Here is a 72,089-nt window from a genome sequence, read left to right as displayed (position 1 = left end):
TGCGCATATTACTTCTGCATGATTACGTGATAAATTAATTGATTATGCAATGTAGACAGGTCATTTACATAAGATTTCCTTAGCTGAATGCATTCTCACCCAGCACGGACCCAGGGTTGAGCCACCTTTTGCAGTTTATTTATGTCAAATAACATATATTCATGTCGAAATTGCTTGCATGAAATAACTGGCCAGTGAACTGTCATCTGTCAAACCAATATTAATCATTTCCTTTTACAATTAGCTGGTGTGTACAGTATATTAATTACACATCAAAATGTCATACTAGATGTGAGGGAGCTAAAAATCTATTTGTGAAACATTATGACTTCTAACACAGTAGCCAAAAAACAGCATTGTCAGGAAGCTTCATATCAACAAACGCAGCAACTTCATAAATATGCTGCAATACTGTCAGAACCTTGCACATGGTGTATACGCAGACAATGAAAAAGAATTCTCGGGTAATTCCCAGATTTCTTGGTTAAAAATATACTTTTTCTCAGGTGAAAATACACTTTTCCTGTGTTAAGTGACAGTATACTTTCCCTCAGAACCATAAAACTTAGCAATCCTTTGAATGGGGAAGGTTTTATACACCAGTGAGGAATGTCCAAGTACTTTAAAAAACCCAATACGTTCTGGAAATGACTGATGCACAGCAACATGTATGATGCACATTTTCATTCTACGATAGTATGAATTCAAATTCCACCAAACACCGCACTTAAATTGCGATGTGTGTTTGTAAGCCAATTACAGTTCATGTCAGCCGACTACTGCAGAAATTCGTAGCATAGGAAAAGTGATGTAGTGGGCCAACAGCAATGTCACTTAAGTAGAGTGTACGCACACACAAATATGGAAGTTAATGGTATATAATGGTCTTTTCTGTTTTGCATGTGTTACACTTTTTTTGGGTTTATGGAATGAAAACTCAATCTAATCTGATCTTAAAACATCCATCACACAAATGTGTCAGTAACATTTTAAATAATGACATAAATGTCTGGTCTTCTGGGCTTGAAATTCTTCTCAGTCGCTTGTCCTCAAAGTTTTAAACGAGAGTCAAATGCTCTGTCGTTTAAGAAATTTATCACACATTTTCACTCTTAACATAATTCATCTTGTGTAAAAGGAAATTTACTTTGGAAGTAATACTTTTCAAACAACCATTTGCAATATTTTCCCATGACCTGTTGGAAACAAGTTCGTTTAAGCAGTTGCCAGAGAACAGGTGTTGCTGTGTATGCTCAGCTACGATGAGGTAGGAAGCCCATATGTTTGTATGTATATAGCATTAACAGCTCTTACATTATGTCATAAAAGAAACAGGACAGCAGAGGGTACTCCCGAGTGCATGGGAATTTTGTAAACCATACTAAAACGCATAATTCTTTTGTCCAGATTCACAATGAAGTAGACCCCAACCTGATACTAAGCTTCTCAATGTGGTTTTCAAGATGCAAATTTTCTTGGAGTACCAGTATTGTATTATCTCATACTTGGTTCTTTATTATGACAAAATGCCATACATGCCCAAATATGAAAATGTGCACCTGAAATTCTGCGAACAGTTGCAACTTGCTAAGTGGAATGAAACACTTAGTTTCAAATAAATTGACTGTCCTTGCGGAAAAGATTCATGAAAGCCACATTTCTTTAGCAAAACCAACAACAAAAATAACTTCATTATTCGGCAAGGTCCTCAATGCAACTGCAAAAAATTGGGAAACAAAATAAAATCAGGAAATTGAAACTTAACATATTTTAGCCCTGTGCAATTATGTACTTTAATTCACTTGACAGCTACCAGTCATAGAAATCCATTTTGTTTTCATGTGACGTGAGAGGTGAGAGCTGTAGACAAAGAGGAAACAGCATATCACTAAACATAAACACAGGTCACGCGAGGACTATCCCCTCCCCGCTACTACTAACACTGCTCTGCACACGGGTGAATCTTGCTGCTTGGGTGCACCAGGAAAATGTTTCCAAGTAGCATCTGGCTGGGTGTTGCTACTACTGATACAACTAACAGCCACACTTCAAGTAGTCAGAAGCAGGAGAGGGTACTGCTTATATGCGACTGAACTGCCAGAACGTACCTAATGTAAACAATAACATCACACAGCTCGGAAGCAGTTTGTTGATAAGAAATACTGCATAGTCATCATCCCAAAACCTTTAATACATTTTGCTGTTTGTATACGCTGGTGTGTGCACTGTGCTTTTTTGTTGTTGTAAATGGTACTTTTTTTTTTTGGCAACTTAAGTTTTATTTTGATTTTCGTTCTTGATGTTTTATTGTTGGAGTATTATTTTGCAGTAGCGGGATACAGTAAAATTCTTTGTTGGAGTATCAATTCCTAGCAGTCAAAATTACAAAAATTTAACTAAAACAATGATGAATTCCCAGAATACTAAAAAATTCCCATGTTTTTCCAGACAAAGAAATTCCTAGGTTTCTCCTAGATTTCCCAGTGCGTACACACCCTGTTGCCTGTTGTAAGTGAAAAGAAAGGAGACTCCTGCCTGCCCCCGCCCCCCCGAAAAAGCTTTAGGACAAAGCACGTCACTACTCTCAAGATCTTTACAATTGAAAGATGTAACCAGCTTTTGATCATTCAACAGTTTTGTGTGTGTGTGTTGGGGGGGGGGGGGGGGTGTTGGCAGCCAGGGTTCATGCACGGAATCAGTAATCAATTATTTGAGAAAGGGCTACTAAACGAGCAGTCAGTCAGTCATTAATAGACAATAGTGAAATGAACATGAAATTTAACAATTCCGTAAGTAAATTTTGTATTAAGGTACCTAATATGCAAATTTTACCCCAAATGTATATGAAAATAAAATAAGAATCCACTACTAGTTCAGTGATGATAATTTTATGCATATTTCGGCCAGAATATGGACAAGGTTTGAAGGTTGCTTTTCCTAATTTTTCTTTAATAACTAGAAAACCGTGGCTTCTAGCAAAAACATTTCCCAGCACAAAGTGAAACTGCATTAAATTTCCTATAAAGAAAAAAGTCTTAGTCATTTTTTCACTAGGATTAATAGTTGGTGCATAGAGAGCTAAGAGAAGAGAATATGTATGGGATGTGGCTTACGTTGTTCTTTTAGGCCAATTTGAGACTGTTTCCTGACTTTATGAGACTGTACGTGTCCTGTATACAGTTGTTCGTCTCTAATTCATGCACATCACTGTGGTACTTTGTAAACAATTATCGTTTACACACTGTACATACTTCAGGTTGTGCCTGAGTCACGAGGTTCTGAGGCAGCGAGTTTATGGAAGAGTAAATAGTTTTAAAAGAAAATATCATTTTCTCATCATATTTGTCTGACACACTTAGTAACTAGTAGGTTGTATTATTAACATTTAATGAAGCAATACTAAAAACTAAGTTGAAAGTAATAAATATTTGGTATGGAAGCTTTTTTGCAAAGAAATGGAATAAATAGGTAGTACAAATTGGAAACAACCAAATTTGAAAAAATTGGAGCCCCTTGAAGCGTCAAGTTATCTTAAAAACTAGTTTTTAAATCGGGCAGATACAATCTAAAAATGTATGAATAATAAAAAGCTTGGGCCTTCTTGTCAGTATGTCTTCTGCTTTTCAAAATGATGAAGTAGTAAGCTGATCTGCCTTTTTGTTGAGTGAAAAATTGTACATATTATATAGAATGTTAATTTTTTTTATTAAAATTAAAAAATACAAAAACTTGTAAATTACTGGATATGGACACTGAATAGAATATGCAAAGAACCATTAAGTCCAGAGTACAAGAATAATTTGAACCAGAACACGAACTGGCGAGCGCAGTGGACAGAACAACCAACTCAATAATGAAGTGACCACCCCCAAAACAAGACTGGCTGAAGTGAATAGTGAACAACCATTTCTTAGAAGTTATTCCTTGGTCCTTCCATTCCATTCCGTTCACCAGTGATCCAACTCTATTAACCTTAACTCCCACCTGCCTAGCTCACAAAGAAACTGATGGTGGAGGGAAGGATCCTGATGGTCTGGGATGTGAGGCAACAACTGAAATTGAGCATGTTGTGCTCAGCTGCATGTTATGCCACACAATCATCAACTCTGTTCTTGGCAACAGTTTGGCAGTGGCCATTCATCCTGGTGGATTCAACAGCTTCCCCTTCCTGTTACCTCCTCCCACCTAATGTTGCCTCAAGTCTGCACTGCTCCCCCACAAGCTCCAGTAATGGTGCATCAGATACCTAGCTCATGTACCTGTGTCACCCCTCCCACCCACATTCCTAACCCACAAACTACGCTTCGAATCATTACCCATCCACTGCCAACCCCCGTTCCTGCCTCCTGCATCTGCTATCCCTCTACCGACCTGATCTATGACCTGACACTACCCCCAGCACAACTGAGTCCAAGCTGCAATGCAGTAGTGCCACTGTTCTTCCAGCCCACATTTGTGGTGTGTGTGTGTGTGTGTGTGTGTGTGTGTGTGTGTGTGTGTGTGCGCGCGCGCCTAAAGAACACTTTGGATGAAAGCAAAATGTTTAACTGTCTTTTTGTTGTGCCTTTCTGCAACTCCTCATGTCACCTTTCGTGGTGAGTACCAATTTATCTTTTCCTTATATTGTTGATATTCCAGCCTGGAGTTTCCATTATTTGATTTTGTGTTGTAGTTTTAGTCATTTCATACAAAAGTACCATTACAGTGCAATATTTTGATGTAAAATAAATAACAACATAAAGTGAACTGAAGTCTAACTTTTTTTTTTGCCATTTACAGTGTTTCTTGCTCAGTGCACTAGCTTGATAAATGTTTGGTTCAGCAACTATTTACGATTTGTACATGTGGAGTGCTTACAAATGTACAACGTACTTGTGTGGCTATAATTACTGTCATAGTCAACACAATAGGGGACAGTGTTGACTGAAAATATGGAAATGTGGGAGGCAGTCTATTGGAGAACATTGCTAGGTAGTTTTGTCAATGTGTTTCCTATTGATAGTGGTCTGCGTGGATACGGATATCCACAGTAACTTATCTCTTGGATAAAAGCATGTGCTGTTGCAGATATCCAACAGTTATTTGCAGTAATAAGTAATGTGTAATTAAAATTAATAGAACTACATCAATCTTATTCTACACTTTTTGTCAGATTGAGTTACGAGATTAATTGAATCGCCACCGCATATCTGTTGTAAGGTTTTAAGGTTGGCTTATTGGTTAAAGGGGGAGGGCAGGGGGGGGGGGACACCAAACAGTGAGGTCATCGGTCCCTTGTTCCCAGTAGAACTCTACTCAAGGGAAAGAAGAAAAAAGATGTAACGCACAATAACAGGAGAAAGGAAGAACCAGAGGAACGACAGGAGTACATCAAACATGACACTGGGCAAAACAGGACAAAACATCAGAGAAACTCAAGAAACAGGGAGAAGAAATTAAAAACAAGAAAGCAAATTACCATGGCTGGCTGACCATGAGAACAAAAGGAGAAGCCAGCCATTCTGCAACATATTAAAACCTCCACACGAAAAGCCCAAGGGTGGAGGACACAAGGGGCAAAGGACATGCAGAAACACTTAAGATCAAATGATGAAAACCCATACTCACAAGAAAACATAAAACTAAAGCTGCTGTTGAGGCATTGTCGCCCAACACCGAAGGTGGAGTGCTGGGAAAGTTAAAAGTTCATTGCAGAGCAGCTAAATGTGGGTAATCAGCAAGAGGTGGACGGCTGTCATTTGGGAGCCACAGTGACACTGAGGTGGGTCCTAGTGGCAGAGGAGGAAACCATATGTGAGCCACATATGGCCAACACGGAGCCGGCAAAGGACAACTGATTCCCTGCAAGAAGACCACATGGAAGAGTTCGCAGTCTCCTAACGTCAAGCAGTTTGTTGTGCATACTGTTATGACACACTGTCTCCCAAAGCCGAAAAACCTTGCAGCGTAAGACTTAACGCAGTTCAGTTTCAGAGATGCCCATCGCCAGGAGCGGTTTCCACGTAGCCTGTGTGGCTAGCCTGTCAGCAAGTCTGTTGCCTGGGATTTCGATGTGTCCTGGGGTCCACACAGACACCACTGAATGACGGGACCATTCCAGGGCATAGATGGACTCCTGAATGGATGCTACCAAAGGTTTGCAAGGGTAGCACTGGTTGATAGATTTTACGCTGCTCAAGGAGTCGGTACACAGAACAAATGACTCGCCAGGGCATGAGCGGATGTGCTCAAGTGCAAGAGACATGGCCACAAGATCTGCAGGGAATACACTGCAGCCAAAAGGCAAGGAAAGCTGTTCAATATATCTTCTGTGGACATAAGTGAAACCAACATTAGCATCAGCCAACGACCCGTTGGTGTAAACAACTTCAGAGACCCAGAACACGTCAAGAATCGAGAGATGTGACAGCGGAGAGTGGCGGGGTTAACAGAGTCCTTAGGACCATGCGAAAGGTCCAGACGAAGCTTCGGCCGAGATGTACGTCAATGGGCCTCAAGTACAAGTGGTAAAGGAAAGGACACTGGTTTGGAGAGAATGGATCACACACGAACTGCAATCGTGAGCCCTGACCTTGGCCGCTGATGCGGGAGATGAACTGCTGCGGGTGGGAAAAGGAGACGGTAATTCGAAGGTTCAGGAGAACTAGGAATGTGTGCAACATAACTGGCGAGCAGTTGTGCATGTCAGATCCTCAAGGGAGGGACTCCGGCCTACACCAGGGCACTGGTCACTGGACTCGTTTTAAAATCTCCCGTCACTAGAAAAACGCCACAGTGGTGCACTGGGTCGAGTGAACACAGTGCTGAGGGCGCCGCCGGACCGTAAGCCAGACCCCCATAGTCAGGCGGGATTGAACAAGGGAGCTGTAGAGCTGCAGCACAGTTGGTGTTGCTCAGGCAGCTGACAGTGTTGAGGTGCTGCCAACACTCCCGCTTAAGCCGACGAAGGTGAGGTAGTCAAGTCAATCAGGGGTCGAAAACCAGTCTTAAGAATTGATATGTCTCCACTACAGTGAGTGGATCGTCGTCAAGAAAAAGTTCAGGTTCCGGATGAACAGTACGACACCGACAGAAGTACATGAAACAAGACTTCACACCTCAAAAGTGGAAGCCGTGGGCTAAAGACCATGGCTGTGCCTTGTGAATGGCTCCCTGTAGGCGCCACTCAGCAACACCAGTACTGGAACAGCATACTAAATACCGATGTCATCCGCATACAGAGAAGGGGAGACCAAGGTCCCGGCAGCTGCTGTTGGCCATTAATGGGCACTAAAAATAGAGATACACTCAATATTGAGCCCTGCGGAATGCCATTCTCCTACATACAGGGGGAACTATGGGTGGCACCGACTTTGACACAAAGTGTGGAGCAACAGGAAGTTTTGGATAAAAATCGGGGGGCAGGTCCCGGAGACCCCACTCACCAAAGTGGCAAGAATATGATGTCCGGTCATGTTGAATGCTTTACGTAAGTAAAAAAAGATGGCAACCAGGTGTCGGCATATGGAAAAGGCTATTCAGATGGCAGACTCGAGGAACACAAGATTATCAATGGCAGAGCAAACCTGGCAGAAGCCACCCATACATGACACCAGTAGGCCACGAGACTCCAGGACCCAACACAACCGCCAACACACCATACATTCCAGCAGCTTACAAAGTACGTTGGTAAGGCTGATGGCCCGATAGCTATACACATCATGCAGATTTTTATTGGGTTTTAGCACCGGAATGATGGTACTCTCCCGTCTGCGATGGAAAGACGCCATCGCACCACATCCAGTTGAAGATGACGAGGAGATATCGCTTGGAGTCGGATGAGAGATGTTTAATCATCTGAGTGTGGATTCGATCCAGCCCAGGAGCTGTGTCAGGTCAATATGCAAAGGCGCTGAGGAGCTCCCACTCTGTAAATGTGGTATTATATGTTTCACTGTGGCGTGCAGTGAACAAGAGGACTTTCCTTTCCAACCACCGTTTCAGGGTGCGAAAGGCTGGGGGGTAGTTCTCTGACACAGAGGCTAGAGCATAGTGCTCAGCAAAGTGCTCGGCAATCGCATTTAAATCGGCTGAGAGCACGCCATTGATGTTAACACCAGGGCCACCTGTTGGGGTCTGGTCCCCAAAAAGATGTCTGATCTTCATAGAGACTTGGGAAAGTGATGTATGGCACCGAATGGTCAACACGTACCTCTAACAACACTCCTGTTTCCATCGTTTTATAAGCAGGCGAATGTGAGCAAGGAGACGCTTAAAGGCTATTAGGTGCTCTAGCACTTACGTCGCTGTAGAGCTCGCCGATGCTCTTTAATTGCCTCAGCGACTTCCAGTGACCACCAAGGGACTGCTTTTGCCTCAGCGACTTCCAGTGACCACCAAGGGACTGCTTTCACCGGGGGCACCCTAGAAAATGAGGGATCATGTTTTCCACAGCAGAAATTATCGTTGTAGTGATATGCTCAATTTTAACATTGATGGCACCACATGGGGGAAATTCAACGGTGACAGCAGAGGTGAAGGCTACCCAGCCTGCCTTGTTTCAAGCCCATCTGGGTAGGTGTCCATGGGGATGATGCCAGGGAAGTGGTCACTACCACACAGGTCATCATGTGCTCTTCAGTGGATAGATGGGAGAAGTCCTGGGCTTCAAACTGATAAATCAATGGCCGAGTAACTACTATGCGCCACACTGAAATGTGTAGCAGCCCCAGTATTCAAGAAGCAGAGGTCAAGTTCGGACAGTAAATTTTCGACATCTCTGCCACGGCCAGTATGCATGGTGCTACCACACAAGGGGTTATGGGCGATAAAATCTCCCAAAGTAGGAAAGGTTAAGGGAGTTGATCAATCAGTGCAGCAAATACGTCCAGGGGTATTGCACCACCTGGAGGGAGATATACGTTGCATGCAGTTATTTCATGCGTCGTCCATGTACTGACAGTCACAGCTTCAAGAAGAATTTGAAGGGGCACAGGTTCCCTACATACAGAGTTCAGGACATAAATGCAATCTCCACCAGACACACTATTATATTCGCTATGGTTCTTGTAATATCCCCTGTAGCTGCAAATTGCAGGGGTCCACATTGCCAGGAACCAGGTTTCCTGGAGGGCAATGCAGAAAGCAGGTGTAAAGCTGAACAGTTGCCGTAACTCAGCCACATGGTTGAAAAAACCACTGCAATTCCAATGGAGGATGATGTGATCGTGAGACTGGGAAGGCATGAAACACTCAATGAGGCAGTCTACGCCTCAGGATCACCTGCTGCTACAGACTTATTTCCTGAACAGGCTATATCCATTTTCTGATGGTTTGACGACATCTAGGTCCTCAGCGGACGCCAGAATTCTCATCTTATGCTAAGACACAAAGGTAGGCAGCAGTGGTGTGGGTGCCACCACAATTGCCTTGGTCTTGGGGGTCTTCTGTCTGGATATCTGTCACTGATTCTTGGTTTGCTCTGACTGGGAGTGCTTCACTGATTCAGTCTCTGGGAGTGAGGATGATTGGGAAGCCCTACGACCAGCTGCTTTTGGGCACTTCAGGCACTGGTGGCTCTTTCCCACTATCAGAAACCTGGAAGTGAGTGACCCAAAGAACCCCTTCCTAGCAAGAGGATTCGAAGAAGACGTACGCTTCTCTGGCTGAGAAGTGGGGATTGGTGTCCCCAATGGTTGGAAGGGGGGGGGGGGGTCAGTGCTCCCGAGGTATGTGGTGTGGGATCGACAGGGAGGGAAGTCCCCCCTCACCATTGGTGTGTGTGTGTGTGTGTGTGTGTGTGTGTGTGTGTGTGTGTGGTCTTCTGGCTCTGAGAGCTGACTGGAACTAGTGGAACTGCTGGCATTTGATCACCAGCAAGTGCTGGTGATGACACGGTATGCTTCATCGCTTGTCATCTGCCCTGATGCCACCCACTCCGACCAGGGGCCCTCTTCACCAGTGCCAACAAGCCGCAGCAAAGGTAACTTGGCAGGATGGCCATTGCTGGGAGTCCCGATGCCCCAGGGTGATGGGTATGTACTCCTCGGCATACATGGGAGAGCTAACGGCGCAGTCATCAGCAGAGCAATCCCTGTGTAGTCAGGGAGCTACATCTAACAGGGTACATGGCGGCTCCACCACAACAGACTGGCTACCTTGCTGTATATGAGGTGCAAAGAATTCCATGGTCATTGTTGGCACAGAAAACTACACTGCATAGTGGGTGGAGGAAAACACACCCAGGAAGGTGTCCTTACCCAACAGATGGAGGATGATTGGGACAATGCCAGGGTGATGAAGTGGGCTAAAGATATTAATGCACGATGGACACAATGCAACATGTAAGCCACCCTTCCCCAATTGGCTCACTCTTCAGGAAAATGGAGGTCAAACCCTACAGGGGACCATCACATAAAGGACGAAAGGTATGAGACTCCTTTTAGTCGCCTCTTACGACAGGCAGGGATACCTCGGGCCTACTCTAACCCTCGGACCCGCAGGGGGATGTTGTAACGTTAGCTGAAAACTAAATTTGAGGGAATTCTTGGAAGGTGTTTCCTTCCTTATCTGCAGGCTATAACAGCTTCTGGAGCACCCAAGACAAATGCACCCAGTGACTATGCACAGCTGTCACACTACTTTGTGCAGTCTGGGAACGAAGTTCCTCATAGTAACCCTTGCCACTGGGCAACCTGAAACGTGCAAACAGCCCAGTTTCTGCTGCCTTCCCTTGACACTTTGTAGTGACTGAGTGACCACACAATAAGTGCACTGGAATAAATAGTGAGAGTGCTTTAATAAAATAAACACCATGGACATAATTTCACGTTAAGTTGAAACAAGGTGATTTAGCATTACAGCATGAAGTCATATTGAAATTGTCAATTTGCAAGAAATTTGGATTATGTATTTGACACCAAAGAGAAGAACGAAAGGTATAGTGGCTTGTTTTGTGAGTAAAAAAGTGTACTACTAAATTGTACACAAAACTAGCACTTCCAATTTGTTGAAACATATGTTTGAGGATGGACAAAGTGGTGTAATTACTTTAAAAAAAAAAAAAGAGTGAGGTAAAAGTTTCTGAAGTTTCGAAGATAGCCATGACATAAAACCCATCAATCTTTTCAACAAATACATTTTAGCTTTCGAAGCTGCGTATGGAAACCGATTTCTCAAGATAGCAGAGTTCCTTATTGACATAGGGCAAGTACAGTACAGCGATTGTCAAGCAACTGCCACCTCATCCAACCACTATTTTCAGAAATTACAAGTAAACTGCCCATCATCTGTGTCAAGCTGTTTCTAATGAGGCTAGGAATATTTTCAGAGATGTAGGGCGGCACTCACAGTCATCTATGAAGTGATTAATAATGTAAAGTGAAGTACATATGAATAACTGCACAGTATATTAACAGTGAAGAAGGCTATGTTGAGAGCAAGATTTTTACATCTGTTCACGAAAATATTAAACATCCACTGATAAATTTAAGAGTCGTGCAATTTCTTCAGCACTTCACAAAATATTGTGCTTATTGCTGCCGGGGATCCAAATATTGTAGCAGCACTTCAATACAACACTCACGGTCATTGCACCAGGCTCAACACTGTGCTGGATCGTACGACTTGAGCTGATATCAATAATGAGAAGTGATGTACTGTGATCAGTAAATTTTTTTCAAAGTGTCGATGGTAAAAGATCTGGTTGTCTGAAACCCTCTGCAGAAGTCCCTGGTAGGAGAAGTGGACACATGATGGGACAGCAAATTCGACACGTTTGAGTCAATTAACTAACAGTGGTTCGAAGTACTGGCAATTTTGTCTGAGAAAAAAACGGAAGAACAATGTACCCTGTGAGACAGGGCAACGAATTTCTTCGGACGTTGTGTTTCTTAGATGCCACCGCACCTCACCAAAATGGTGCCCACTAAATCGTTTTATGGACGAGATAGAGCTTGTTTTCACTAGGATCCTTCCCTCACCTTGTGAAATGTGCCAGGAGTTTGGCTGCGGGACCTGACAGAAGTGGGTGGGTTTATGGTACAAATGTCGCACCTGGATCATCCACAGGAGAAAGATTTTTGAAATAAAAGATTAGGAACAGGTTTGGCATAAGCACGAATCTGGATATTGAATGATTCACAACATACTACGAAGGATTTGAGGATACATCGTATCTTGGGGCACAATATGAGCCAGTGAAGATATCTTTCAAAGCCTACATTATTTGCACGAACAATGAAATATTACAGCATAATATCCCATGAATGATGAGGTCATTGGAGAGTTTGGGTTAAGGAGGAATGGAGAGAGACATTGGCCATGTTATTTTCTGCGGAGTCATCCCTGAATTAGCCTTAAGCAATCCAAATAAACTACAGAAACCCACTGTGGATGGTTGGACAGGGATCAGAACCTCTTCCTCAGTCAATTGTGCTCTGCACCATCTAGCTCAGAATGGTGATACGGGGGCTACTAATAGGCAGATGGTTCAAGGTGAAAGCAAGTTTTTTTACGTGCCTGGATGAAATGACATGGGACTATGTTTCTGTATTACGTAATCACGGTATTGCTGCCTGTAAAGGTCTTTGGTAAATTTATCAACACAAATGGAAAGCTCCTGCTTCCCACAGCAAATTAAGCATACACGCACACGTAAGGTCTTATCATATTGATTACTGTATTATTTTCATGCAAACAGATATGATGATAAATGAAATCAGAAAATTAAATTGGGAAGTAAATTCATCAATTCTAAATCTACCACTACTAACCCCTGCACACGAGCTATCCTGCCCCGATGGTGAGCAGAACAAACATTTCACAAATCTATAATGTTGGACACAACATTTCAGTTCTTCAAATTTCTTTAAGGTGGTGAGAAACTTGCAAGCCACGTTTGTGTATCTGCAGCTGTGATTATGGGAGAGTGGCTACAGCAGGTGCAGTAACATTTCAATCAGCAATTTTTGTACACTGTAGCACTCAAAACTTTTATTGCAGGTACAATTCTTTTCATTTTCATACAACTTTTAGTATGAGATCATTGACCACATATTGTCAATATTTGTCCATCTATTAATACAACTGACACAAATTATCTTATTAAACTGCTTTATTTGCAAAAGTTACTGAGTATGAAGGATAAAAGAATGGCATGTATCAAGTTACAAATGTGAATGCGCTCACAAATCATAGTTTGTCTCAATCCTCTTAAGTAATGGACCTCAATAAGGTGGCCTTGGAGGACCTCCACGCATCATTCCTGGAGGTGGTCCTCTCATACCTGGAGGGCCCATTGGTCCACCTCTTCCCATCGCCATTCCAGGAGGCATTCCTACAAGAAAGAAAATTGAAGTGGAAGATAAATATCTCCTCAGCAGCCTCCTATAAAAATTTATCTGAAATTACATCCACATTTACTGATGCATTTTATTTATATGCAAGTCACATCAGACTGGAAATGCTCATGGCATGACAAACCAGGCCATTCTAACTATGCCTTTATACTGGACAGCCTTCATACAATCATTATGGCAGGCTTCTAAAAATGATTTGTGCAGAGTTTTAAACATAATTAAGAAAGAAAATACAGAGGAAATAAAGTAAGACAAATGACCCCCACATACAATCTACCAACAGTCTGTACATTTTGTCTCTCTTCCACATCTTCAAGAAAAATGTGGAAGACATGTCTTTTGAAACCACATATAATTTTTCCATAATGTTCATGTAATCATTGTTAATAACATTTTGCACTTACCGTACAAAATTTGCACCACTGTCTACATGTTTCATCCCACAATCAAATGTTGTATGCTTACCCAATGAGAAAGGGCTGACTTATTGAAGCACAGCGCTGAACAAATGTTACCTCCAACAGTCCAAATGTAGAGAAAGTAGTGTAGTTTCTGTGAGCTGGGGCTTTGGAAAGACACACACACACACACACACACACACACACACACACACACACACCATTTTCTATGTGGAAAGTTTCACAATAGTTGTATCATTAGGGTGATTGTATGCAGTCTACAAAGCTTGATTGCTAGTTTTCCAGGCAATATATCGATATGAAGGGCTAGAATCTAAACTGGCTATGGAAAAAAAAGAAAGAAAGAGTCCTGAATTTCAAATCTGCTGGTAGCCATGACTATCTTGCTATATTTTTATTCAACAAAACTGGTCACAAACGCCTTAAAAGCAGCTCTAAAACCGGACTTTCTTAACAAAACTGCCTGTCTCACAACTAGCTATGTCCCATTTTTATTATTGGAGTTACAGAATAGTTGCAGAATTTTTTTTTTCTTTTTGACGACCCTCTAAGTCTTAACTGCAATATTTTAATATCTGAAATAACACACAAACATATTATTCAGGTTTTTACACCAACATTCAGTCAAGCACCTTTTCCAACAAACATTTGTTTTTCAGTAACTATACTAACTTTGAAATAATGTTTCCTTCAAATTTTATCAAAGATGCCACCACATCTGAATCTGTACTTAATGTTTTTTTTGTTTGCATGGCCATCTTCCACAGCAGCTGTTAAAATCTGTCACTATAGGTTATCCGCCTTGAGCTGACTGCTATTTTATTAAAAAGAATTACATCAGATGTGTTTCGCTTTAATTTACAAAGCATCTTCCATGGTTATTGGTGTTTGTTTACATATACTGCACCTTCTCTCCTTGCTAGCAGTGGCTGGTGTCGAAAGGCTTTATTTCACATTTGCAAAAAAATGGTTCAAATGGCTCTGAGCACTATGCGACTTAACTTCTGAGGTCATCAGTCGCCTAGAACTTAGAACTACTTAAACCTAACTAACCTAAGGACATCATACACATCCATGCCCAAGGCAGGATTCGAACCTGCGACTGTAGCGGTCGCTCGGTTCCAGACTACAGCGCCTAGAACCGCACGGCCACTCCGGCCGGCTTCACATTTGCACTTGGCAGTTTTTGCCATTCTGCATTATTTTCTGCACTGCATTATTTGCACTTCACTTTCTTAAACTCTTTGTGTTAGGCTATATTTAAGAAAGTGAAGTGTAAATAACGCAGTGCAGGAAATACTGCAGAATGGCAAGAACTGCCAAGTAAAATGTGAAATGAAGCCTTTTGATGCCAACGGCTGCTATCAAGGAGGCAAGGAGCAGAATATGTAAAGAAACACCAATAACCACAGAAGATGCTTTATAAATAAAAGTGAAACATGTCTGGTGTAATACTTTTTAATTAAATTACAGTCAGCTCCAGATGGATAACCTATAGTAACAGATGTAACAAATGTTTATGCTACGGACGCCAAAGAACCCAAATTTCTTCAATAATGGGAGTGTTGTGTTCAAGAAAGAAACATGACTAATATATCTATTGCTCATTCATAGAGTACTTCTTACACTATTACAGCAAGAAGCAAACCCCATTATCCATTCGAGGATATATCCATCTGGAAGAAGGAAGTGTAAGATAGAACCTAGGACAATAGCGATAAAAAACCCACTGAACACTGATTATAAAGAAAGTGAAGGTACAGGGCACAAGCAGCAACAGAACTATCAGACAGAATCCAAGTTCTGGTAATGCCATGTAGGTGAACTATCAGTTAAACTAATTTTGAAGAGATCATGGTGTGCAAATAAAGGCTCTAAACCTAAGTACGAAAAAATGAGACGATTTAGCAGGTGTTACGGCCAAATTAGGAAAAAAATGAAAGAAGGCTATATATTAAACACAAGGACAAATTAACAGCATAGAATCTAAACAGAAAACTGAAAAGCATGAAAAAATAATGCAGAAAAGGAGAACAAACAAAGAAACTACAAATTAAAAGAGCCAAGTATATGAGGGAAAGTTCCTATGCCTATGGTTGTGAGAACCTTGAAAAAGTAGAATATAAGTCTCTTCATTCTTTTTCTTAATGTGGGAAACACACACTTAAGTAACAGCTGTTACTTTTCCAGTAACTATTCAATATGATATATTGGTTATTCCCATTTTAAATATATCAATATAACTTGCACAAATGATACACCACATCACCTTACCACAGGTCTCTCCCCCCATTCCCTTCATGACACATACTCTACCAGTGGCTCAATTCACCAACCATTACTGGCATATTTCTAAGACAAGTTTTAGACAGACAGAGCCCTCTGATATTATCAAGATTCTCAGGCTACAAGTGGTGTACCACAGCAAAGTATTTATACACCACACCTTTTGGTATTACAGCTCTTAAGAAGACTTTAGATGGATGTACTACTGTGTAAGAGCAGGAAAGCTTTCTCATTGTTCTTTAGTCATAATTTAACATAGGTGAGGCAGAATAACTCTTAACATTGCAACCCCTCCCCCCCTCCCCCAGGTAGACTGAGAATGCTGAAGCACAAACACCACCAACTAATACTTTCACTAAGAGAGTCAGGAGCTACTCATCTTCCACAAAATTCAGGTGTTTAACGAAGCATGATAATCTGAAGCTGTTTACTCACCAACTGCATTTTGAAAACCTAGTAGATTTCCGTAAACAGCACGAATTTCACTGTGACAAAAATCTTACCCATCATTCCTGGTGGTGGTCCCATCATGCCAGGTGGTGGACCACCAACAGGCATTCTTGGTGGTCCAGGCTGCTGAGGTCTCATCTGAGGAGGTGCAGAAACAGCAGGAGCACCTCTGCCAGCAGGAGTCATGACCTGCTGAGATGGGCCTCCCACTCCCCGTACTGGTCCTTGTAAGCCTAAAAAAAAGTGGTAACATTAACATTTCTACTTTGTTGCTCTAACAGGAGAATTCACAATGATGAAATTAACACCTGGAACTACTGTCCACAATGGTGCTTCTACTCATGTGCAAGGACCAACAGAAATCTTTAGCAATGAAAGCACTAGTTTAATATTAATTATTGTTTTGATATTAATATTGTCACAAAAAGTTGGTGGGTGACAGAAAACCAATTTATAGTATTGGAGGATTCTGTGTTATTTGACAATGTTAACTGACCATTATGATAATACAAATAGTTCACATTCTATACCCAACTCAGATTAGTCATGCAGGGAAAGAATGCGCTAATTCCTCTTGCTACAGGGAGTAGATGTGCTTTGTCCAATGTTGAAGCAAGAAACAGAGAATTTTCCTTTTTTGTGCATTGTTAGTGGTAGTGAACACTGCTGCTTTAATTTGAGACATTCTGTTTTGGAATGCAGGTAGTGTACGTGATTCATTTCAGTTTTAATAGTTAATACTGAATGATGAGTACTTCATATGAGGATTAAAAACAGAAACCTTCAGATTCTGATGGTGTTAGGAAAAGGCAAGTATGAGGATAAATGATTACAGTCATGAAGAAATTAAAGAATTCAGTCACACAAACTTGGAGAAGACTGTAATTCGAACTTAAAAGTTTTTTGAGGAACTAAGGGCTGAAAAAAAAAATCAAATATTATAAGAAAATTTAATGATATGGAAGACTGGAATCAACAATCACTGCATTTGACAGGCCTCATTAGAATACTTCTAGTTCATAGAAGGCAATCAAGGAAGAATGAAGATGAAGCTCAGTTTCAAGAGTGTTATTTCAACTAGAATGGAAGATGATAAACAACAGTTCATAAATTTCTGAAATTTGACAAGTACCCCTGTACATAATGGATGTATTAAGCATGAAAAACTACCAAGAAGTGATACATGCTCAACCAGGACAACATACTGTCCCGACAGTTGATGGTTGCTGAACGAAGGGATAGTGTGGTGCAAACCACTACAGACACCAGTTATTTAATATTGGCTACTATTATGAAAGCACGTGAGATTCAATTCCACCCAATTTACACTGATCAAGGAGCCAAAGGTTGGTATACTGGAAGTCAGAATTGGTTGCATAAATAGATTACATGCAAAACAGATGGCTGAAGATGTTTCACTTCTCATTTCACACAGAACTTATTAAAATAACTTATGGTTCCAATTTTCCACAAGCTAAACAAATGAAACTGTGATCTTATGAACTAAATTCAAAATATGTGATATTTAATTTACTGTGTTATATTTAATTTTATTTGATATGATAAATCAAACTGGAAAAAATTACCAATTTTGTATGGCTTGGTGAATTATTCATGTATTACAACTCAAAGATAGATCTAACCCATTAACTTGAATTATTAGGTCTATCAAATACAATTATTGAATTTTACTATCATATTAATTTTCATGATGTTCCTTTTCAATGAATAGTAACACAAACTGCGCATCTTTCAATTACTCCACAGCATGACAAGCTTTAATTTGTAGTGGCATGAGATCAGTGTTCACTAAAAACGTGAAAATGATGTTCACCAAAGTATAATCTTACCCGCAGGAACACCTGTGGCACCGGCAGGTACACCTCTACCAGCTGCTCTACCAACTCCAGGACCCGGTGCAGCTCCTGGTATAGGCACCCTGGGCAGTCCTTCCTCTGGTGGAGGAGGCCCTTCCACTGTTATCGACACTATATTCTCACCTCTTAATAGAACAAAGCCTAATACACGTTTTTCTTCCCGTTCACCTTGCTTTGTGTTCTTTGGTTTCACCTTACGAAATTCTTCACAATCTCCAAGTATGAGGTTCATATGTTTGTCAAAAGCTGCAAGGAAGAACAACACTTTATCTTCCCCAAAAACAAAAAGAAAATAGGTGACATTTAACATTTAATAAAGCTACAAGTAAAAAGACTTTTCCGGCTCTTAGTGGGGGGAAAAAAATTACATGAACAGTTTCTAGGAATACCAGCCAATCTGGATAACATGAGTTGAGGCAAGAAAGAAGCTATGGCTGTCTCAAACAGGGACAAAGACGGATTGAAAGTTAACTCCCTAAGGTAACTCCCTTATACAATCTACGGGATGATAGTTGCAGCTGCCCAATGATGAGAAAACAGGTGATGCATTTTGAGTAAAACAATCTGCAACCATTCGACATTCTCTGTAGCTAAGTCAGTTGATGAAAGTCTGCCTCGAATTTCGAAATTAATTGACTGACTGTGAATTCCTCGACATCAGCTGTATTACATACACACAAAAATACTGACACACAAGAATGTGCTGGATTGGGACTAACCCGGATTTCCTGCTGACCACTAGCTGTCATCTCCAATACTTCGGCTGTGAGTCCATGTTGCCCAGAATGACCTGAACTTCCGCAAGTCACACTGTCTACATCCTTATAGTATAGATACTTAACATTAATAGAATCAAACAATGGAAAATGCAGAATGGAATGTAACAATATAATGAAAAGGAAAGTTGCTACTCACCATATAGTGGAGATGATGAGTTGCCAATAGGCACCACAAAAAGACTCTCACAATTAAAGCTTTCGGCCATTAAGGCCTTTGTCAACCGCACGCACGCGCGCGCGCGCGCACACACACACACACACACACGGTGTGTGTGTGTGAAGAAACCAGGAGTTGGCTCCATATTTGTAGCAGGGGAATCCCTACTTCTGCAAGGAGACTGTCGACAGGACTAGTGCGAAAGGCACCGACAGACAGATGCAGTCTGTAATGCTGAACAGTGTCAAGTAGTTTCAGAGTGGAAGGAGCCACTGAGCTGTACATTTGACACTCATAATCTAATTTGGACAAAACCAGAGCATGATGAAGATGGAGGAGAGTAGCATGATCTGCACCCCAACGTGTGTGCGTCGGGAGGCGGAAAGCATTAAGCTTCCACATGCAGGTTGTCTTTAGATGGCGCATATGAGGCAGCCACATCAGCTTTTTATCACAAATAAGGCCCAAGAAATGGGAATGTAGTACAACATCTAGGTGCTGGTTGCCTAAAAGTGGGAGCTACACCAGTAGCTAAAATCAGACATACAACGCTGGGGTAACCCAGAATCCCAACAGAAGTCACAAGCCCATTGATGGCTAAGAGGAAGAGCAAGACAACACAGACCCCTGTGGGAGACTGTTCTCCTGGATTCAAGGGGTGCTGAATGAAGTTCCAACTCGAATGTGGAAGAGCCAGTGGGATAAAAGTCTCAAGATAAAAATCTGAAAGGGGCTGCAAAAGCCCCAGTCATGGAAGACAACTAACAATGACGGCGCCAAGCTGTGTCGTAAGCCTTATGTAGATCAAAGAACACTATGACAAGATGCCGGCAGTTAGTAAAAGCCAGTTGGGTTGCTGTTTCCAACCTGAGGAAATGGTCACTTGTAGAGCATCCTTCCCAGAAGCCACACTGATATGTGGGTAAAAGGCCCCGAGATTCAAGCACCCAACATAATCAGAAGCTGACCATTCTATCAAGCAGTTTACAAAGTATGTTCATCAGGCTAGTCCGGCGGTAGCTGTTGAGAGATGTAGGATTCTTCCCGGGCTTAAGGATGGGGATAACTATGCTGTCTCGTCACTGCATGGGGAAGGTACCTGTGAGCCAAATGCGCATAAAGACCCTGAGGAGATGTTCCCTCTGGTTAATGTCTAAGTGTTGGATCTTGTGGTTGTGGATGGAATCTGGGACTGGGGGCCGTGTCATGTGAAGAGGTAAGAACCTGCAAGAATTCCCATTCAGTGAAGGGTTCATTATAGGATTTGGCTTGGTGGGAATTGAAACAGAGGGCTATTTTTAAATCGGCATTTCTAACAGAGAGAGGTAGCAGTATAGGAAGAGGACCTCTATGCTATCACAAAGTGTGTCACGAGGTGTTCAGTGAGGACCAATGGATCAGTGTACAGAGCATCCTGTAAGACGAGACCCTGGACAGTCGATAGTCGCTGGCAGCCCAGTAGGCTACGATGCATGGATGACACCTCTGATGAAGAGAGACATCACCAGGGAGGAAACACAGCGCTCTTTTTTTTTACTCTGCTTACTAGAGTAGCAAGCCTTAGCAAGGAGATGCTTAAAAGCGATAAGGTTGGCCTCTGAAGGGTGAATAAGTCACTGCAGTGCTCATCGGCGGTCCTGGATAGTGACTGCTACGTCCTAGGTTCACCACGATACTGAATGATGATGAGGGGGACCTGTGGATACGAGGATAGCAGTGCCAGTGGCATGAAGAAGAACGGCAGGGGCATCTTGCATGAATTCAATCCCAGAGAGGTGTTGAAGTGCACAGCAAACATATATAAAGGCCAACTGGCTCTGCAAAGTGCCCAATGTGGGGGACTGTCGGCAGCAGGGAAACAATAGATTCATAGGGAAGCAGTCACTGTCACAAAAATAATCATGTGGTGAACAATCTAGGGAAGCCACAAGAGCAGGGGAGAAGATTATGAGATCGACTGCAGAAAAGGTGAGAATGGCACTGAAGTGGGTAGGGGAACCATCGTTGAGGAAACTGAAATCAAAGTATGTAGTAAGTTGGTCAATTAGAAGACCTCTAACCATCGAAGCAGCACTCCCCCATAGGGGGTGGTGTGTATTGAAGTCCCCGAGGAGCTGGTACGGTGGCAGGAGTATTACGGTAGGCAGATCAACATAAGGACATGGCCTACCGGCAAGGAGGCAGACATTTCGAATGATGATTGCTGAGATTGTTCTCATTCATACCACCATTGTTTCCAGGTTGGTATGAAGGGAGATCCAGTACCTATAGTGCATTTAAAATTAGTTGTGACTTTTGATGTTTGGCTCACCAGAGGAGACACGATGCCGTTGCACAGGTAATACCAATGGCGAGTCGGCTCTCCATACCACGCCGCCCAGTTCGGTTGGTAAAGCACCCCTGCTGCCATGCTGTGGATAAACAGTACCATGTGATGGCTCTTGTTGTAAAGTGATATTTTCTGGCGTTGAATGGTTCTGCAGTCATCAGGTATCGTGAACAAGTGTTTCGTGTTGGTGCAGCATTAATAATAAAAGGGAGGCATATCTCAACATGAGATTTGCAATAAAAGTGGTCAGCCAAGAATACATTCACCGGCTGTAAAGATAACGTTGTGTTGCAAAATATTCCTCTGAATTCGAGAACAGTAATTGACAATATGCAGTAGCACTCGGCTGTGATGAATAAAGCTCCTACAATGTAGTGGAGGAAAAGTGGCTATTTTTCTCTGGATACAAACGAATGTTCAATTGGATGAAGTTAAACCCAGCCTGTGTAACGCAAAGGTAATGGAACTTGTGTTAGTGTACAAGCTAAAATCTCCATGCTACCAGGTCACAGAAATTGCTGATGCTGAAGAGTATAATTTAATCAGGCTTACAATGTATCATTTTCATTTAAATGTGACTGAGAATATATATAGATCCAGCTGAAAAGTAGTGTTGCCAAAAACAGAAAGAAATTTATGCTCAGTGAGGGTGAAATGCTGACAAAAGAAGTCATTGCAAATTTACATCACAGGACTGTGTCGAGTTTTGAGTATTATGTTACTTCTCTCTTGTTGCGTTAACATGTGCTTCTTTTGCCTGAACACAGCATAGTCTACAGGTATACATCTCACTATCTTTCAAACACAGTTTAAACTGTGGCAGAATCCAAAAGCAGCATATTTTTAAACTAGTAATTGAGGGCGAGACATATCAATAGTTATAAGCGAGTGCATTTTCAGTTCAAAAATAAATGTGCAGCTTCTTCACTTATGTTGTTGCAAAACCCACAGCAATTCCTGTTTCGCACGCTATTGATGGTCCTTAAAAATTACGGTATTTCATTTTTAAAAAATCAGTAGTTGCTTGAATATCATGATCGATATGGAAGTTACACATATTAATCATGTCGGGAAAAAACTCTTCATTTTGCGTGCTATCATTTGCCAAAAGCATATGTCGATATTTCAGACCGTTTACGAGACATGAGGGATTGATGAATATTTCATTCTGATCTTTTCACTGGTGACTGATGATGGAGCCCTTTACATAAATACCATTTTTTTGACATTGGACTCAGATAGTGATATCCTTCGGGGTTTAAAGAATAATTTAACATGCTAAAATAATTTCAACATATGACCTAACACACACCAAACGCAAATTCATGGCGACCTCTGTTTCTTCAGTGCAAAGTTTCAGAATTTCTTGCAGTAGTTTAGCTACTAATATCACAATCACTATGACCATTAACGAAATGGTAGGTAATTCATCCAGAAGCTAATGAATAAAGCTATAAGATGTGTGAGACTCAGAGTTTATTACTAAGTAGTTTCTTTAAAATCATTTGATAAAAGATTGCAGATCGGCCAACTTGTGCGGCTGACAGGTAGAGCAGGCCTGGTGTTATCAACACCTGCTGAGGCGTTCAACACACATTGGCAACTACACTTCCCTCCATTTGTTGCATACTGAACTGTCAAAAGTCACAACTAATTTTAACCGTGCTATACTGACATTGGTACGAACCAAAGTGCAGACCCCCTCCAGACACTATAGCGAGGCCGGTAAGGTTATAATGGAATGCCCGATAAATACAAAACATGGGAGAGTGGTCATCAAGGAAGCGCGTTTCTTGAAGCAATAGGTGACTGTAATATCTTTTGCAATTCCACTGGATTATCATGTGGCTAGAGTCCAGGTTAGACATATAGAATCCGAGGGGAAGTCATGTCAGCGAGTCAGTGGTCATAACCAACAAGAATGGGGTGCCATCCATAAAAACTGGGCCTGGTTGGTTGGTTTAAAAGAGGGGAGACACACCAAACTGCTAAGTCATTGGCCCCTCGTTCCGATTAAAATAATTCTACAAGGGCGGGAGTAAAATAATCGAGACATACAAAACACAGTTGGAAGATAGGAGAAAACCACAAGAATAACAAGGGCAACAAACACTAAAATAGACAATATCGAACAAGAAAACCACAGAGAGGGGCAAGAAACATGTAGAAGAGATCAAAACAAGAAAGCAGAATACAATGGCTGGCTGACCATGAGAATGAAAGGGAGAAGCCAGCCACTCCGCAACACATTAAAACCTCTAACCTAGAAGCACAAGGGTGGAGAACACAGAGGGACAAAGGACATGGGCTAAATCTTAGATCAAGTGATAAAACCCATCCTCATGAATAAAATGTAAAAGTAAAGCTGCTGTTGAGGCACTGCCCCCCAACACTGAAGGTAGGGTGTTGTGAAAGTTAAAAAGACCCCACTGAGTGGCTAAAAGTGGGCAGTCCAGCAAGAGGTGGACGACCGTCATTTGTGAACCCAGCGACACTGGGGTGGGTACCAAGCATTAACCACGTATGGCCAATGCGGAGCCAGCAGAGAACAATTGATTCCCTGCGAGAGGACTGTGTGGAAGACAGCGGTGGGGTTAACAGAGTCCTTAGGGCCATACAAAAGGTCCAGACGAAGCTTCGGCTGAGGTGTATGTCTCCTTACTGACACGCAGTTTGTTGTGCATACTGTTATGCCATTCAGTCTCCCAAAGCCGAAAAACTCTGTGGCGTAAGACAGAATGGACGACAGTTTCGGAGATACCAATCTCAGAAGCGGTTTACGTGTAGCCGGCTTGGCCAGCCTGTCAGCAAGTTCACTGCCTGGGATTCCAATGTGTCCTGGCATCCACACAAATACCACTGAATGACAGGACCGTTCCAGAACACAGATGTACTCCTGAACAGACACTACGAAAGGATGGGGAGAGTAGCACTGGACGATAGTTTGTAAGTTGCTCAAGTAGTCAGAACAGAGAAGAAATGACTCACCAGAACAGGAACGGATGTATTGAAGTGCATGAGATATGGCCACAAGCTTTGCAGTGAATACACTGCAGCCAACAGGTAAGGAAAGCAGTTCAATATGGCTTCTGTGGATATAGGCGAAGCCATCATTACCATCAGCCATCGCCCCGTCACTGTAAACAACTTCAGAGCCCCGGAACACGTCAAGAATCTAGAGGAAGTGACAACGGAGAGCAGCAGGTGGGGTTAACAGAGTCCTTAGGACCATGAGAAAGTTCCAGACGAAGTTTCGGCAGAGGTGTACGTCAATGGACCTCAAGTAGAGATGGTAAAGGGAAGGACTCCAGTTCGGAGAAAAAGGATCACAAGCAAACCACAATCATGAGCCTTGACCTGGGCTGCCGACGTGGGAGATGAACTGCCGCAGGTGGGAAAAGAAGAGGGTAATTCGGAGGCCCAGGAGAACTACTAATGTGTGCAACATAACTGGCGAGCAGTTTAGCACGTCGGGTCCGCAAGGGAGGGACTCTGGCCTCCACCAGGGCACTGATCACCGGACTCATTTTAGAAGCTCCTGTTGCATGGTGAACGCCACAGTAGTGCACTGGGTCGAGTAAACGCAAAGCTGAGGGGGGCGACAACCCGTAAACCCGACTCCCATACTCAAGGCGAAATTGAATAAGGGTTCTGTAGAGCTGCAGTGGCGTAGAGTGATCTGCACCCCAGTTGGTGTTGCTCAGGCAGCAGACATCATTGACGTGCTGCCAGCACTCCCGCTTAAGCTGACGAAGGTGAGATAGCGAAGTCAATCGGATGTCGAAAACCAGTCCCAGCTTACTGAGAATGTTGGTGAGGTTGATGGACCGATAGCTATACACATCATGCGGATTATTACCAGGTTTTAGCATCGAAATGATGGTGCTCTCCCACAATTGGGATGGAAAGACACCATCGCACCACATCCAGTTGAAGATGACGAGGAGATATCGGTTTTAGTCAGACGAGATATGTTTAATCATCTGACTGTGGATCTGATCCGGCCCATGAGATGTGTCGGGGCAATGTGCAAGGGCGCTGAGCAGCTCCCGCTCTGTAAATGCGGCGTTATAGGTTTCACTGTGGCGTGTCATGAACATGAGGACTTTCCTTTCCATCCACCGTTTTAGGATGTGAAAGGTTGGGGCAGTTCTCTGACGCAGAGACTTGAGCATAGTGCTCAGCAGCGTGCTTGGCAATCGCATTTACGTCAGTAGTGAGCACGCCACTGATGTTAATGCCAGGGCCACCTGTTGGGGTCTGGTAGCCAAAAAGACATCAGATGTTCGTCCAGACTTGGGAAAGAGACGTTATGACACCCAATGGTCAACACATACCTCTGGCAACACAACCGTTTTCATCGTTTATAAACATGCGAACGCAGGCACGCAGCCGCTTAAAGGCTATTAGGTGCTCTATGGAAGGCTGCCACTTATGTCGCTGTAGAGCTCGTCGATGCTCTGTAATTGACTCAGCAACTTTCGGCTACCACCAAGGGACCATCTTTCACAGGGGGCACCCTAGAGAACAAGGGCTTGTGTTTCCCGCTGCAGAATTTATCGTTGTAGTGACCTGCTCAATCAAAACATCAATGGTAGCATGTGAGGGAGATTCAACGGTGACAGCAGACGTGAAGGCTACCCAGTCTGCCTTGTTTGAAGCCCATTTGGGTAGGCGTCCATGGACATGACGGCAGGGGAGTAACAGAAAGCTGTGGAAATGGTCACTACCACACAGGTCATCATGTGCTCTTCAGTGGATAGATGGGAGAAGTCCTGGGCTGCAAACTGATAAATCAATGGCAGAGTAACTACCATGCGCCACACTGAAATGTGTAGCGGCCCCAGTATTCACGAGGCAGGGGTCAAGTTCGGACAGTAAATTTTCGACATCTCTGCCACGGCCAGTATGCATGGGCTATAAAATCTCCCAAAGTAGGAAAGGTTTAGGGAGTTGATCAATCAGTGCAGCCAATACGTTCAGGGGTATTGCACCACCTGGAGGGAGATATACGTTGCATGCAGTTATTTCATGCGTCGTCCATGTACTGACAGTCACAGCTTCAAGAAGAATTTGAAGGGGCACAGGTTCCCTACATACAGAGTTCAGGACATAAATGCAATCTCCACCAGACACACTATTATATTCGCTATGGTTCTTGTAATATCCCCTGTAGCTGCAAATGGCAGGGGTCCACATTGCCAGGAGCCAGGTTTCCTGGATGGCAATGCAGAAAGCAGGCGTAAAGCTGAACAGTTGCCGTAACTCAGCCACATGGTTGAAAAAACCACTGCAATTCCAATGGAGGATGATGTGATCGTGAGACTGGGAAGGCATGAAACACTCAATGAGGCAGTCTACGCCTCAGGATCACCTGCTGCTACGGACTTATTTCCTGAACAGGCTATATCCATTTTCTGATGGTTTGACGAGATCTAGGTCCTCAGTGGACGCCAGAATTCTCATCTTACGCTCAGACACAAAGGTAGGGAACAATGGTGTGGGTGCCACTACAATTGCCTTGGTCTTAGGGGGTCTTTTGTATGGATATCTCTCATGCACCACCCAGCTGCAGAGAAGGCCACCAGGCAGTATAGCCATTGCCACGAGTCCCGATGCCCCAGGGTGACGGGCATCTACTCCTTGGCATACGTGTGGAGTTAATGGCACAGACATCAGCACAGTGATCCCTGTGTTATCAAGGAGCTACAACCAACAGGGTACATGGTGGCTCCACTACAACAGATTGGCCACCGTGCTGGATATCAGGCGCAAATGAAGTCCATTATTGTCGACAGCGCAGAAAGCGATACTGCACAGAGGATGGAGGAAAACGCACCTAGGAGGGTGATCTCACCTAACAACTGGAGAATGAGCCGCAGTGCAGGTCCACATTGAGGGAGATTCAAGAGGTCTCAGTGCATGATGGACACTATGCGCCATGTGAAGCGCCCTTCCCCAACTGGCTCGCTCTTTGGGAAAATTTTGCAAAATGGAGGTCAAACCCTACAGGGGACCATCACGTAAAGGCCAAAATATGTGAGACTTATTTTAGTCGCCTCTTACAACAGACAGGAATACCTCAGGCCCATTCTAATCCCCTGACCCGCAGGGGGAAAGTGACTGATTCGGGATGAGGAGGAGGGGACGTTGCCTTCTCGTCCTTTGACTTGTGCAGCCACTTCTTCACCCTAGGAGGGAGGGAGGAGGCATTAGCAATAACAGAATAAGGGGCGGCAATGTCGGGATTGAACAGTGAGCGAGCAGCATTGGGGGACCATCGAGCATAGGTCACCTGAGGTTGCAGATTTCATATTTCAAGAACACCAGAGGGAGGTGTTACAAGGCAGGGGGGGGGGGGGGGGATTGGAGCTGCAGGGGGTAGGAAAGGGAAGAGAGGCAGGATGGGGGTAAGGAAGAGGAGGGGGAGGAGAGAAAGACGTAACTGAGGCAAAGGTAGAGGAGAGATGCACAGGGTGAACCTGTCAAAATTCTTGCGGACTTCAAAGCACCTGAGACAGTCAAGAATCTTTATTTCCTGAATTCTTTTTTCCTTTGTATATATTGGACACTGGTGAGAGGGTGAATGGAGACCAGTTTACATAGTTAGTGGTATGGTGCAAGGGCTGCCCACATTGAGAGGGTGGCCGACCACCACAAATTGGAGTGGCACTGCATCGCAAAGGCATGTGGCCGAACTTGAGGGAATGGAAGCAAAACATGGAGGTGGGCAGAGTACTCTCTCAAATGCCAGAACGAAAGCAGCAGTGTGTACATGATGGTCTTTAGGGCCTCTCTGGGCACACTAGATGAAATGAACACATCATTCCAGATTAGTCCCAAGTTCATCATCTGACTGGTGGAGAAGGTCCCTATGGAAAATTATACTCTGTGTCGTACTGAGGGACTTGTGAGGAGTGATTTCACTGTGATGTATCCTAAATGGTTGGGAGGAAGGCTGAGTGACTGGCCGAAATTGTCTTTACAAGGAGGGAGCCAGATATCTTCCTGGTTAAGAACTCAACTTCAAACTTGTCATCAACGTATTCCACAAAGAAAAGGGGTTTCGTGGAGGCAAGAGTCACCCTGTTAGTCCTGGTACAGACGAGGAACCGTGTAAGTCAACAAGAACTAAGGGCTCATCAACTGCCAAGGTTTGCTTTTTGTCTTTGTCTTTCATAAATTTACCTTGAGCTTTGGCAATAACATGACACGTTTTCAGATCTTCATGGTTTGCTACCAACACTTTCTCATAGTTTTGTGATCGTCACCATTTCCATTCTGTCTTGTCACACACTGTTTGTATTCTATATTTTCAGCATCAAACTGTCGTCTTCAGATTCTACAAACAAGCTTGAATAACCTTGCCCCTGTCGTCTTCAGATTATACAAACAAGCCCGAATAACCTTGGCATTTTCCAAGATTGCTGAACTGTTAATATTTGATACCGGTAACTTCCGTAACTTCAAAGGGTCTTTACAGACATGCCAAAACTCAAAGAGGAAAAGGAACTTGAGAAAGGGTAATTCGATTACAGAATAAGCACTGATGGACTAAAGATAAGAGGGCAATGAATATGATTTCTACATGTCACACACCATAAAATGTGTCCATAGTAAGCTGTAGGATGAAAGACTGAACAATAACCAATATTACTTGCCCTGTTGGTTGTAGCTCCTTGATAACACAGGGATCACTGTGCTGATGCCTGTGCCATTAACTCCACACGTATGCCAAGGAGTAGATGCCCGTCACCCTGGGGCATCGGGACTCGTGGCAATGGCTATACTGCCAGGTGGCCTTCTCTGCAGCTGGGTGGTGCATGAGAGATATCCATACAAAAGAAAGATTGCAATTCCAGTATGAGCTATGTAGATAATTTTGATTGACTCAAGTCAAAAAGACTACGCTACAGGAACGAAGAGCAAGAAATAGTGGATGATACTGTACTTCCACTTTTAGACTGCTGTGTAAAAAATGTGTTCACTGTGCACAAGGAGACTGAAATGTAGCAGTTCTCAAATTCGGACTTTCATTAAAAGTTGTACAAAAGTACGTTTGCTCCGAAAAAAATTTCAGTGACTACTGCTTTATCATCTGTAAACAGATAAAATTTGCCATCTCAGATCAAGGCACACAAGCAACATGCAGGGGGAAGTATTCACCTCGAAAGCAGTAAACATCAGTCCATTAAATCATCATCCAGAAGGTGTGCAGTCTGCAGCCCACGAAAACCTCCAGTGAAAACAGTGTGGATGCATTTAGCACGCTATGTACCATTGTGCCTGAGAGTTGGCAAGAACTGTTTCACAAGAAATACCAAGAAAATTGAAAGGAAGTTAAACCAAAGTTGAACCACCAACTACTGGAATTTTATACCATAATGGGGCAATGGTTAGCTGCAGTCGTAACATTTAATGTTAATATTTTTTTTTTGTTTACGTGAATTTTTACAAATCTATTGGGGTCAATCCATATGAAGTGGTCGAGTGATGGTTGCTTGACCATTTTTAAATATTTTAATTTTTTTATACGTGATGGCCCTATATTTGAGAAGTTCAAAACAGATTTTTTAAAATAATTTATCTTGCACCTTTACTGGATGGCGGCCATTTTTATTTTTCAGCCTGGAGACAGTTGAATATCCCTGCACTGGGTTAAGTTAAAACATTGCAATTGACATTATTGTTTTCAGAAAAGTGTTCTCTACAACATTGCCTGTTAAACAAAACACCCTAAATTCAAAAATAACTAGTGAAAATGACCTCTAAAGTCTGATATCCAAATTTTCAAAAGTCCACTTTTTAGGCTCAAAAATAACAAACAAGGAGTGATTCATGAGTGTGTATTTTTTTCCTCTAGTTAGATATCATACACTTCTAATCTCATATACAGCAAGAACACTTACAGATGTTTCCTTAAACTTTTATGAATTTTTGAAATTTGAAAATTTTCATATTTTTGTTAAGTTTCAGGGGGGGACTGAATATAAAAATGTTTTTTGCACAGTTTGTACACCTACATGATAGCAATGCACCGTAAAAATTTCAACATTGATACCTGACCGTGAACAAAGATATGAATTTTTGAAAATGACGAAATAATTCACATTACTCTACAACTGATCTTATGGCTGTTGCCTATTTAAATGGCTTATTGTTTCATTGTAATAAAATTTAATTGTAACATATATTTAGTTAACACAATCACCTAATGTTCATTTAGTTTATTTATTTTAAATAATGCAATATTAAACAACAGGAGCTTTCGCTTTTGTTCTTTGGTAATAAAAATGCCCATTTACGTTTAGGTTTATTGTCAATAAAGAAGTACATTATTGCTGGGTGAGGCATTGTTGTAGTCGGTCTGTTCTGAAACCTCTGTCAGAGTGAATGTACATACTTTATCGAGAGTGTAGAATGTGTTATGTGCTTTGTTCTGTGTGTAATTTGTAATTAATTTTGAGAGATTAACTGGAATGCAATAACATGGATGAACAGAGCACTGTTGGAGAGATACCAAGTGAAGTGTGTCACGAAACAGTTTCAAAAAACTTGAAAAATGTCAATGAGTTTGATGAAGTTAGACAAAAAAGGTTTGGGGGAAATAAAACTTAAACATTTGTCCTTGTTATGTGAAACAGCTTCCCAAGTGAAATGTAATGTCATTCCAGGAAATTCCCTGTTCCCAAATTGTTACTCAAAAATATCTGTTGTGAATCCGGAACCAGAATCATGTAACCTTGTTAATGACATTTATATTTGTAATGTGGAAGCTGTTAACATATTGGATTTTACTTGTTCTAAGTTGGGCATATCTCCTGCTTTGAAAATAATAAAATTAAGTAGCAGGAAAAGAAAAGCAACTATTGAAAATAAGGTAAAACAAATTTCAGACAAAATTAGAAGCGACTTGGAATCTTGCTTTAATAATACAGATACCAACATTATTTCTAAAGAAGAAGAAAACCTACCACCAGCATCATCTGACACTGAATATTTGAGCTTAATAGAGAAATTAAAAATTAAATGTTCAGTGACATCTAAATAGGAAAATGTTAAAATTTTAAGTTTGCTCCCTTACTCATGGTCAGGAGAAAAATAGCTCATGAATTCTAATGTTTCTCATCGTTTGGTTAAACTAAACCGAAAATTAGTGAAAGAGCAAGGCATTCTTCCAGTTTTAGGAAAGAAGAAAGGAAAAGGTACAAGTGAAGAAACAAAAAGATCCAGCAGTTTTCGAAGATGATAACAGTAGAATGTGCCCAGGTTGCAAAGACAGCAAAAGAGTTGTTATACATGGAGTTCAAGTAACAAAGCAGAAACGACTAGCACTGTCAAATTTAAATGAACTTTATGTAGCTTTCAAAAATACTCATCCTGAATGCAAAATTGGAAGGTCAAAATTTTGTGACCTCCACCATAACTGGTGTATTTTGGCTGGATCCTCAGGGACACACTCCGTGTGTGTTTGTTTATATCATCAAAATGTCAAACTGATGATTGCGGGTGTATAACTCGGTGGTCTGTGACAACAGTTATGACTGCATGATGCGTTTGTGTAATAAATGCTCTGGTAAAGAAAACATTACTGAATTGTTTCATGTGTATGATGAGGAAATGCAAGACAGTATTACCTTCAAACAGTGAGTCACAACTGACAGGGCAGAAATGATAACAGTGGTTAAATCTCAAGAAGAGTACTTGGCATCTTTAACTGATAACTTACAGAAACACAAAAGTCACTGCTATGTTTCTAAAACCCAGAGTAAGTTTTTGAAGAACAAAAATGTACAACTTCATGTAACTGAATGCAAAGTGCTATCTGATTTTGCAGAAAATGTTACATTTATGATTCAGGATGCAATACAAGGGTACCACTGGGTCAATGGCCAGGCATCAGTGCACCCACTTATTCCCTACTTTAAAAACGAGAAAGAAGAAGTTTTCAGTTCTTCGATTTGCATTCTAAGTGACTACGTGGAGCACAACACTTTGGCTGTACATGTGTTTCAAAAGTATGTAATATATTACATAAAAGAAAATTTTCCCTAGTTTGAGAAGCTGATATACTTTTCAGATGGAAGTGATAGTATAAGAACAAAAAGAATTTTTCAAATCTGTGCAACCACAAAGTAGACTTTGAGTTGGAGGCTGAATGGCATTTTTTTTTCCCTATCTTGCCATGGTAAAAATGCATGTGATGGAGTAGGAGGTACAACAAAACTTGAAGTAAAGCCAGCCTACTAAGACCAAAAACAGAGCAAATTCTCACAGTACATGATATGTATGTCTTTTGCAAGGATAATATTAATGACATTACCTATTTTCTGATCAAGAAAGAAGAAGTGGTTCTGCATATGAAAACACTTCAAACTAGATTTGAAAACTGTATAGCAAAAAAAGGAACAAGCCATTTTCACAAATTCCTTGGCATTGCAGAAAACTTAGTTTGATGTTATGTAACATCAGAAACCGAAATTTATGAGGATCATTGTGCCAGTAAAATTACATCTCTGTTTTTGATGTTGAATGACATAGTGGCATGTGTGTATGATGAACAGTGGTGGCTTGCAGAGGCTGAAAGAATACGTTTGGAAAACAATGATTTTTTTGGGCATTTTTACCACCCTGCTGGACCAAGACCATCAGTCAAGAATTCTACTAGTGACAAAGTTTGGATACCAATGAAAATTTTTTTTAAGGAAACTTTCGGGGCTTGAACTTACCACAGCAACTGGGAGATCTTATTCTATATCACAGAAGCTGCCTGAAGAAAGAAGTGTTCTTAACATTCGCCACCAGGTTTAGGAAGTTAACATCTCAAAGGATGTTAATTGAAAATATTTATTTTAAGTATGCCAAAATAATATAATTGTTAATTTCAGTGATGTTTTCACTTTTTGTATATAATTCACTACCTTACTTCAATAATAATTGATTATATCCTGCCAATATCACACATGAATAGGCAACAGCCATAAGATCAGTTGTAGAGTAATGTGGATTATCTCCTCATTTTCAAAAATTCGTATCTTTGTTCACAGTGAGATACCAAAGTCGAAATTTATACAGTACGTTGCCATCAGCATATAGGAGTACAAACTGTGCAAAAATCATATTTTTATATTCAGTCCCACTTCAGATAACCAAACAAAAACTTTACAAAAAATGAAAATTTTCAAATTTCAAAAATTCATAACAATTAAGGAAACTTTTTTAAGTGTTCTTGCTCTGTATCAGACTAGTAGTGTATGATATCTAACTACAGGAAGAAATAGACCGTCATAAATCACTCCCTGTTTGTTATTTTTGGGCCTAAAAAGTGGGTTTTTGAAAATTTGGATACCAAACTTTGGAGGTCATTTTTGAATTTCGGGTATTTTGTGTAATAAACAATGTAGTAGAGGACACTTATCTAAAAACAATCATGCTAACTGCAATGTTGTAACTTACCCCCATGAACCATGGACGTTGTCGGTGGGGAGGCTTGCGTGCCTCAGCGATACAGATAGCCGTACCGTAGGTGCAACCACAACGGAGGGGTATCTGTTGAGAGGCCAGACCAACCTGTGGTTCCTGAAGAGGGGCAGCAGCCTTTTCAGTAGTTGCAAGGGCAACAGTCTGGATGATTGACTGATCTGGCCTTGTAACAATAACCAAAACGGCCTTGCTGTGCTGGTACTGCGAACGGCTGAAAGCAAGGGGCAACTACGGTCGTAATTTTTCCCGAGGGCATGCAGCTTTACTGTATGATTAACTGATTAACTGATGATGGCGTCCTCTTGGGTAAAATATTCCGGAGGTAAAATAGTCCCCCATTCGGATCTCCGGGCGGGGACTACTCAAGAGGATGTCGTTTTCAGGAGAAAGAAAACTGGTGTTCTACGGATCAGAGTGTGGAATGTCAGATCCCTTAATCAGGCAGGTAGGTTAGAAAATTTAAAAAGGGAAATGGATAGGTTAAAGTTAGATATAGTGGGAATTAGTGAAGTTCGGTGGCAGGAGGAGCAAGACTTCTGGTCAGGTGACTACAGGGTTATAAACACAAAATAAAATAGGGGTAAGTCAGGAGTAGGTTTAATAATGAATAGGAAAATAGGAGCACGGCTAAGCTACTACAAACAGCACAGTGAACGCATTATTGTGGCCAAGATAGATACAAAGACCACACCTACCGCAGTAGTACAAGTTTATATGCCAACTAGCTCTGCAGATGACAAAGAAATTGAAGAAATGTATGATGAAATAAAAGAAATTATTCAGATAGTGAAGGGTGACGAAAATTTAATAGTCATGGGTGACTGGAATTCGGTAGTAGGAAAAGGGAGAGAAGGAAACGTAGTAGGTGAATATGGATTGGGGGTAAGAAATGAAAGAGGAAGCCACCTGGTAGAATTTTGCACAGAGCATAACTTAATCATAGCTAATACTTGGTTCAAGAATCATAAAAGAAGCTTGTATACATGGAAGAATCCTGGAGATACTGACAGGTTTCAGAAAGATTATATAATGGCAAGTCAGAGATTTAGGAACCAGGTTTTAAATTATAAGAGATTCCCAGGGGCAGATGTTGACTCTGACAACAATCTATTGGTTATGAACTGTAGATTAAAACTGAAGAAACTGCAAAAAGGTGGGAATTTAAGGAGATGGGACTTGGATAAACTGACTAAACCAGAGGTTGTAGAGAGTTTCAGGGAGAGCATAAGGGAACAATTGACAGGAATGGGGGAAAGAAATACAGTAGATGAAGCATGGGTAGCTTTGAGGGATGCTGTAGTGAAGGCAGCAGAGGATCAAGTAGGTAAAAAGACGAGGGCTAACAGAAATCCTTGGGTAACAGAAGAAATATTGAATTGATGAAAGGAGAAAATATAAAAATGCAGTACATGAAGCAGGCAAAAAGGAATACAAATGTCTCAAAAATGAGATCGACAGGAAGTGCAAAAGTGCAGGGATGGCTAGAGGACAAATGTAAGGATGTAGAGGCTTATCTCACTAGGGGTAAGATAGATACTGGCAACAGGAAAATTAAAGAGACCTTTGGAGAAAAGAGAACCACTTGTATGAACATCAAGAGCTCAGATGGAAACCCAGTTCTAAGCAAAGAAGTGAAAGCAGAAAGGTGGAAGGAGTATATAGAGGGTCTATACAAGGGCGATGTACTTGAGGACAATATTATGGAAATGGAAGAGGATGTAGATGAAGATGAAATGGGAGATACGATACTGCGTGAAGAGTTTGACAGAGCACTGAAAGATCTGAGTCGAAACAAGGCCCCCGGATTAGACAACATTCCATTGGAACTACTGACGGCCTTGGGAGAGCCAGTCCCGACCAAACTCTACCATCTGGTGAGCAAGATGTATGAAACAGGCGAAATACCCTCGCCAGACTTCAAGAAGAATATAATAATTCCAATCCCAAAGAAAGCAGGTGTTGACAGATGTGAAAATTACCGAACAGTCACTTTAATAAACCACAGCCGCAAAATACTAACACGAATTCTTTACAGACGAATGGAAAAACTAGTTGAAGCCGATCTCGGGGAAGATCAGTTTGGATTCCGTAGAAATACTGAAACACGTGAGGCAATACTGACATTACGACTTATCTTAGAAGAAAGATTAAGGAAAGGCAAGCTTTTGACAACGTTGACTGGAATGCTCTCTTTCAATTTCTAAAGGTGGCAGGGGTAAAATACAGGGAGCGAAAGGCTATTTACAATTTGTACAGAAACCAGATGGCAGTTATATGAGTCGAGGGACACGAAAGGGAAGCAGTTGTTGGGAAGGGAGTAAGACAGGGTTGTAGCCTCTCCCCAATGTTATTCAATCTGTATATTGAGCGAGCAGTAAAGGATACAAAAGAAAAATTCGGAGTAGGTATTAAAATCCATGGAGAAGAAATAATAACTTTGAGGTTCGCCGGTGACATTGTAATTCTGTCCGAGACAGCAAAGGACTTGGAAGAGCAGTTGAATGGAATGGATAGCGTCTTGAGAGGAGGATATAAGATGAACATCAGCAAAAGCAAAACGAGGATAATGGAATGTATTCGAATTAAGTCGGGTGATGCTGAGGGAATTAGATTAGGAAATGAGACACTTAAAGTAGTAAAGGAGTTTTGCTATTTGGGGAGCAAAGTAACTGATGATGGTCGAAGTAGAGAGGATATAAAATGTAGACTGGCAATGGCAAGGAAAGCGTTTCTGAAGAAGAGAAATTTGTTAACATCGAGTATACATTTAAGTGTCAGGAAGTCGTTTCTGAAAGTATTTGTATGGAGTGTAGCCATGTATGGAAGTGAAACATGTGCGATAAATAGTTTGGACAAGAAGAGAATAGAAGCTTTCGAAATGTGGTGCTACAGAAGAATGCTGAAGATTAGATGGATAGATCACATAACTAATGAGGAAGTATTGAATAGGATTGGGGAGAAGAGAAGTTTGTGGCACAACTTGACCAGAAGAAGGGATCGGTTGGTAGGACATGTTTTGAGGCATCAAGGGATCACAAATTTAGCATTGGAGGGCAGCGTGGAGGGTAAAAATCGTGGAGGGAGACCAAGAGATGAATACACTAAGCAGATTCAGAAGGATGTACGTTGCAGTAGGTACTGGGACATGAAGAAGCTTGCACAGGATAGAGTAGCATGGAGAGCTGCATCAAACAAGTCTCAGGACTAAAGACAACAACAACAACAACAAACAAACAATTTAACTTAGTGCAGAGATAGTAATATTTTTGCAAACATCTCTAAAGTGAAACATCGTTGCACGCTTACAAACTAAAATGGCCACCATTCAGTAAAGGTGAAAGGTAAAATTTTTTAGAAACTGTTTTGAACTTCTCAATTATAGGGTAATCACATATAAAAAATTAAAATATTTAAAAATAGTCAAGAAACCAACTTAATTTGTATTGGACCACTTCATTTGGATTGAGCCATTGTATGAAACATATTACCAATAAAACTAAAATGTTACAAGTGGATAAGTTTGAAATATGTAAATTATTGTTCATGCCCCTCTGGGATAAATTTTTTGTGGTGTTTACCACCCTTATGATTTAAGGAATACATACAGCTAAGCGATAATGGTTTCAATTTGTAGGCCAGAGTGTGCTGAACAAAATGCTTTTTGTTTGAAAGGCCTAGGGCAACCTATCACTGAATAATAAAAACACAGATGCTTGCGAATGCAAAAAATACTTCCAGACAAACGAAAATGCCCACAATTTCTAAATGATACACAATAAATGTTTTAAAAAATATTTTTGAGTGAACTCCACAATAGGGAATTCACCCAGTAAATATCAAATTTTTCCACGATGGTCAAGCCTCCAGTTACTTCTTTTCTTGACTACGACCCATTCTTCCTAATTCTCACGTGCATTTCATCATGTTCTACGTTTCTAAACTGCTTCCATTGTCTGTCCACCCTTCCTCAAAACTTGTTGACCTGCTCCTCCTCTTTAGACTGATTCCTTCACAGCTTTTGTTCCCCCCCCCCCCCCCCCCCTTTCAGGCTGCTCCTCCAATTTCTCTCTTTCCTTAAATTCATGACACACACACTTTTTTCACTAATCATAAGAATGGGTGTGTACTCTTTCTATCTATATCTGCCTCCTTGCTTGGGTTCTTGCCATATCATACCATTTTCAGAAAATGTTGCTAGTGAAATTGGTGGTACCAATCGAATATTCATTAAAGACTGGATATTCGAGTACCTTAATTCTCTGAAGTGTGCAGAAAAAAAGCATCAATTTGCTTTTCGACACACACAAGACACATTTGATAGATCTCTGCAGTTGGGGCTAGTGTAATACGAACAACTATCCATAATCTCTGCATTAAATGGAAACGGGTCACTTACACAGAAACCATTACACATATTTCCCACCTCTTTGGGTTCTGAAACAATTTGTGAAAACAGTAGGTACATTAGATTTTGAAATTTTAGTGCTCTTATTGTCATGAACATTTCTGAACACACTTCTTCCACGTTTTCTTGATTGCTCCAAAGACTGCCACATCTAGTGGTTTCAAGATTTGTAGAAAGGGGATAAAGAGCAGCTAGCATGCTCTAGTTTTCGTGACAATATCTGCTCAAATTAACTGTCAAAGGAGAGCAGTCTTTACCTAAAAAAATTATAATAGGTCAAAGATTTTTTTTTCAAGAATGGACAAATATATTTGTTATGTACTGAAAGAAACTTTCATCTGATATTCATCCATTTTCTGTTTCTCCAAAGCGTCAATTTGAAGGACTATTTTCATTCATGCTGCTGGAATTATTTTGTACTTTACAGTTATTTGCTACGGGACGTGCAAATATTCCACCAGCATTCACAGCAAACATATTACATCATCATTATCAGAGTTAGAAAAATTAATAAAATTTTACAGCCACGAGGACCTGTGAGTATCAAAGTAAAAAAGAGGTTTCATTCACACCAAAAACTGTCAGGACCATTTAACACATCCTTAAGAGTTTCAGCTACTTTCTGAAACAAATTTTTGATTTTCTCCCCTGTATCAGAAGCTCTTGTCCTATTAACAAATTCAGCATGTTTTGAGGAAAACTCTGTCTCTTAAGAAATGAACAATATTTTTTTTCCAGATAGATTGTTTGCAAATGCAGTCTTACAACTTGTCAAATCTGTCCTAGCAGTAAGTTTCTGCACATACATAGAGATTCTCCTCAGCTAGTGGAAACCTGATGGAAGAGTTGAAACTCAGACCATAAACCTTTTTCAATTTTGTTTCTTAGGACAATCTGGGCCAAAGTGCCCAGCGAATTCTTGTTAAAATACACAAGAATTGTATTTCTTAATGTTGTAATTGGGGTACAGTGCAATTTGCTTGTTATACCAACTTTCATTTCCTACCCAATAGCCTTTAGCACATCTTTAACATTGCTGGGAGAATACTGAAGTCTTATCCTTTGGATGACTTCATATTCCTATAAATATTGCACAAATACCTTGAGTTAAAAAAGTTACATTTTTATAGTTCCCATTGCACATTTTATTATATTATGAGCATTAATAATTTTGAGAAATGCCCAGACAATATAAATTATGTCTACGTAGGTATAAAGATCATTTCAATTTTTTTTTTAACTTTAATTTAGCCTAGTTATATCGTAGGCCAAGTCTGCACTATAGATGTTTATATCAATTTATTATGTGGCCATTAATTTATTAATAAATGTGACCAAAAAAAGGATACACACATTCTTTCAGCAACATGCATGGTCATAACAGAGAACCAGTACTAAATATTGGTCTGTTAATTGCCACAGAAGTCTAACAATATGTTCTTATATTTTAACTTTTTAGAAATTGAAGTAATTAGCCATATCTTTCAAAAAATTATGTATCTTCTGAGGTTCTGTTTAAACAAGTAAAGTACGACTGTATGTTACAGAAAGCAAAACTTCACATCAACAAATCTTTTCACAAAATTGAGACTCCAAACAAAAAGAAATGCTTCTCAACACAACTGAATAACACTTGTAATAATTTTTGTAAGAGGCTACAACTGAGTTGGTTGGTATTCAAAAGAAACTTCAAAATTCAGCAGTTGCATCAAAGTGGCCACAATTGGCACAATAGCCAAAGTTGGAGCTTTCCTCCACTTTTACATTCAAATGTAGTTTGCCGTTACAAAGTGGGTTTCAATGTTTCTGGATGCAGATGCCGAGCACAACCAGACTGTATGCAGAGCTCCACTTACCTTTGAACGTTCCAATAAAAGTCCTGGAGTCTTGCAATATAATTCTGACCCTGTAGTTGATATGCTGAAGCATCTTATTATTTTTCCCGATCGTCTATAACAAAAGTTACATAACATACATTTCCAGCAATGAGTAAGGACACAAAACAAAATTTCATGTCAACAAAACTCCAAATTTATAAAATTTTCTTCTAAATTTCATTCATTTAGTATACGGTTTGCTGGACCCACCAGGGTAACCATTCAACTTAACTATTGGGTCATTCCATGTAAAATCAACAAATTAAAAATATTTCCAACCTTACCCTATAGGATTTAACTTGAAATGAAGCACAACTGTAGCATTCACATACAGTAATGTGAGAATCTTTTCACGTTTTCTGACAAAAGGTTGCTGAGCGATGAGTGGGGTGAGGAAACGAATTTTTTGCCTTGCGGAATAATATTGATTTGTTCACAACTTGTGTTTTAAGTAAGCTACAATAATGAAATTGAGTTCACTGGAAGGAACTTTGTTTTCAAATGATAAACATAATCAGTTGAAAACAAATATTCTATTTTTATGAAAACATTATTGAATTTTGGAACCAGAAATGTAAGCCAAAGATACTCTTTTCCTCTACACATAATGAGAGTTTATACTCTGAATGAGCATGTGGTCACTACCTAAAGTAATTTGAAGTGTAAGAGCGTGCAATGAAACAGCTTTAAAAATTAATCTGTTTTAAGTATTAGACCTACTTCTCATCAGCTGTGTGTTGTATAACTGCACGTGGCCAACAAAATAAAATAACTTATTATTTATCAGTGTCAAATTAAAAAAAAACAAGCTGCACAACATGGAAAAATAAAAAAAATCTGTAGGGTCCAGACGCCAGTTATGGCAACATTAAGGGCAATTTGAGATACATCACGTTTTTAGTATAGGAAGAAAGTATACAAATTACTTCAAAAAATCGTATCTATTGCTTCAAAGTCTACACATTACAACCATCTAAAAACAAATATTCTAAGTTGTATAACAAAAGCAGAAAAAAATACTGAAAAAGAAATGGCACATGTCTCCAGTTTTGGCCATGTTAACCCTACCCATGGCCAGTTGTTTCTCCACTTACGGCCACTTCATATTATAATAAAACTATGGCTAAAATAATTATCAATCAATGTGCCAGAAAGTAATTTGTGCTTTATACAAGTATATAAGACAACAAACATACATCAAAGGTACTGGGGGAAAAAAAAAAAAATAATAATAATCATTAGGCAAAGTATTGTCCCAATAATTACATAAATCAACTGCCAGACAAGTTTATTTCTCACGAGTATCAATGGAAACAGGAAACTTTGTTTTTAATGAATGTCCTCCTGGCATCAAGACTGGTTGTGGCAGTTTCCCTATAATATCTTCACCCGTTATAGTTGAAACATCATTTTCAGTGTATTTGAAACAAGTTTTCTGAACATTAGAACTTTTTAGGCACTGAATTTCATATTCAGAATCAGAAAGCACTTTCAAAATTACACATACGTACTTAAAAACAGCAGCTCGCTATATTTCTTGTTAAGCTAAATTTTACCAAAATAAAGTCCCCTACTTTCAAATTCTCAAAGATAGTTTCACATTTTCTGGTATTTCAACTTCATCTCTTACGTAGCCATCTAAACTTTTTCCACTGTCCGTCCATTCTTCTTCCTCGGAAGAACTTGTTGGCCTATCACTTAACTCTTGTCTGTTTCTTGTTTTCCCATTTTTTACATGAGATAATGCCAAGTGCTGCTCTTTGGACTTTAACTCCTCCATAGCGTTTCTCTTCCTTTTTTTCCTGCTCCTTCTCCTGCTTCTCTTTTTCCTTCAGTTCATGATATTCCACCCACTTGTCACTAGTCACAGCAGTGGGCATGTGTTCTTTCTTTCTCTTTGTGCCTTATTGTTTGGGTTCTGGCCAAGTGATGACACTTTCAAAAACTGTTGCTAATGATTTTGGTGGCGTTACTTGGATACGCACTGAAGATAGACTATGGTTGGATGTTAAGAGTACCTGAATTATGAAAATACTACTGGGGGGTTGTTGATATATCTGCAGGAATAAGACTGTTGGTGGGTGTTGAAGGAATATCTGAATTTTGTAAAATGCTGCTATGTGTTGAAGACATATATAAATATTATCAACATTTTGAATGGATGAAGGATTAAGTCTGTCTGTGTTTTGTGATAGATTCTCTGTTGGATTATCTTCAGAGGGAGGCGCTATGCTATCTGTCAGAATGTCATCAGTGTTAGCACTAGCACCATGCATTTCAACCTCATCACCTATTTTTCTCCAGAACTTGAAAAAATAATTATGTTTCTTGATTTCCTGCCCACTCATGATTCCTTCTCTCAGCTGCTCTGAACTCATCTAGAAGGACAGGATCAATCTGCTTTTCTATATATGAAATGTCTCTGAAGCTTCTCATTTGTCTGAACTGTGGTTGAGGCTGGTATACTACAAATAACTATCTTGCTGTAATCTACATTGTTCACATTAAATGCAAACAGACCAGTTGCCCTGAAACCAGCACAATATTTGCCACCATTTTAGATTCTGTAATAATTTGTGACAGAACAGAAGGTACATCAGATTTTGAAATTTCAGTGCCATTATTTTCAAAACGCCATTTCTGAACAATCTTCTTCCACATTTTTTTCATAGGTCCAAAGACAGCTACATCTAATGGTTGCAAGATGTGCGTAGAATTGGCATGGAGAGCAACTAGAATGATCCGATTTTCCCTACAATATCTGCTCAAATGAAGTGTCAAACGAGAGCAGTGCCCATCTACAAATATTACTACAGGCCGGGGAATTTCACCTTCTTTCAGTACGGATCAAATACATTGGTAATATACTCAAGAAAACTTTCACCTGTCATCCACCCATTTTCTGTTTTTCCAATGCCCCAGTTAGAGGAGCTGCTTTCACCAATGATGCTGGAATCCTTGCATATTTGAACAGTGTTAAGGGAGGAGCAAATTTTCCAGCAGTATTCACTGCAAACAATGTAGCAACGTTATCTTTGTCAGAGGTACATGATGGCCACGAGGACCTATGATTAATTCCCCTTTAGGAGCCAGAAAGAAAGAAGTTTCATCCATATTAAAAATTCTATTTGGGCGATTTAACGCATCCATATCATTGAAAGTGCTGGATACTTCGTGAAACCAGATTCTTATTTTCTCTTCTGTAACAGAACCTCTAGCCCTATTGACATATTCTGCATGTTTTTGTGACAGAACCTTGTGTCTCTTAAGAAATACATAATACCACTTTTTTCCAGGTCAATTGTTAGTAAATGTAGCCTTATAACTTTCCATATCTGCACTCTCAATAAGGTTCTGCACAGATGCACAGAGATTTTCTTTAGTAACTGGAAATCCCATGCTACAACAGTCCAAAATGTTCTAAGACAGAATGTGTACCACAGTGCCCTATAGATTCTTGTGGAAATACACCAGAAATTTTGTTTCTTAATGTTGCCCTTGGAAGTTTGTACAACTTGCTTGCAGTTGCAGTAGCAACTTCCATTCCCTCATCAATAGCCTTTAGAGCATCTTTAACTTTGCTGGGAGAATACTGAAACCGCTTACTCTGTGGTTGACTCATTTTCCTATCAACCTAATGCACAAAGATGGAGTTAAAAGAATGTTGCATATTTGAATAGTGCCTATTGCATATTTTGTATCTTATAAGCGTAGGTAAATTAGTATGATATGCCAAAACAATACTAACAATGAGGTATATATTGATATAAAAATACCAAAAACATTTTAATAAGCCTATTTAAATAAAATTAAGTTTATAATAATCTATGTTAGAACTGGCTGGTATTCCAGAGAAGCTTAAAAATTAACCTTTGACATCAAGGTGGCCATAAATGGGGTAGTGGCCAAAACTAGAGCCTTCACCCTACAGCTGAATACCAAAGATAGGCCCAAAATCAGATGAGCCAGAACAGTTCAGTTTATCATGCTTCTAGCCAGTCAGTTTGTGTCATGCTTCTAGCCAGTCAGTTTGTTGCACATCAGCTTTTACGCATGGGGTAATGTATATATTCAATTAGTTGAAATTTCAGTGTTCAAAATTCCCTGCTGCTTACAGAAAGAACTGGAAAAGGTGAAAGATATGGACGGTCCCTCTAGATGTAGGAAGCAACTGTGATTTAATCTTTTACCTAATTTTTTCTAACTACACAGGCTAACCATCAGTGTTCACTGTCTTCACAAGCAATATATGCTTTAATATCATCCAATGATACAGGGTCACTGACAACAGCTGTCACTTGTTCAATTACACTTTATAATTCTGGTCTTGCTTAGGGGAATTAAGATGAAGACTTTTGTGTTCCTGTAATTGTGCAACATTTCTCAAATCTCTTAAAAGTTTCAATTCTTCATTTTCACGATCTTCCATAGTGATATACTCGAAATTTATCCACTCAACATTATCAATGGCAAACACAATTGTTCGCGTGCCATGATTTGATCAGTATATGGGCACTGATTGGGCACGCAGTCATGTAACTGTTCCACCAATACCATCGCTAACTCCTTTACCATGAGAGCAGGGTGAAAAATGCCACTGGGCTTCAAAATGGAACAACACATGATGGTTTATTTTTTTCTAGTCTTATACTGAGCTGCCTCTGTCAGGAGAGTAATATATTTTACTTTTTTTAATTAAATATTTTGATCAGAAAGAATCATGTAGGATCGCAACAGGTGCACAGCAACAGTGTCATCTGAGAGGTATTCTGTTACGATAAGACTTGTGTGCTCAGGTGTGTCACCATCCTTCAAGTAAGTTACAAAGGGATTAATTATTGTTTGTGTGTTTCTCAAATGGTAAAGATCATCATCTTTTACAACAAATGTGTAATTCTCAGCCAAATCACAAATCTCCAAGAACTCAGCTGCTTTAAGATTATTTTTCAATACTTTTGGGAAGGCAGATAATTGACTGGGCACAAAGGAATGTCATGTTTAAATGTTTTGAACTTCTGTGTCTGTTTCTAGTGATGTTACTTGTGAATATAATGGACACTGGTAATTGGAAAAAAATAGGTAAAGGATTAAATCACAGTTAATGTCTTATATCCATGAGGGACCGTCCATGTCTTTAATTTCCTATGGTCATACAGACATTCTTCACGTACATAACTGGGAACTAAAGGCAATCTTGAAGCCTCAAACTGCTATATGAGGAACACACACATTATCCCATGGAGAAATGGTGATGTACAAGCAATTAACTGCCAAGAAGCATGATGAATTATATACAACTCAAATCTGTAACAAGAACTAATAACTGGTTTTTGTGACATCTCTTGTATTTTGCTGTATCAATTTTTTTTAAAATCCAACACACTTAAAGCAAATATTTTATTCATCTATTCTAACCTATATTATATTGATGCTCACACTTGGCTGTACAATGAAATAACTAATGAGATGTAGGACTACTATTTAAAATAAATCAAGTTTTAAAGGTTTTACACCACCACCTTAAACATAAAATTACTTTTGACAGTAAACCAACGTTCATCCCCAGACGAAACTTCCAGAATTTGTAGAAGTAAACAGTATCTTTCAAATATATATCTCCGAGAATTTTAAGAATGCAATTTATCAAAATGTTGTAAATTCAGTAGGGTGAAGTGGGCTAAGTGTAACCATGGGGTTAGTGTAATCACGGCTTATGGTGCCTTAAAGAAGCTGTATTTTTACCTCTGACCTATCACACATGTTAATTTACTCTTTTCTTTGTTATATTTAACCATAAGTTGTCAAATCTGGCATAAATTGGTAACTAATTTTTGGACTTCAATTGACGTCTACATTTTCACTCTGCGAGAGAGTGACATGCTCAGAATTTGGTGATCTGTCATTTTTGCAGTTTTAAAGATAACCCCACAATTTTTTGTTTACAAGCTAACTTTTGCATGATAATTTCAAATAAGAGATTTGTTTAACTCTACTGATAAAGCTCTTGATATGCCAGGCATGGTTGCACTTACCCCAACTTTTCCCCATGTGGGGCAAGTGTAACCAATTGGCTGGGGCAAGTGTAACGGGGGGGGGGGGGGGGGTTACACTTGCCCCAAACAAACTTACCTGACATATTTATTTAAGCCGTAACCCTGTTTTTGCCATCACACTAGGTCAACTAAACCGGCCTTCCTGTGTGTGAAATCTTCTTGGGACTAAAAGTTAACTCATCACCAGAGACATCATCAATGGGTAAAAATTAGCAAACGTGACTTTTCCAATCTCCTCACTGCTGTATGGAATGAAACACCACCTGAATTGTTGAAAAGTGGTTTTCAAAAAGCAGGAATATTCCCTTACAGTAGAGAAGTAATTGATAGAACTAAATATGATCCGGAGGCATATAAAAGATATGTAGCTCATACCGAATCTTTGGCAGAAACAAGTCCATTGCTAGCTCACGCTAATGCAGTCATAGACTGTGTGGAAGCTACGTCTCTAACAGAAAGTACTCAGATTTTTGGGAAGCTTCTAGCTGATGAACAACCTTCAGAATTTTATAGGCCTACATCTACTGAGCCCTGTAGTTTTCCCAGTATCAGAGCTCTTGCTCAACCATCCCCAAGCTAACCAATGTTTCATTATGTTCTGGAACTTCTGACTTGTCATTTGAAAGGTTATTATTGGAAACAGTCCAACAGTGTAGTCTCACTGGTAAAACAAAGAAGAAAAGGATTGCACCAGGAGCTGAAGTTATCACTTTTCAAGATGTCATCTATAAAGAAAGAGATTTTCAAGGAAACAAGAATAATAAGGAGAAAGCAAAACAAAAAAGCGTTATCGGCATAAAAAAAGGGCTTGGTAATGAAAAGTAAATCTTCCAAACAAAGTGCTGTTACTTTATCCGAAATGGCATCTCAGAATGTCGTGGAAAAAAAAAAAAAATCCCTGATTGCTTATGCGGGCAACAAGAAAGAGACTGGAAGTTGAATTAACAAGTGAAGACAGTGAAACTGAAGGAGGCCTATCTTCAATACGTAGTGATGAAGATGATAAAGGATGATCTCAGGAAAGAAATGATAAGCTGTGAAGAAGAAGAAAAAGAGGCAAACTTTTTTGAAGCCAAAGATAAAATTACAGTTGGAAACTATGTTCTGGTAGCTTTTGCAACAAAATGTAAGAAAGTTCATTTTATTGGCCAAGTTACCAAAATTATTGATTTAGGAGATCCAGAAGTGATTTTCCTCAGATGCAAAAATAAGACAAAACATGGCACCACATTTTATTGGCCTGATAGAAGAGATGAGACGCAAGTTCCCTCCTCTGACGTCATTTCAGTGCTACCTGAGCCTACTTTGGGTCACAAGGGAGACCTGACATTTGGTGTGACATTTGATTCATACAACATTCAGTGACTAAATAATAGTTAGGGCGTAAGTGTGAATATAATAAGTTGAATTAGGGCAGTTTAACATTAAACACGAATTGCCCACAACTTTAGTTCAATTCCATGAAAAATAATAGAAAGTGAACTTAATAAGTGATTTTTTCTTTTCTCTTGAGACTAAATATTTTATTATTTTTGTTAAACAGCCTACTAAAGAAAACAATATTACTTTTGTAAAATTTAAACTAATAAATTACTGGCCTAAAACAAAAATAAATCATCTATGATGTGTTCTATTTCAGTGTTTTATGGTTTAGGATAACACTTATTTTTTTAGTATAGCTAACATTTTCTGTGTCTTTCATAATATACAAAGAGGCGTGTGCAAAAAAGTTCATATCTTGAGTAAAATTTAAGATATTTTAATAATTTAAGAATCCTCAAATTCAGTAAAAATTGGGTAATCAGGTCATTTACCCCAAGTCTCTTTTACAATGCTCTGTATGGGTACAACAATGCGGGGTTACACTTGCCCCGAACCATGGGGCAAGTGTAGCCTCACAACACAAAATTTTGAAAACAATTATTTGACCATATAATTTTTTCTTTCAAAAACAAAATGTATATTGTTTAAAAGTCAATAAGTCAAACTTTAAGCATGAGAAATTTCAAAATCATATCTTTAATAACAAGTTGTCAATTTGGTGTCAAAGTTGAACTATACCAAAACGTGGTTACACTTACCCCACTTCACCCTAATGATATTTTCATAGAAAATGAATACATACTTTCCGCTAATTGGGTCTATCACATGAAGCCACTTTAAAATGGCTTACAAATGAACTTAATTTCATTATTCTCATTTGCTTAGAACAGAAGCTGTTATTAAAACGATATCGTACCGCAAACAAAAAATATTTTTTTACACATTTAGCAAACAATACTACGTAATCTTTTGTCAGAAAAATGAGGAAAAAATTGTTTTGAGTTACTATTTACGAATACTACATGCATACTTAATATCAAATAAATGTAAGAGGGTCATGTTGCAGCACTTGTTTGATTTGTCATGGTTAAACCCTGTTAGCCTAATAAATCACAGACTTTTGCTACAATTATGTAGTGCATTTGGTGTCTGAGCCAAATTCTTGACGAAGACGACGACAACGTAAGTTTTTTTGCCAAAGTTGTATATCACAACAATAAAGCCTAGCGGATGGAAATCATGTTGCACCGCGTCGCCCGGCATTTGCAGAAAATAAATCGTCACTACATACAATACATAGTTTTAAAAAATAGATTATGCTTGGATACAAATTATAATTTGAAACATTATTTGCATATTTCCCAACATACCATCTTCGAAGAGTTTCACAATTCCTTTACAACGACCAACAAACACACCGCCAAAATGGCGCCATCAACTACATATGCAAACTGTGAACCAAATACGACTCCGCAAAGATATTATTTGGGAAAGGATGTAAGATATGCACAGAGATTAAGGGGCACCCACAGTAGTGAAAACTTGCACATGCATCCACTCTTCATCCTCGCCGGTCGAAACAAACGATCCTTAGACGGTATATATTACTGTGTAGTAATATTGTGCAATATTATTGTTATTTTTAGATTTCTAAAAAAGTGCGACTTTAAGCGTGATTCGAAATTTTGGAGGATGGATACACTGCAGGTAAGCTAATTGCTCTATTTTCTTTCAAGCAGAAAAAAAGGTGGAGGAAAAAGTGGCACAACGAGTCTTAAAAATTCACTCAGAAGAACCTACGGAACAAACTGAAGCTGGATGAAGTACATGATCATCAGAACTTCTGATGTGTTCGTGCTCCAACATTCGAAACGTTAGTGGGAAGGATTGCTAGTAGGTTTTTTTCTTAAAGAATTTTTAAGACAGGATTTTTTCTCACAGCTGAGGGCTACAGCTTTTAATACATGGAGCATAATAAATCATGAAAAGAATTCTTAATTCTCCAGTTTCATTTTCACCTGCCTTAACATCCCATGTCAGCAATGATTTGCACATTTTGATGCACTGTAATATGAACGTTATTTCGTTTTGTTTGTAACTCTTACTACTAGATAACACAAATGCTCACTCAAAGAAGCTTAGAGACAATAATCTACAAAATATGTGAGTGAGTGCTAGGTAATGTCAATACTGTCCGCAGACAAGACAATTTCTCAGGTAGCGCAATACATTTGAAAAGTTCTCGAACTATACAGTATTATTGCCCAGACTCTCAGCTTAATCTACACACAATCAGAAATATTAAGCAAAGATATTGACAGTCTAGTGACCGCTTTAAGTGCTTGCTGTGGGGCAATGTCATTTTTTACTGGCATTGCATTGCAAATGTCATTGTGCAGATTTTACATCAAGAGCTTACAGAAACGTGACCAAAAGAACACCATTGACAAATATTTTGATACGAAACTGGAATACTTGTAGAAAATATTTAAGGGTGTTAAAATTACAAATAAAAATCTTTTCGACACAGAATGTGTTGTTCGAAAGGCAAATGAACGACTAAAACTGTTTTTGAATTCCTTATCAGGTGTATTTCTGTGCTGTCAAACAATCAAAAGCAGAATGAGAGTAGATTCACCTAGTGGCATTTGTGTATCTTTTTGATGATGGTGGGGGAAGGTGCAGAGGACAGTAAGTTAGATGGCTTTTAACTTTTCTTGTTTGTCAGACAAGGTGATATGACAATGGCGCAGTATGGTATTTCTACAGTGTGATGGTGGGCGGTGTAGTGTTGTAACTTAGAGCATTTCCTTTTTCATTAATATTGCATTTCTTGGCCAGTTACCTTCTAGCCATAAATAATATGTCAGTGAAGTAATTTAGGTTTCCATACTGTATTCCTTGCTGCTTGCTGTCTTCATTGGAGAAAACAGTGATATGACGAAAAGTATTGAAAGAGGCACTTTATCTTCTGGTTGATGACTGTTATACACACATATTTCACTTGTGAACACATGCAATTGGTTATTGAAGCTCAGAAATTGCTATGAACCTATTGTAAAGCCAGGTAATGTGAAAATTGTTCTCAGTAAGAGTAAAGTAATTACTGGTGCCTGCATACTTGATCACATTGAATATTTATTTTTTATTTCATTTCAGAAAATGTGTGTTTGAGAAGCTTGATGGTAGATTTTATAATGTGCTGCATATTCCATGGTATATGTTGAGATTAATGTTTGGAATGTCCGCCCCCAGTAGCTGAGTGGTCAGTGCAACAGAATGTCAATCCTAGGATCCCGGGTACGGTTCTCAGCTAGGTCAGAGATTTTCTCCGCCCAGGGACTGGGTGTTGTGTTGTCCTAATCATTATCATTTCATCCCCATCGACGCCCAAGTCATCGAAGTGGCCTCCAATCAAAAGACTTGCACCCGACGAATGGTCTACTCGACAGGAGGCCCTAGTCACATGACGTTTACATTTACAATGTTCGGAATAACTTCTAGTTGTTAGTCGGTTTTGTAAAATCAAACTTACACTTTGATGAAGGAGTCCCACTGCACAGATTCACTTAATTATTCATATTGGGATAAACTAATATTTATTCAGGAGACCCTCACTAAATGGTAAAAAAAGCATGTCAAATTATAAAGGGATGCATGTGGCAGTTTTTGTTGCCTGTAGGAATTTTTGATTTAACCAGCACGCCATCACAAATACATGTGACCATATAACATTTTCTTTATTGGATTTTAAATGAGTGGTAGGAATGCCAATGACATTGCTATCCTCAGTGGAAGTGAAGAAGAAATACAGGGTCTGATGAATGAAATGAACGGTCTAATGCATTCGAATATAGTTGGGAGTAAATCAAAGAAAGATGAAAGTAATGAAAAACAACAGGAATGAGAACAGTGAGAAATTTAACAACAGAACTGGGGATCGCGAAGTAGCCAACGTTAAGTAACTGCTACCTAGGCAGCGAAATAACCCATGACAGATGGAGCAAGAAGGACATAAAAACAGACTAACACTGTCAAAAATGTCATTCCTGGCAGAGAGAAGTTTGCTAGTAAGAAAAATAGGTCTCAATTTGAGGGAGAAATTTCTGAGAATGTACATTGGGAAAACCAGAACAGAACAGAATCAAAGGCTTTGAAATGTGATGCTACAGAAGAATGTTGAAAATTAGGTGAACTGATAAGTTAAGGAATGAGGAGGTTTCCTACAGAATCAGTGAAGAAAGGAAGATACAGAAAAAACTGACAAGAAGAAGAGAAAGGTTGACAGGACATCTGTTAAGGTACCAGGGAATAACTTTCATGGTATTACAGGGATCTATAGAGGGTAAAAACTGTAGAGGAAGACAGACACTCAAATAAAGCAGCAAATAATTGAGGATTTAGATAGCAATTGCTACTCTGAGATGTAAACGTTGACACAGGAGAGAAATTTGTGGTGGGCAGCATCAAATAAGTCAGAAGATAGATGACTAAAAAAAAAAGAGTATTTTGCAGATTCAGATGAACTAAAGGACTAGATAGGGGAGCTATATATGTAAGGCTAAAGCAAAATGTTTATTGTATACTTGTGATAATAATAATCGGTATTAATAATAATATTTTCATTTTTATTATAGTATTAAAAGATCAAAGTTTATATAAATACAGTGTGATAGTTACCGAAATTGCAACATTAAAACACATTCAAAGACCAAATCATTTGGTCCATCATGTCACATCACGCCAATTTGCTTAGCCGAGTATCCAGACGTTGGAAATGAGCTTATGAGATATGCTCTATTGTACAAAAAGTATGAGTATAGTATGAGTATTGAGTAACTAACAACGATAAAGTTTATTAATGGTCAAAGCAAACTTCATAACATATATTCTGACCAATTTTGTGTGGTAAAATGGTGACAAGATAAAAAGCACTCAGAACATTTACATACTAGTGAAAATATATACTTGTGAACACATCAAACAATACTTATAAGGGAGTAAATAGTCATGTTTACCTTATCCATTATTTTATCCTCGTGTAACTAACAATGTCATAATGAACTGTATTTTTCCCCTTCATTAGAGCAGTAGTGTTTTATTATTATAAAATCTAAATAAGTTTTCGGTTTTAGGTATATGATCTCGATTGTGGAAGAACACTCAATAGAAAAAATATCCAGGTCATCATGGACCATTTGCAATTGGCCACGAAAACAAAGTGCAATCATACAGAAAAGCTTAGAAGAAAAACAAAAGCACGGAATCTCCTACTAAAACATAAGTCAGTGGCGAGAAAATTGGTTAACTCCCAATATTAGCAGATGATGATACCATAAACATTTTTTTTCTTGACGATCCTTGACGTGACGTGACTTGAAGGACTGTTGACGACATGTGGGAATGCTCTTATTTGAAAAGCATTGTGGAATATTTTGATGAGCTATGTTGTGACATGATAGCCAGTATGATTATGTTCCACGTGCCATAGAATTTGTGGACAACTGACAAATCATATATGGATCTGTTTAAATATTCAGGAAGAGCTGATACATTTAGTTGTCTGTCAGTAAATAATTTTTTCACTGGGTGCTAAGAGGCATTAACCTATCATGACAGTCTGTTATATGACATATGGACAAGAATATTGTTTCTTGTTCTGTAACAGAGTACCTTTACTCAGCATATTACTTTCAGCAACTTATTTGTTAGAATGGAAACAGTAATAAACAGATTTACACAAAATACTCTATATGAAGATCCAATAGTAGCTTTAATGACACTCTTTGACAATTTTGGCAGCAAAATGTCACACACATAAAGTTACCTCACACAATAACACAATATTCACTTATTTATTCATTTATTTGACCTGATCTGACCAGGGCCATCAAGTGCTTTCTTACATCAGACCATGCTTTCACACATACAGTACCTTTTTTACATCATTGTTACATAAGGAATGACGATTTTAATGTGACAAATAGTATTAAAATGGTTTGAGTGTCTGAAGTGGCAGTGTGAGTAAACTGTACTGACTATGGACTAGTAAAGTTAATACTGGCAGTTCTTGTACTACTGCAGCTGCTGCCACTAACAGTGATAATAGTAATAATAAAAATGGTGATAGTAATAATGACAATAATAACAATAATGACAATGGTAGGTATAAGAAGAATTAATAGTTATACAAAATATATGCTTTCTGATACAGTGAGTCCTTGGGTTAGGAAATTTAAGGAGACTGCTTTGGCTAAGAATACTGGGAAATAAGGGAGATGAGATTGGAGGGAGGGATGTACAGGGCAACAAGTGCTTAAAGGGACAATGATAATTCTTATTGTTGCTTTAGCAAATATGTCGTTAACTGTCTTCTGAAGCAGGTGGTGTTATTCAGTTCTCTGTTACAATGCAGATGGTTATATGGAGTGATAGAGTGGGGAAGAAAGGAAATTAAATGATCGTATGGCATTTATTGGCTGGGATATCTCCTTTGGGGTTAGGTCTCCATATTGCAAGTCATTTTAGTTGACGCCACTTCGGCGATTTGGGTGTCATTGATGATGAAAATGATGAGGGACACACAACACCCAGTCCCCAGTCGGGAATCGCTCAGCTATAGAGGGGGAAGAAAGGATTTTGCTCTGATGGGAGCAGTATTTCTGCCATGTTGTTTAGAGAGGTCATTAAGGTCAAGGAGAGATTCAAGGGTCTGCAGTCACTGAGAAGACAGTGGACAAGGCAAAGGTTATGGTAATCTCTGTACTTGGCTGCACACAGAAAGGATAGCTGTGCATATGATGGTGAAATGTGATCAAATAGTCGGACATCACAGGTATAACGAACACAGGCATTCAAACCAATTCCAGCCACCATGAGTTTTCCTAAGATTGGTCTTACACGGTAACAGTACTGTTATCAGTATTGGGAAAAATAAGTGTTTGTACAAGTTCCTTTTTCAGGTGAAGAGGGCATGGAGAGGTGCTGATGCCTTCTTGCACACTGCACTTCTCTTCTCTGTCCAACTTAGATTTTCAACTGTTATTAATCCTAGACTCTTTGCTAAAGGAGAGAAGATGATATTTGCCTGCTTATGGTTAAATATTGCAGGGACTACCGATATTTTGGTCTAATAAGCCTAGAATGACCAACCAGTACCATCTGGGTTTTGTGTGGATTGGGCTTTTACCCTATATCCTGTGTCCATTAAGATAGTGCACAGGTCAGTGTTGAGATTTTTGATAGGTATCTCCAGGTTTATTGGTTTTCCATTTGGAAACAACTGATGGTCACTAGTGTTGCTGTGGTATTTGCAGTAGCACAAAACTGATGACATATCATTTATTTACAATGAAAAGAGTATAGGACTTATGCTGAACCTTGGGGGATGCCTGATACTACCTGCCTCCATTGTGGCTTTATGGTACCTGACATGATACATTGCCACCGAGAAATCAGGTATGAAGCACATGATAGTTGTTGTACTTATTAAGGTAGATGTTGTGTTGCGATGTTTATGGAATATGACAGTAGTTTGAAAATGTGCAAAATACGATGTTGTAACATGCAGTCAGTATACACAATTGAAAACATTGGCTGTAAATAATGGTAAGGAACAGTTAATAAGGAACAGAGTTACTGCATTAAAACAGCACGTGATGAGGTGTACTCTTATTAGTTGATAGTTCCATGATAAACTGAGAAATGACAGCTGTATGTCTAATTTCAGATTCTCGCTAGTGGCAACTTTGTCTGGATGTGTGTATGGAAATATTGGTAAGTGCCAACAATATGTATGCCAGTCGTATCAATCTGTGTGGTATTAATACAACGAAAATGCTTTAGAGGGACGATTTGTGTAAATCTGAGGATGGTGTGGATACCTACGATTCAGATAAAGATCCTGAATATGTTCCTGAACCCATTGCACTTGAAAAGTTGTGGCTAATCGGATAAATGTAGACAATTATTTAAGCAAGTAACAAATGTTAAGTTATGTTCCTTATCATAAGTTACACAATAGTGTGACACAGAAATGTTGAGGGTCATCATTAACATCGTTTATGTGCTGCAGTAAGGTGACAGTATAAACTAATTTTATACTGAACTGAATCATAGATTAATTTTTAAGGTTTTTATGCCTTATTGTTGCAAAAAAGTTTGTAATGCAAATCTTATTGTCATAAACCGAAAATATTCAGATCCTTTATATTTTTAAAGGTTTCACAGTAATGTTCCATAAAAAAATGCAAGTAAACAATGGTAAATCAGTGGTAATCAACTGACATATTCCCTCATGTGAAAGGTGAAAGTACTGTGAAAAAATTTTATGATCACCATTAATTATTAATTGTGATCTTCTGCCTTATGCTTCAATGATCAGAGTATAGAAATTAATTTTTTTGTCTTTGCAATCTTCCTTAATTCTGTATCTTCATCTGGTCTCGTAGCTGAGATCTTTATTCAATTGTAGACCTCTATTAAACGGCCTAAACCAAGGGTAGTCAGTCTTTCTTACGTACCACTTGCTTTCAATATCTGTTAGTAGTAAAATTTTCGAACATCCCGCCAGATCTACAGTATTGGCGATTTATTAAGTAGGGAAGTAACTTTATTTCATAAAATTTATAGAGCAGGGTCAAAGGAAGTTAATGCATATGATGATAATTATTTATCAAATACTTCCTGTCACCATTTTATAAAAACTTAATCAAAATATTTTTGCAACCTATATCACCTATCACCCACTATGAAAGCCACAGTACCCGCTAGTGGATGATAGGGACCAAGTTGACTACAAATGGTCTAAACCATTTCTCTATAGACCCTCATATACTAACTCTTGTTTACAACCAGGAAACACTTTGTAATAATTCATGCTAATTGCCATTGTACTCACTGCACTTAGGGCATGGTGCTTCTCTGAACTTGGTTGAGACTGCATGGAATAAACTGCCTAAATTAGCAGGCACTGTGAAATGTGATAAAGCAGCTTTGTCATCCTACCTTGACGATTTCATGCTTAAGCCAATTGAAACTTCTACACAGTATACAACTCCCAACTCCCAACTGAAACTAAAAAAAAATATTTCTATGGTGGCAATCATTTTTATGACATTGTGCAACACATCATTTTATCAGAATGACATATTACACTACAGCATGTGAAGTGCACTCACTTTGACAGTAAACAGTGTTAAGTACCTGCTGATTGTCTTTTAAGCGTAAATTTTTTGATAAGTCATTCGATTTTAAAAATATGTTGTTATTCAAGAAATATTTCTTAACAATAACTTATCTGAATAAAATAATTACAGTGGATGTACTTGCAATATTTTATTTATTTAAACTTTACATTTTCTGAAAACAACCAACTTGTCCCTTACCATTGTTTATAAATGGGATCTTCAATTCATAAGACATGTTAACAAATAAATTACTTTAAGCAATGTAACACTATCATATTTTATATGGTGCTCTCCTGATAATAAATCATCTCAAATTAATAAAACTATGATAAATAAGACCATTCAATAGAACACTGTATTTTTCAAACAAATCTTCTCTGTTTTGAAAACCTCATTTGGCATAGACCAGTAAGATGATTGGAGAATTGTGTCATTACCAAAAGTTTTCAGGTTATTTCCAGAATAGCGTATCATCCTTTAAAGCAACATCATGGATTTCAAGTACAAATACAAGCACACAGCCATCAGGTGAGCATTTTACAGTGGTAGTAGACCGCAACAATGTATAAGAATTATTAGTTTCTTGAATTGATAGCGCTGAAGGCTAGAAATGCTGTAACTTGATATAACAACTCCAGTGCAACATTATGAACAGATAATTTGTCTGGAATATTTCTGTGCCAAACCATTTCTTTCAGCAACCTCTAACATTCTGCGTGGTGTTTGTTTGTTCTATTTCGTGTCTCCCTGCCACTTTTGCGCAACAACGCTCTGAGCGTGTTTTTTAGGGAATTGACTAGTTTGAACCTGGGACCTGTTGCTGGTAAGGAGACGCCAGACCACACATGACATGTAGAATTCAGAAGAGACTAGCGATGATATAACCAAATATTTAATGATTTCGGCATCAGCTCCACTGCACTCCCTGTAAAAGAATCTTAATACTAAGTAAATTTAGTGGAAGGGGTTCAAGGCTTTCCTATTTTTAGTTAGCTGGTAAAATAACGTCGAAAAAGCAGTTAAGTTTACCACTGGAAATTTTATTCTACTCACAAAACATTGTTTATAAATTGCACTATTGATAAAAGGAAATGTTTTAATACAGGATGGTAAAAACCAACTGCGTTCAACAAAAATGTGAATGAATATTCCCTGAGTGGGTTTCCAAGTTCTACAATGGATCAAAGGATGACCTATGCCATATCACATCTATAATCTAGGTTTAAATTAAGTTTCACAAGAGAGAAAACTATCAAAATGGTCTACAGTGAGCCTAAATTATCTTTAATTACTTATCTAACTTGTTGTAAATTACAGTGGCAGATGTGGCTTCTCAATAACTATATAACAGAAAAATCATCGCGTTTCAGATTTTTATTTCAAGTGGCAAATGTGAACACCATGAGCTTTAATTGACGATCGACACTAGTATTACGTAAAAAAGGGGTGTAACAGATGAGACTTCTGCAGTTCTGAGTGAAGCTTTATGCGCTGGTATGCGGCATCGCGTGCGTTCATTACCTTGTCGGTGTTCGTCAGGGGGCGGCGGACAGCACAGTGCCGCGCACCTCGCCGTCTCAGAAGCAACTCTCCTTCTAACTTCTCCTTACTACAATTTACCAAAGTTGGTTTAAAAAAAACTATCTGGCTGTGTTTTCATCTGACCAATCAGGGTCTTAATGGTAACTTTAAGCTCCGCCTACAAAAATTCTGTCTATCCAATGAGAAAAGTTATACTTTTCGTGGTGGGGCAATGTTTTTTAAAGTTTGCAACGTAACAGAAACGCGAAAAAGTCTCACACTAAAACTTGCGGGTGGTGTGGTCCTAGCGGTTAGCTGGCGGCGTGGGTGTCCGTCCGTCCCTTATTGTAGGGCCTTCCAACTTAACACGGTTCTGCTCTCGGCTTCTGTTCTCGTTTCTCCCCTCGGAACTGCGTCTGTCTCACGGTGGGACGGTATGACATGCATTTAGGCATTCTTGTGTTAGTCTGTGGGATTCAATTTGCTCACTCGTTACTCGTATCACTTTGGTTAATTTAATGTCACGATTTATTCGGAGCTATGTGACATACTACTGGATTTGCTTATCATGTCAGGGTTTTCATGGAAGGTGTTGGATTTGCCTGACACCTTACAGACCTTTAACAACAACTACAAGGTAAGAATTATTATTCAAGATCAAGATGAGTTAACACTTCCAAGGAACATTTTCCAATATTTTAAAGGTAGATTTATACCCAGGAAGAAGGGCAGAAGCGCTCTGTCAACAACACATTGCAACCTACTCATAATGCATTCATATTTCTGTTTCAAGAATTAAGGTATGTACTTAATCGTATCAAGCTTGACCACACAAGAAATGATGGAATCATATCAATGCTCGAAGCATATGTTTCCAAATCAATTCTAACCTGAATGTATTAGAAGATGCAGGATAGTTTACAGATGGATTGGTAGACGCCTACGTCAGTGTCTGTATGCCGCTCACAATGTTAATGGGCTTATTGGAGGGTAACGAAAGTGTCATTATGAATGATAAACAGGAACTGTTTCTATTTCGTATTACTGTGGATAATAATGCAAGAATTCTTTACAGAAATTGTACAACGTGGAGCATAAATGTTGAGGTATTATACCGCATGTGTCATATCTCACAGTGATGTCTCTGAGAGCAAATATCGTCATGTATATACAGGGATTTTATGATCAGTGTGAAAGTTTGTGTTTAAAGATGTTGATATCGCTGCATTTTCCAGTGCTGGACAAGTATTAATGAAGTATTCCACTATTGTTGCTTCACCCAAACCTTTTAGTACAGTACACTGTGGTAAGACTCATTGAACAATTTCATGTCTTACTCGCTGTCATAATGGAAAATGGTGGGATGAAGATGGAGCATCATACGAAAATATGGTGATACTGCTTTGAATGTATGATAATATAGATAACATAGTTTCTGTCAAAGACCATGAAAAAATGTAGGGGGTGCATGAAATCTTCATGCATGGGTCAATACACAGCCTCAAGCAGTTCCCAAAATTATTCTTATGAACACAGCTGTGTACGATGGTGGTATGGAAAGTTCTTGGAACAGAATAGAAAAAAGTACATACACCACTGAAAATTTTCTTATTTTTCAATGTAGTCTCCTTGTAGATTAATGCACTTAGTTCAACGATGTTCCAGTGCCTCGATCCCATCTCGAAAATGAGTTTCCTCCAGGCCTGCAAAATAATTGTCAACTCTGGCTATCAATTCTTCGTTTGAAGTGAATCTTGGTCCACCTAGAAAAACTTTCAGTTTTGGGAAGAGATGGAAGTCTGACGGAGCCATATCAGGCGAACAATTTGTGCCTTAGTTCGTGCAATTTTACAATGGTAATGGCACATGTATGTGGGCGCGCGTCAAGAGTCGCAGCACCCATCTTGCAGATAATTTTTTCAATTCTAATTCTTCAATTAAAATGTGATATACCACTTCAGATGACATCTGGCAAGCGTGAGCAATTTCACACATATTCAATCAGCGATTCTTCATGACCATTTTGTGCAGTTTTCCAATGATTTATAAGTAGTGACAAATCTTGGCTGACCACTGTGCAGATCATCATCTAAGCTCTCCTGACCAAATTTAAATTCATTTGTCCGCTTGGTAACAGTTGCATGTGAAAGAGTAGAGTCTCCCAGTGTATTCTGGAAATTGGCGTGAATGTCCATGGCTGTGGATAATAACTGCTGTTAATACTGTTGCGATTCACAAAGGAACATTTGTGTATCATTGTCAGTAATAATAATAATAATAATAATAATAATACCCGGGAAAAGAATAGGCCTCCGGTATGTCCTGCCAGTCGTAAAAGGCGACGAAAAGAACAAACCACTAATAGGGCTAACCCTCCTTTTAGTGTGATTAGTTGGTTCAGGACAGAACTGAAGAAGCCTCGGACAAGCGCCATTATGGTCGGGGACGACACTTGAACCCTATGCCCGCCCACAATGGTAACGACAATGCTAGCCAACTGGAAAATGATTTAAATCCAAATAGAGGTGTTTTGCAGGATATGCTTCCTGCAACGACCCTAGAAGGAAAACAAAGACAGAGGATGAGATGGTCAGATGAAGTTAATCGACACCTCATGTTCTGTTATTACCAAGCAACAGACCTAGGAACCAACACAACTGGATACAGATCACAAGTATACACAACATTTATTACCAGATACCCAGAATTAAAATTTTTAACAGAACAATGACTAGCTGATCAGATCCGTGTAATAATCAAAAATAACAGGATACCCCAGTCAGAATTAGAACACATCAAACAACAAGTACAACAAATACTGGAACAAAATAATGTGCAATCAGAAGAAGAAGAACATACAGTAATGGACTCAAACATCCCAGAGCAAACAAACAAAGAACAACACGCATCAATTAAACAATCAGAGGAAAACGAAATCTTAAGACAGCCACCAGAACAAGCACAAATAGAACACAAAGTGACACACATGTTAGATATAGAAGAAAAATTTCAGCTGACATATATAGAATACAAAGACACAAATACAGACATTAGACCATTCTTGCATAGACCGCCAAATAGCCCACAAATCGAAACAACAATAACAACTATCAACACAGTCATACACAACAAAATAAATAAAAACACAACTATGGAAGAGTTACAACTACTGGTTTATATAGGAGCACTCACTACACTAAGTATACACACTAGGCAGAGATCAGAACCAACCCACAAAACACAGGCTTCAGATCAGAATAGAAAAACTGGGAAAAGACATTGGACAGCTAACACTATTTATAAGAAATGAAATGTCAGGCAAAAAACGAAAAAGGTTAGCATAGCAACACAGGCTACAGATCAGAATAGAAAAACCGGGAAAAGACATTGGACAGCTAACACATTTTATAAGAAATGAAACAGATGCCTATAAATATCTAGGATACAACAAAAAATAGGAATAGATAATATAAATATTAAAGAAGAACTAAAAGAAAAATATAGGCAAAGACTAACAAAAATACTGAAAACAGAATTGACAGCAAGAAACAAGACAAAAGCTATAAATACTTATGCTATATCAATATTGACCTACTCATTTGGAGTGCTGAAATGGAGTAACACAGACCTAGAAGCACTCAATACACTTACACGATCACAATGCCACAAATATAGAATACATCACATACATTCAGCAACAGAAAGATTCACGTTAAACAGAAAGGAAGGAGGAAGAGGATTTATTGACATAAAAAACCTACATTATGAACAGGTAGACAATTTAAGAAAATTCTTTCTAGAACGAGCAGAAACTAGCAAAATACACAAAGCAATCACTCATATAAATAAATCGGCTACACCACTGCAATTTCATAACCACTTCTAAAACCCTTTAGATCACATAACATCAACAGATATGAAGAAAGTAAATTGGAAAAAGAAAACACTACATGGCAAGTACCTGTATCATCTAACACAGCCACACCTCGATCAAGACATATCCAACACATGGCTAAGAAAAGGCAATATATACAGTGAGACGGAAGGATTCATGAGTGCAATACAGGATCAAACAATAAACACCAGATATTACAGCAAGCATCTTATTAAAGATCCCAATACCACAACAGATAAATGCAGACTTTGCAAACAACAAATAGAAACAGTAGATCACATAACAAGCGGATGTACAATACTAGCAAATACAGAATACCCCAGAAGACATGACAATGTAGCAAAAATAATACACCAACAGCTTGCCTTACAACATAAACTTATAAAACAACACGTTCTCACATACAAGTATCCACCACAAAATGTACTGGAGAATGATGAATACAAATTATACTGGAACAGAACCATTATAACAGATAAAACAACACCACATAACAAACCTGACATCATACCAATAAAAAGAAGAAATCAACACAACTAATCGAAATATTCATACCCAATACAACAAATATACAGAAGGAAACAGGAGAAAAAATTGAAAAATACATCCAACTGGCTGAGGAAGTCAAGGACATGTGGCATCAGGATAAAGTTGTCATTATACCAATTATACTATCAACTACAGGAGTCATACCACACAATATCCACCAGTACATCAACGCAATACAGCTACATCCAAACTTATATATACAACTACAGAAATCTGTAATTATTGATACATGTTCAATTACCCAAAAGTTCCTAAATGCAATGTAACATATACCGTACAGTTAAAAGGAAGTCACGCTTGATCAAGGTCTGCGTCACTTACCATTTTTAACCAGACCTAAGGTCTGAGAAAGGAAAGATAATAATAATAATAATAATAATAATAATAATAATAATAACGAAGCCTCAAATTCAGCAAAACAAATATTTATATATAATAACACCTGTCTGCATGGTATCAGATGACTGAAAACTAATGTGTGATACTACCTCAACTTCTTATGCTGATTTTTCCTCTCATCTCTCACGTATAGTTTCACTGCAATTTGACTTCAAAGGTATATTACTGTGCCAATAGGTTATGTGTATTGTTGGAGGGAAATTCCTCAGTATGGTCCTGTATACCTTTAGGTTGTTGCACCTGTTGATGATAGTTGTTGTTGTGTGACCCTCAAAGTGTTGCTTGTCTCACAGCCTTGGATTACCAGTGCTATATTGTGATTAAATATACAGATAGTATTAATAATACATTTTGCCTACTGTTGATACACTCATGCTCATAAATTAAGGATAATTGCAGAATGTGGTGCCACACAATGTTGCACTGCACGAAACTGGCGCTGATAGCAGAGGCACTTAGGGAACACAGATGGCACAGATCTGTAAGTCCACGTTATTGGTGATAAGTTGAGAAAACCGTCTCGAAACACATGTGCTACAAAATGCCACTGTTTCCTGCCCCTGTACCCCAACATCAGTATGGGATATGATCACCATGCACACATACACATGCCGCACAAGGGGTTGGCGTACTCTGGATAAGGTGGTCGAGCAGCTGCTGGGGTATAGCCTCCCATTCTTGTACCATTGCCTGTTGGAGCTCCTGAGGTGTCATAGGGGTTTGAAGACGTGCAGCGATACGTCAACCGAGAGCATCGCAGATGTGCTCGAAGGGGTTCAGGTCAGGAGAACAGGCAGGCCACTCCATTTGCCTGATATCTTCTGTTTCAAGGTACTCCTCCACGATGGCAGCTTAGTGGGGCCATGCGTTATCATCCATCAGGAGTAATGTGAGACCCACTGCACCCCTTAAAAGGCGGACATACTGGTGCAAAATGACGTCCCAATACACCTGACTTGTTACAGTTCCTCTGTCAAAGACATGCAGGGGTGTACGTTCACCAATCATAATCCCACTCCACATCATCAAACCATGACCTCCATACAGGTCCCTTTGAAGGACATTAAGTGGTTGGTATCTGGTTCCTGGTTCACACCAACGAAAACCCGGCGAGAATCACTGTTCAGACTATACCTGGACTCGTCTGCGAACATAACCTGGGACCACTCTTCCAATGACCATGTACTGTGTTCTTGACACCAGGCTTTACAGGCTCTCCTGTGACCAGGGGTCAGTGGAATGTACCTTGCAGGTCTCCAGGCGAATAAACCATGTCTGTTCAGTCGTCTGTAGACTGTGTGTCTGGAGACAACTGTTCCAGTGGCTGCGGTAAGGTCCTGAGCAACGCTTCCTGCAGTTCTCCGTGGCCATCTGTGGGCACTGAAGATGAGATAATGGTCTTCTTGTGGTGTTGTACACTGTGGACGTCCCGTATTGTAGCGCCTGGACACGTTTCCTGTCTGCTGGAATCGTTGCCATAATCTTGAGATCACACTTTGTGGCACACAGAGGGTCCATACTATGACCTGCTGTGTTTGACCAGGCTCCAGTCGCCCTAGTATTCTACCCCTCATAGCGTCATCAATATGTGTTCTTTGAGCCATTTTCAACACACAGCCACCAATAGCACTTCTGAAAATGTCTGCACACTTACTCACTGCACCGTACTTTGACATGCATCAACACACCTCTGCGTATGTGGACTACTGCCTGCACCACCGTGCGTCAACCACAGGTCAAATGCACCATATGGTCATACCCTGAGGTGATTTAAACCCGAAAACCGCCCATCAGAGCGTTGTTCCACCATGCATCAGCATTATCCTTAATTCTTGAGCATGAGTGTAGTTACTACCATGTCAACACGCAAGTGTGTGAAGAACCTAACTAATTTCTGTTACATTTTTGTGTAAAAAGCTTACCACGCTTATTTTAAAATGAAAATTGGTGACCAGCATAAGGGATGATCTCCAGAGACAGTTTGCCGCTATTGTGTGGATTGGTTCAGATTGTGGACAAAAGAAAAGAAAACATGTATGCCATCTGTGATTCCAGTGGTATGGACATAGCTTAAAAATTACCTTAATGACTGTTACTTCTGCTTAGTTAACGTTCAGGGGTGCAGTTCTAAAAATAAGAGCCAAATAGTGTATCCTAGCATTGATTCAGCCATTAGGCCAATTTGCACATGGAGAAGATCTGACTACTCCTTTTCGTCTTGCTGCTGTACAGAATGTGGCAGAAGATGATGAAGAAAATGAGGTTGATGCAATTACCGAAGACCATAGTGATGTCCACCAGCCTGAACTTCATAACTGTTCTCGCAGAGTAAACTTAATGCTCTTGTACGAGATTTGAATTTGCCTAAGGAATCTGCAGCTCCCGGTTAAAAAGTAAGAATCTTCTGGAATCAGGAACCCATTACTCATGGAACATACACAGAGAGGAAGAATTAGTTCATTTATTCTCACAGAATGAGTTAATGCACTTATTTGGCATTGAACATGATCCTACAAAGTGGAGACTTGTATAGACTCATTAATGAGGAGTCTGAAAGGCATGTTACTGCATAATGGAAACGTGTATGTGTCCATTCTTGTGGCCCATTCAGTTCAAATGAAAGCAACGTATGAGAAAATGAAGATACTCTTAACAAGTATCCAGTATGAGGAACACACTTGGCTTATCTGCGGTGACTTCAAAGTTAGCGGAATACTATTAGGACAACAAGCTGGGTTCGGCGGCCGGGGTGGCCGAGCGGTTCTAGGCCCTTCAGTCTGGAACCGCGCGTCCGCTACGGTCGCAGGTTCGAATCCTGCCTCGGGCATGGATGTGTGTGATGTCTTTAGGTTAGTTAGGTTTAAGTAATTCTAAGTTCAGGGGTACTGATGACCTCAGATGTTGAGTCCCATAGTGCTCAGAGCCATTTGAACCATTTTCGAACAAGCTGGGTTCAGAAAAATGCCTCGCTTTCTATGCGAATGGGACAGTCAGGTAAGGCAAAGTCAATGTAGTGTGAGAGTTTGGTCTGACAATGAAGAAAATGGAAAAAAGAGAAAAAATTGCGTGACCACCTTCCGATCAGTTACTGAGAACTTTCTATGGAATAACAAAGATCCTAATTACAAGGCTGTAGTTGAAACAAGTTGCAATATTTCAAGAAGATGGGTTATTAAATGTGTAAAAGTCCATTTTCTACACTCACATATCGACTACTTTCTGGAAATTTGGGACATTACATTGAAGAGCAGAGCGAAAGTTTTCCGCGAGATGTTAAGGGGAGGTACCAGCAGCACTGGGTAGCAGCTGTATTGGTCGACTGCTGTTGGATGTTGAAGAGGGACAGTCATCATACACAAGGATCTGCAAGGAAGTCAAAGAAGAGAAAGTTTAAAAGTTATGGAATACTGTTGACTTCTTGGTTTTTATACAAAGTAGTCAAGAAACAAATTAGGGGAACTCTGAGGAGTATTTTTAAACGTATTCTTTAAAAATGTATTTGGTTAGAAACTCACCTTGTGTGAGATATTGTTGGAATATGTAGGTGGGCTGAGAAGTGAAAATCGTCAAAATATTACTACTTATTTTGTGTAAAAACCTGACGTCATAGACAAAAACTGTAGTTAGATCTAGAATCAGCATTAAAAATTAATTCAAGAATACTTACTTTCAACAAATCATCAGATAAAAGGTTTTAAAATACAGACTAGTGTAATAATTAGAGATAGTTTTCTTCTTCCCAGCTGAGAGCTGCTGCTGTTGGCGGTTCTTCAACCTGACTGGACATACAGATTATGAAGAAATGACAGTGCACACAAAACTGAACTATAAAAATTAAAATTACTCGAAAGATGAGGGACTGATCTTGCACGCCATTAGCGCCCCAGGGCCTCTCGGCCTAATGCCACTGGCACCAGGGGGAGGGAGAGGGATGATATAATTGCAGAAGTGCTGGACGCTGGAGTCAGCGATTCTCGGAAAGCCGATGCTGATGTCATCGATTCTGGGAATTCTGATGCTGACATAAGCGATCTTTGGGCCAGAAATCGCAGTGATCTACTCATGAGCCCCAAGGTGCACTCCTGCTAGGAGAGGAACAAGTTATTTCAGATACTCGTTGAGGAATCGAACTGATATCCTGTCGGGTCTAGTGTCTTTTCTTTTCTGAGCGGTTTCAAGTGGTTTTCTGTCCCTTGGTCACTTATTTCGATGTCTGTGATTTTGTCGTTTGAGTGAAGATTTAAAGGAGGAACTACAGTGCGATCTTCCTCTGTGAAACAGTTTTGGAAAAAGACTTTTAGTATTTGGGCCTTTCTGTGTCAGTCTCTTTTTCAATGCAATTATGGCTTCAGTCCATTTTCTGATTTAACACAAATGATACAATGCATCAGAGCGTCTGAGTATTTTCTGTAAGGTGGATATATAGAATTGTATTTCTGAATTCGTTGAAGACTTCACCCATAGTTCTACTCATGCTAATTTGGGCTACGTTTGGTTTTTGTTTGTCTGTGAGGCTTTGGCTCCATTTAAGCTCTCTTTGCTTTTATAGCAGCTTTCTAACATGGTTGTTGAGCCATGGTGGGTCTTTTCCATCGCTCACCATTTTGTTCAGTACATACCTGTATGAAGCGTATTGTATGATGCTCCTGACGTTTTGCCCATTGATGCTCAACATTGGCAGCGCTGGAGACGAAATTTTCGCGTTGACCTGTCAGGTAATCTGTCTCTTACCACTATTGCTAAGCGGGATGATCTTCCTATCTTTCTTTGCATTTCTGTTTACAGTCGTATTGAATGATGCTGTAACGTTCTTATGATCACTGACTCCCTATTCTACGCTAACTTAGTCGATAAGTTCGATTCTGTTTGTCAGCAACAGATATAAGATGTTATCTTCAAGATGGTTAACTGCTCATGTTAATCGAATAAGATACTTAGAGCAATTTCAAACGATTCCCTGTCCCTACTAGCCACCCTAATCACTTGAGTCTCCCAGTCTATAACTGGTAAGTTGAGCTCTCCATCTAAGACTATAATATGACCAGGACATTTACTCGAAACTTTCTCCAAGTTTTCTCTTGGAGTTTAGTATTTCACTGCCACTGACATCTGGATTCAGCCAGCCCTCTTCCTAGTATTGTGTGGACACTGTGACTTTGTAAGTGTGTCTAGCTTCTGGACCTTTTCACAGATTATTTTACAGATGACGCCTGTAAATCACAGGTGTAGGGCTAATGTCCAACAGCGTCCCAGATGCGTCCAGATAAGACGGATTTGATAACTAAAAAATCAATAACAATGTATCTCAAATAGCTGTAGCACGATTGAATCTCATATCATAGTCAATTATAATGTAGTGTCACTGCCTAGTTTTAAGTGAAATTTGTAGGAATTTGCATGAAAGCCACCATGAAGCATTGCGTTGGCTACCCCTGGTCGGTAAGCACAGTAAGACCGGAAAGCACAGTATAACCAGTGAGCACAGTATGGTGACTTGTGGGTCATAATAAAACATATGCAAAAGACCCAAGACGGGCTTAGCAAAATCTGTACATCAAAGTGGTAATAACCAGAGTGGATGGGATGATGTCACCTCACCAGGTTAATGCTGTGAGCTACATTACTGAGGGCTTGGTAATATTGCCACAAATGCATCTCAGAACCTTATAAATAGCTGTGAATTTGGAGGCAGGTTTATTCAGAGTCCAATAGCACCACCATGACGCCAGGGCCATGCTAGACAGCGACACGACCAGGCACTACCAGCTGCAGCCATGGGTTGTAGGCTGGGTCAGGCCAGTCACCTCCTGCATTGAGACTCCTTGTGGAACTTCGTGCCACACCACTGCCAAACTGCTGCTCACACTTGCCATCATCAGTTTCTTGCCAGGGAGGAGCAGGTCATGTACTCTGCACAACAGTCATCATTTGCCTCTGTGGTGGATGCGAGCAGAGCCTGAGTCGCTGGGTGCAACCATTCCACAGTGGAACACAGTCGCGGCAGTAGCAGGGGAGTGTCCTTTAGGCTTAATGAGCTTATGTGTATGAGTTGACACATTGTGATAAGGCAAATAAGGTATTGGTACAGGAAGCTGAGCAAAGGGCGCTCGATGATTTCCTGAGGGGTTTAGCGCCAGAGATGTCTAGGAGGACGTGCGCTGGTGAGCCTAGGGATCTCCATGTGTCTGTTACGCTAGTAATGGAGTTTGAGGAGACTGATACTGTGGCAAAGGTGAGAGATAGACGAAATGTGTCTGCAGCGAACATGAGATGCTTTAATTGTGGGTATACAGGGCATGTGCAGAGTCAGTGACGCCAGCTGTGGAGTAATAGTGTTGGTATGAACTATCAGTGATTTGTGGGATTAGCAGCATGGATGGTATGAACCAGCAGCAGTGTTATGGGAATAATGGAAGGGGTGTTCTGGATGGTAATAAGCACCCATTAAACTCTAAACGAAACCCTATAATCGTTGAAAGGCGTTCCCAATAAAAGAAAACGCAATACATACGAATGTAGAGGCGGAATGTGCCATAGAGACTAATAGGTGGTAAGAAGTATGAGTTTTTGTTGTACACAGGGGTGCACATATCCATGGCCTCAAGAGATTTAGTGGATAAGAGGCAAGTGAACCCACTACGTTATAATTTGCTTGGGGAGAGGGATAATGACGTGATGAATTTTCAGTCGTGAGCAAGTCTAAGCAGTCTGCAGGAGTGATGTCTCATGTAAGGGAGGACTACAGCATAAACCTAGCGTTAGACTGTGGTTGAACTTAGTGGGAAGACATTCCAGTTAGGGGAAACTGTCATTAACGTTGACCTGTCATGAGGAGCGTCTGTTGTACAAGGAAATCCTAGTTAAACCATGGGTAATGGCATTAAGGTTTAGTTCGCATGACTGTGTGTTCAGATACACTGAGAAGTGGCTGTGGGTGAGTGTGGAGCCCGACTTACCAAATGGTATGTTGTGTGTAGCATAACAGCTGGAGGATAGTAAAGTGTTAGAGGCACCATGTTGATCAGAAAGACAAAGCATTGTACGCATACAGGAAAAGGACAGAAGCAGGATGATACCTATCAATGTGGACTGTTTTTGCGCCGAGGAGAGTAAGTTGTTAAAGGGAATGTTAGACGCAACCTTGAAAATTCTGGATGAAGAAGATTTCTGTGTAGACGTTGTAGGCTATAAAGTGCACATATGCCACTATGCATTTTTCAGATGAAGTGTTGAAAGAGATAAAGCCTCGTCCATATTTGGGTATCTGCATTACATAATTGTTTTTTCAAGAGGTGTGCAAGAAAATAGACAAAAAGGGAAGGAAGTTTTAAAGAGTTTCAAAATGGCTCTGAGCACTATGGGACATAACATCTGTGGTCATCAGTCCCCTAGAACTTAGAACTACTTAAACCTAACTAACCTAAGGACAACACACACATCCATGCCCGAGGCAGGATTCGAACCTGCGACCGTAGCGGTCACGCGGTTCCAGACTGAAGCGCCGAACCGCACGGCCACACCGGCCGGCTCTTCAAGAGTTTATTGGCAGATCAGTTAACACTGAGAACTGAAAAGTATCACTTTATGTTGGAAAAACTAAATAAGTTAGGTCATGTAATTAGTAAGGATAGTATGAAGACTGATCCAAGATTGATATAGATGGTGTGGGGTTTTCCAGTGCCAGGAACTAGCAAAGAGTTTCAGTCTTTCCTGGGCCTCATAAATTACACTACTGGCCATTAAAATTGCTACACCAAGAAGAAATGCATATGATAAACAGGTATTCATTGGACAAATACATTATATTAGAACTGACATGTGATTAAATTTTCACGCAATTTGGGTGCATAGATCCTGAGAAATTAGTACCCAGAACAACAACCTCTGGCCGTAATATCGGCCTTGATACGCCTGGGCATTGAGTCAAACAGAGCTTGGATGGCGTGTACAGGTACAGATGCCCATGCAGCTTCAACACGATACCACAGTTCATCAAGAGTAGTCACTGGCGTATTGTGATGAGCCAGTTGCTCGGCCACCATTGACCAGACGTTTTCAATTGGTGATAGACCTGGAGAATGTGCTGGCCAGGGCAGCAGTCGAACATTTTCTGTATCCAGAAAGGCCCGTACAAGACCTGCAACATGCGGTCATGCATTATCCTGCTGTAATGTAGGGTTTCGCAGGGATCGAAAGAAGGGTAGAGCCACGGGTCGTAACACATCTGAAATGTAATGTCCACTGTTCAAAGTGCCTTCAATGCGAACAAGAGGTGACTTAGACGTGTAACCAATGGCACCCCATACCATCACGCTGGGTGATACGCCAGACGAATACATGCTTCCAATGTACGTTCACCGCGATGTCGCCTAACACGGATGCAACCATCATGATGCTGTAAACAGAACTTGGATTCATCCGAAAAAATGACGTTTTGCCATTCGTGCACCCAGGTTCGTCGTTGAGTACACCATCGCAGGCGCTCCTGTCTGTGATGCAGCGTCAAGGGTAACCGCAGCCATGGCCTCCGAGCTGATAGTCCATGCTGCTGCAAACGTCGTCGAACTGTTTGTGCAGATGGTTGTGTTGCAAACGTCCCCATCTGTTGACTCAGGGATCGAGACGTGGCTGCACGATCCGTTACAGCCATACGGATAAGATGCCTGTCATCTCGACTGCTATTGATACGAGGCCGTTGGGATCCAGCACGGCGTTCCGTATTACCCTTCTGAACCCACCGATTCCATATTCTGCTAACAGTC

The 72,089-nt window shown here is 39.9% G+C and overlaps 1 protein-coding gene across 1 annotated transcript; it reads right to left on the bottom strand.

Moving 5' to 3' along the window:
- Window positions 1-12,955: 12,955 nt before the first annotated feature.
- LOC126262938 (small nuclear ribonucleoprotein-associated protein B-like) lies at window positions 12,956-49,260 on the bottom strand. Its single transcript, XM_049959873.1, has 5 exons — window positions 49,146-49,260; window positions 40,379-40,472; window positions 18,343-18,615; window positions 16,546-16,725; window positions 12,956-13,315 (listed from the first exon to the last, which is right to left on the bottom strand). The coding sequence occupies exons 1-5, from the start codon at window positions 49,146-49,148 to the stop codon at window positions 13,206-13,208; spliced, it is 660 nt and encodes a 219-aa protein (XP_049815830.1). The 5' UTR covers window positions 49,149-49,260; the 3' UTR covers window positions 12,956-13,205.
- Between the last annotated feature and the right edge of the window lie 22,829 nt (window positions 49,261-72,089).

The sequence above is a fragment of the Schistocerca nitens genome, chromosome 6 (assembly GCF_023898315.1).
Source record: "Schistocerca nitens isolate TAMUIC-IGC-003100 chromosome 6, iqSchNite1.1, whole genome shotgun sequence".
Taxonomy (NCBI): Eukaryota; Metazoa; Arthropoda; class Insecta; order Orthoptera; family Acrididae; genus Schistocerca; species Schistocerca nitens.
The sequence above is the reverse complement of the archived record's forward strand: the minus strand, read 5'-3'. Positions and strand labels throughout refer to the sequence as shown.

Excerpts from the sequence above, each read along its gene's own strand:
- LOC126262938 (XM_049959873.1), bottom strand. Across the intron at positions 18,616-40,378 it reads TTTTATTGGAACGTTCAAAG|CTTTTGACAAACATATGAAC; the intron begins GTAAGTGGAGCT and ends TCTTCCTTGCAG. Across the intron at positions 13,316-16,545 it reads ACCACCACCAGGAATGATGG|GAATGCCTCCTGGAATGGCG; the intron begins GTAAGATTTTTG and ends TCTTTCTTGTAG.